This window comes from Neopsephotus bourkii, unplaced genomic scaffold (assembly GCF_033783945.1).
Source record: "Neopsephotus bourkii isolate Nb327-2 ecotype Australia unplaced genomic scaffold, CSIRO-AGI_Nbou_v1 NB_1525, whole genome shotgun sequence".
Classification (NCBI taxonomy): domain Eukaryota; kingdom Metazoa; phylum Chordata; class Aves; order Psittaciformes; family Psittacidae; genus Neopsephotus; species Neopsephotus bourkii.
In genome coordinates, this window is record NW_026902001.1 from 553,075 (window position 1) to 623,323 (window position 70,249).

General features: G+C 51.4%; 2 protein-coding genes and 1 long non-coding RNA gene across 10 annotated transcripts in view; all 3 read right to left on the bottom strand.

The window, feature by feature from the left end:
• Window positions 1-16,466: 16,466 nt before the first annotated feature.
• KIAA0513 (KIAA0513 ortholog) lies at window positions 16,467-42,272 on the bottom strand. 5 transcript variants are annotated; one of them, XM_061369948.1, is made up of 13 exons: window positions 41,918-42,268; window positions 25,376-25,861; window positions 24,539-24,638; window positions 24,063-24,136; window positions 23,883-23,953; window positions 22,882-23,089; window positions 22,447-22,487; window positions 21,806-21,884; window positions 21,371-21,448; window positions 19,748-19,777; window positions 17,315-17,395; window positions 16,937-17,031; window positions 16,467-16,827 (listed from the first exon to the last, which is right to left on the bottom strand). In XM_061369948.1, exons 2-13 carry the CDS (start codon window positions 25,702-25,704, stop codon window positions 16,778-16,780), a joined length of 1,236 nt encoding a protein of 411 aa, XP_061225932.1. In that variant the 5' UTR covers window positions 25,705-25,861; window positions 41,918-42,268; the 3' UTR covers window positions 16,467-16,777. The 5 variants fall into 5 exon arrangements, with proteins under 5 accessions (XP_061225932.1, XP_061225934.1, XP_061225933.1 ...); XM_061369950.1 differs by lacking the exon at window positions 41,918-42,268 and adding an exon at window positions 36,407-36,524; XM_061369949.1 differs by lacking the exon at window positions 41,918-42,268 and adding an exon at window positions 32,780-33,041.
• Window positions 42,273-42,541: 269 nt separating this feature from the next.
• On the bottom strand, window positions 42,542-45,717 carry LOC133221239 (uncharacterized). 2 transcript variants are annotated; one of them, XR_009727942.1, is made up of 3 exons: window positions 45,265-45,717; window positions 44,132-44,693; window positions 42,542-43,277 (listed from the first exon to the last, which is right to left on the bottom strand). It is a non-coding gene; the product is annotated as an uncharacterized LOC133221239 (long non-coding RNA). The 2 variants fall into 2 exon arrangements; XR_009727943.1 differs by having other exon boundaries at window positions 44,132-44,301; window positions 45,265-45,685.
• Window positions 45,718-55,013: 9,296 nt separating this feature from the next.
• FBXO31 (F-box protein 31) overlaps window positions 55,014-70,249 on the bottom strand; it is a 21,837-nt gene continuing 6,601 nt past the window's right edge. Inside the window, exons 2-10 of one of the 3 annotated variants that reach the window (XM_061369953.1) lie at window positions 69,349-69,420; window positions 67,347-67,433; window positions 63,109-63,185; window positions 61,587-61,754; window positions 60,195-60,269; window positions 58,367-58,476; window positions 57,498-57,651; window positions 56,535-56,884; window positions 55,014-55,373 (exon numbers count right to left, since the gene is read on the bottom strand). In XM_061369953.1, coding sequence (XP_061225937.1) covers window positions 55,151-55,373; window positions 56,535-56,884; window positions 57,498-57,651; window positions 58,367-58,476; window positions 60,195-60,269; window positions 61,587-61,754; window positions 63,109-63,185; window positions 67,347-67,433; window positions 69,349-69,420 — 1,316 coding nt within the window. In that variant the 3' untranslated portion in view covers window positions 55,014-55,150. The remainder of the gene's footprint in view (window positions 55,374-56,534; window positions 56,885-57,497; window positions 57,652-58,366; window positions 58,477-60,194; window positions 60,270-61,586; window positions 61,755-63,108; window positions 63,186-67,346; window positions 67,434-69,348; window positions 69,421-70,249) is intronic. The other 2 variants (XM_061369954.1, XM_061369955.1) reach the window with 2 other exon arrangements.

A 70,249-nucleotide genomic window follows, 5' to 3' on the forward strand; every position in this document is an offset into this window, starting at 1 on the left:
CTAGGGGACCCTTTTGGGGACAAAGCATGGGTCCAGAAGGTGCTGGAAGATGTTGGTCTGTGGCTCTGTGAAAGCAGGAGTGTTTGGTGCAATGGTGCCTTTGGGATGTGCTCTCCTTGCTGGCTCCTGCCACCTGCAGCAGCCCCTTCCCCAGCCCCAGCCTTTGATCCACCTCCAGCTCCCGGCTCTCCTCGGCATTCCCTGCCCTGGTTTCTCTATCGGGAGTTTCCAGACCACCTGAGTAGAAGTGTTCCTGCATTCCCTCATGCAGCCCGGTGCTGGCGTGGGAACCCGCAGCAGCTCCCGCAGCCAGCCTTGTCTCTGCCCCCGTTGCTGCCTTGCTGTCCCGTGCCAAACCAGGCCCTTAAAATCAGCTGGGTTTCCAGAGCAATCCCTTTTCCCAGCTCTTCCAAGCTGCTGGCTCCAGCGGGGCCCACGGGCAGGGATTGCAAAAGCTTTTTATCCCGATGTGCGAACATCAGCAGGTCTAAAGCTGCTCTTTAGCCGGGGCTGGCAGGGCTTAATCAACCCAGGGGTTCAGGAGGGTTCACCAGCCTGACCTGCCTTGTTTACCAGGAACACATTGACCAGGAACACCAGAGTGTACAACGGCACATCCAGACCTGGAATATCCCCACATATACCCCGCAAAACCAAGGGGCTTGCTGTTGGGTTTCAATCCAGTGGGGATGCAGAATGGCTCCACTGATGCTTGCAGGATTGCAGGCTGCTCCCCATCGGATGGGTCTATGCTGGCCCCTATGATCCACTCCAGCATCCCCTATAGCATGAACCCCCCCCCCCCCCCATCGCCATCATCAAAGCCAAGCCCCGGGGGTGTCCCTGCCATCCCATCACCTGCCAGTGATAGACACTGAGCAGGAAAGACCCAGCCTGCTGGATACGGCCCCGTGTGTCCATGGAGAAACAGCCCCCGGTGGTTTCACCCCCCTCCTCCTTCCCTTGCAGGCTGTTTCTCTCCCCCTCTCCTCCTTCCATCAAGCAGCAAATATGCTTTCAGAGCAATAAGACGGCTGTTCAGCCTTTGGAACAAATGTTCTCTGCCAGGCTTCGAGCACAGGGGCGGAGGGGGGACTCACACTGATTTAATGACAGTGATTTAAGCAATTTGATCCATTTTTATGGCACATTTACAGTTAGGGAAAAGGAAAAAAAAAAAAAAGGGAAAAACTGGAGAGAGAGGGAAAGACAGGAGTGGAACGGAGGCAGGAAAGGTTAGGGAACGCACCCCAGCAGGCATTCGGAGGGGGAGAGATGCTGCTGCAAGCTGTTCCCCTTGCTGCTTTGCCAAGGCCAGCCCTTGCCAGCCTCCTGCGCCGTGCTCCCAAAGCTGGCTCCTGTCAGTGCTGGCTCCCTGCAGAGCCCGTGGGATGGGAATGGCTGCAGGATGGGGAGACCCACAGAAGGGCTGATCCTGCAGAGAAGGTTGGGGTGCGGCGTGTGCTGTGTGAGAGCTTCCAGCTCCTCTTGCTGCTCCCTGTGTCCAATGGATCCTGGGGCTGTGGAATAAGGGCTGCACCCACCTTTCATCGGGGAAATGCAGTGAGGGCTTATCCAAGCCCCAGCTCTCATCCTCCTGCCTTCATGGAAGAGGTCCTTGTTTGCCATCACTCCAAAATCCCATCCGCTTCTCAATGCCATCAGCTACAGAGGCTGCAGATGCTCCTTTGGGGTGCTGCAGGATGAGCTGCCCATGTTAAACGCACCGCATCCGCTTGCAGCAGAAGCAGGAACAGAGCTCCCAGCGCAGCCAGCTCAGCACAACACCAGCCCCAGCGAGCCTTTCCCGTGGTTGCACTGAGACCTGGCCTCCTCATTGCACGTGCTCTACACAGCTTCATCCCGGCCCCATTCCCAGCATGGGGAGCACAGCTGCTTGCTAAGGACGGCAGCATTCCCTGTGTCCCAGCTGGTTCCCAGCACTCATGGGAATGCCGGCCAGATGAGGGTCGTGCTGGTGCATCCCTCTGTGTATGGAACCTCGTGCCCCATGGGGCTCTCTGCAGGGAGCTGTTGCCCCTGCTGCCAGCCCCAGCTGCCCCATCCTGCCCTGTCCTTCACCTCCAATCTGGACTGATCCCTCTTAATTCAAGGATGCACCGGCTCAGACATCCCTGCCATTCAGCACAACTCCAGAGCAGTGGAACTGATGGGCAAATGCCATCACGAAGAGACCATGGAGATGCCCACATTTGGCGTGACAACAGCCAGCTTGGCTCCTCTGGGAAAACAGAGATATCCCACGCAAATCCTATGGGATCCCTCTTTTGGGGGTCCCCTTTGCTGCAATTGGTGGCTTTGTGGGACTGGAGCTGGCTTTGGCCTGTCCCTGCCTGGCTGTGACCACCCTCATGCTCCCCCTCCCCAGTGAGAATCTGTCCCTGGCAGCACCTCAAAGGCTTGGTACAAGGTAAAACACATCTGGATCTTATCCTGCACCCTGGGATGGAGAGCAAACTAAGCAGTGCTGCAGGAAAACTGCCGGGAACCATCAGTTGGGGGGGGGGGGAAACGTCGTTCCAAGAGAGTAAACCTAGCTTTTAAATCAATAAACAGAGGGAAGCAGCCTCTGCCAAATCCCCTCCGTGACAAGCTGTGAACTGCGTCCTCCCACCCCGGCTGTGTGCAGAGCCCTGTGCAGGGATTGGGATGCTGCGAGTCCCCTGCAACACTGGAGCCATCACCTCACCAAGATGCTGCACACACCCGCATCATTTATCACTGACTTCTCTGGCTTGATGCTCCCAGTATCCCATGGGAATGAGATGCAGCGGCTTGGGGGGTTTATGCGGGATGAGGAAAGGGGTACCCAATGACAGCGCACCAAAGCAGGGGCTCCCAAACTGGGTTTTGGCAGTGAACATCTTCCTTGGGAGAATGGGGAAGGAAAGGGCTGCGCATGGAATGCACCTTCCTGCCCCATTGGTCAGTCCAACAGCCAGGAAAACTCTTCCTGGATGCTTGGGGTGGGAGGGAGGGGCTGCTTGGTTTTCATATATTGTTCATATCAAGGCTTATCTGAGGGCACAAATGCCCTGTAGGTCTGTAAGGGATGGGCTTTAAGTCACCCCAAAAGGTCCCTGAGTATGGGAGCTGGTGGCACTGACACTCCCATGGACACAGAGACATATAGGAAAGCAGCAACCCCATCCTGGTCTTGGTGGGGGTTTGTTGGCTCTGAACAACCCCAGGGAAGATTGAAGGGAAAAAGATTTCCAAGTTGCAAACAAAATAAATCTTCCTCTCAGAGCCAAAACAGAAAATAGCCAGGGACATTGGCCGGGAAGCTGTTTATTATAGTCATGGGATTCACTGCCAATTTCAGCAGTTGGACAATTTCCCTTTTTTCAGCCCATAAATAGCCATCCCTTTGCTGAGCGGCCTCATGCGCTGCGGGGTGGGCTGCTTCCCTCACCTTGGAAACTGCTCCCAGAAACATCCCCGCTCCAGCAAACACCCTGACCTGCCTGGAAACAAACCCACCTCCTCATCCAGTGAGAGGGTTTGCTTTGGCAAAGGGATGCGGGAGGAATCACCTGCAAAGCCGGGATCCATAAGTGAGGTCCTGAGTGGCCGCAGCGATGCTCTGCGGGGTGCAGCTGCCCTTGTGCTTTGTTTGGAGGGGATTAAAAGGAGAAAGGGAAAGAAAAGAGAGGAATAAAGCTCAGGAGAGCACAAGTGATAGGCACACCTGCCTATAGCATAACCTCAGCCCCGCAGCTGCTCCCCTTCACCCTTATCTCAAGCCGTTTCCCTAGGAAAGGGGCAGCTGGCGCTCGGAAGGGTCTGGTTCTCCCATGGGAATAGGGGGGACGGTGGCCCCAGGGCCGGGTGGTGCTCGGTGGCCTGAGGATCGCCCCGCTCCCTCCGCTTCTTTCTCTCCTCCCCATCAAGAGGCGCAGACAAAGCCGCGCTGGGAAAGGCAGGCTCCCTCCAGCACGCGGCCCTTTGTCTCCCAATTAAAACCAAACACAAGACAATACCCGGGAGGAACCCGCCTGCTGCGGCCGCGCGGCTCCGCGGGCTTCCCTCAGCCGAAAGGAATCTGTGGGATGAGAAATCAAACCCACATGGGATGCGAGAGCAGGCTCCCACGGGGACGTGCGCCCCCTCAAAGCCCCTGATCCATCACCCCCCCCCCCCCGCCCTCCCCGAGGGGATGCTCCTCCTTCGCACAGCTCTAGATGGCATCTCTCCACCAGCGGTCCCGCAGCCAGGTTTCTCCTCCTTGCTTCTCTCGCTCTGTTCCACCGTGCTGCCTCCCCAAGTGGTACCCAAGGGAGGGCAGGGGATGGGGAGCTCTCGCCCTGCACCCTCAATTGTGGAGCCAGCCCTTTGCAGCACCTGGGAGCCTTTGGGTGCTCAAAAGACCCTGTCTCAGTAATAGATGCTCATGTAAATGTCCTACCTTCTGCTAGAATCAACATTATTAGGTGACAATGGTCATCACCATTTTTGGGTGACATGGTTTAGTGTGAGGTGTCCCTGCCCATGGCAGTGGGGTTGGAACTGGATGATCTTAAGGTCCTTTCCAACCCTATGATTCTATGATTATCTTCTGGTGGTGATGGTGGTGGACAACATGAAGTCCTTGTTGATGGTGGTGAAGAGGTGGGTGCCAAAGAGGATCAAACCCAACTCAGTGACAGAAAATCCCTGGTTGAAGTATATCTGGACATCAGGAAGCACCAAAACCTCAATGAGCATAGGGCACAACTCAACACCACCAATGGCCCCAAGACTGCTGAGCCCCACTGTGATACAGGACAGGGCCTCTCTGGTGATGCTCAAAGCCTGGGTGATGCCCAATCCCCTCTCCTCAACCCACAAACCCACTGGTAAATCGCATTTCCCTTTTACAGCACCTGAATCTCCCTGGCCAAGATGTGCTCCAGAAAGCCCTTTTCCTTCACTGCATCATTCCTATCTCCCATAGCCTCGCAGCCACAGCAAGGCAAGGTCACAATGGGCTTTTGTCCAGGGCCCTGGGAACCTGTTCCCCTGCTTTGAGGAGGAAAAACTGAATTTCCACTCAAATTTTCACTTCGGCCACAGAGGCATCGGCTCAATTTCCCCCCGCTGCTTCGAAGCCTTCGCTTTGCATGGGAGAAGCACACAACTGAGAGTTTTCAATTATGAAGCACACCCAGATCGAGGCAGGTGTATGGATTTTAAACCTCAAATAATAACAACAACTAAAACGAGGAGCGCTGGGAAGGACACGTTGCCCCAGGAGGGAATGTTTGCTGCTTGGCTGTGTGGAATGACGCCAGCCACTTCCCTGCCAGACCGCATCGGACCACGAGGGCTGTGCACGTGCTTGGTGTGACTGCAATGCCAACAGCTTCAGACACGATGCTCAGCCTGTCCCAAAATGGGTCCAAATGAGAGTGCCAAGGCTGAACTCAAGGCTTTAAGATGAAGCATGGGGCAGGTTTGGATGCATGGGGCAGGATGTGTGGAGTGGAGCTATTGATGTACCTGCTTCCAAAGTGATAGAAGAGGATGTGTCCTCCTTGCAGGGCTGGGGATTCCTACTCTGAGGATGCAGTTGGACTAGAAACTGCTCCAAGTTTCATCAGCAGGCTTGGAAAGGCAGGTGGGAGAAGAAGGGGGCTCATCACTGTTGGGCTCAAATGCAGCATCCAGCAAATGCCCCACGAGTGATGCTTGCTCACTCTGGAGCCCCAAAAGCAGCTCACCCTGTGCTGTTTAAGAGTAATTTCAACCTACATCTGTCAGGGATGTCTCTTCGAGATTCAGTTAGGTTGCTGGGTACCTCAAGGAGCAGATGCCCACAAACAACTGAATCCTATCCCACACCAACCCCTTGTAGATGCCAACAGACCCACGACCTGTGGGAAGAGCAGTGTTAGCTCCCCAGGCCATCCCATAGAGCATGGAAACACAGCCTGGCCTCCCTCCTTCTGGCATCTCCTTGCTCAGCATCCTTGCTGGGCCTGCTCTACCCACCATCCTGCTACCGAGATGGGTTGAGTTCCGTTTTCACCCTGCCATCCTCCCTATTGTGGATGTCTTTATGGGAGTGCGGCATTAGTCTGCTTTGGAATGTCCCAAAGCACACAGGAGCTGATGGGATCACATACCCCCATCATTAGGGAATATTTGGCACCCGTGGTCCCAAAGCCAAGGCCATGGCATGGTGGGTGGCTTTTTTGTCCACCCCTTCCATGAATTCCCTGGCAAAGCCACTGCTGACTTCAGCCAGACAAAATTCCACCCCATTGGAAGATGCTGAAGTGAGAGATGCCTAAGGGGGGCAATCCATGCTCCTGGCTTCATCGACCAACGGGACCTTGTAAAACTGGTCTGTCGTTTGGCTTTTCCCAGTCCATTGGGAAGATGGAAGCTGTCAACTGGGTGATCCTGACACAAAGGAGGTATTGAGCCTGAAATCAAAGCTGGCAGAGATTTTGCCCATCACCACACAGGGTGATTTGCCCTCGCAGCACCACTGTGGTACCCAGCAGGAGATAGATAGGCATTTTGGGATGGAACCAGCCACTGCCTTAGTTGTCAGTGGGGAAAGCACGCATGTTCCCCAGTGGGGATGCCACCCCATAACTAGGGACAGACCTCCCAGCACCTCATCACAGAGCGGGACACTGCCCATGCCATCCCCTGGGACGTCACAGTGAAACAACCCCAAATATCCCCCACAGGCTGCCAGACCTTGCAGAGACAGGAGGAGCAAAGTCTTTGAGGATGCATAAGCATGACACTATTGACCTGCAAGACACCCCCGTGAGGTTGGCGTCTCCCAACAGACAAGGCATGAGTCCTGATCTCCAAACTGTACCCATTCGGACAGGGGGAAACCACATGGCAGTACCCCCCTCGCAAATCCCATCTCTTTGGGAGGATCAAACCCCCCTTCTCAAGAGACCTTTGCAAAAGCAGCCTCCTGCCCTTCCTCCAGGCCCCACACTGTATCTTAGGGATGATCATCGGCATCTCTCAAAGCCATCCTGCATGCAATGCTCACCCCTCCCCAGCCTTTCTCTTGCCAAGGAGGGGGGAACCAGCAGTGGGTACCCCCACTAAGACCAGCACACCCAGGGGCCACAGCCCTCAGCAGCTGCCTTGGCATGGATTCAAGCACAGCAGCTTGTTATTTTGGTCCTGCAATGGGGTTATATTTAGAAAGCGCTGAACACCCCTTCTCTGGAATCACTCCTTGAGGTCTGACCTTGCGGTGCTGCAGCTTGGCTCCCCATCCCACTGCCCCTCTCCTTGGGTACCAGAGCTGTTACCCCTTCCATCATCCCCATGGTCCCCAGCCCTGCGCAAAGAGAGCAGCATCACTACACCGCGGCAGCGGGGAAAGGGGATGGATGGAGCCTGAACTCCATCTCAACCCCTGACGCCATCCAGGTTCAGTCCCGGTTTCAATTATCACCTGCTGGAGCAGCAGCTGCCGAGTGCTGGGGAACTCAAAGGCAAGTCAACAAGGTCTTGTTGTTTCAGCTGCTTGAGGGCACGGAGCTATGTGTGCCTCCTGCCCGGCGCCGTGGGGATGCTGCAGCCCCCCTGCATCACGGCTGCCGTGGTCCACACACGTCCCCTGCTCTCCTTTCCTGGGCAGGTAAACACTACAGGAGCTGCCAAAGCTGGGGGGGGGGAACAGAGAGAAACCTCAATAACAACAATAGGAACAGGAAAAAAAAGAGAAAGAAAAACAACAGGAAAAAAATCCCTACCAAGCCAGCCGCTGCACAGAGGTTATCCGGGGGACAGAGCAAATAATTGGCGAGGCGAACAATGCATTTTAATTAAACCTCTGCAGGAAACGAGGGGAGGGAATCAAGATAATTGCACAGAGCGGGAGCAGGAGATTAAAAATGCTCTTTGCTCGGAAGATGGTGGCTCCCATTCGCCTTCAATGAGCAAAACAAGGCCCCCCGCAAAGGGCTGTTGCTGGGTCTCTGGAGGGGCACCCTGTGCTATGGTCCCCTGTGATGGGTGCTGCCACGGAGGGAAGAGGATGAGCCCAGCCATGGGAACAGCTCCTGGGGAGCCCCATAGGGATTGCTTGTGGTTTTGGGAGCAGGACCAGGGGACACATCGCACCGCAGCACAGCCCATTCCCTTGGTCCATGTTGTTTTGTGGCCTCTGCTCAGTTCATTGCTTGGTCCAGGCTGTGCCTGGCGCTCTCCCCATGCCCCAGGCAAAATCATCAGCCTTTACTTTTTCCTGCCATGGATATTTCACATTTCAGACTCTTCCAAGCAGATAGATGTGTTTTGCTCACCTATTCCCTTCCCTGATCCTGTGCTCAAGCCCTTCTCTTTACCCTCCCTCTCCATCTCAGACATGGTTTAGATGGAGAGGCCCTGACTTGCTGCCAACAAGGCTGATGCCAGCACCATTGTCCAGCTCCCATTCCTTCCCAGAAAAGACTCACAGGCTCCAGGATGCTGGAAAGCCATGGAAGGACCGGAGTGTGAGCCCTTCCATACCCGGTACCATCCCCCGGGGCACCCAGCATCCAGGGCAGGAGGCACCAACCTCTGCTCCAAGGCAATTTGTGAGCTATCGCACTCTGCCCTCCATCCAGCTGCCTGCTAATGAGCACCAGCCCGGCCCTGCGCCTGCAATGAGAGCAGCAATCAGCCCTGCTGCTCGCCTGCGAGGAGCAATCGCCCTCCTTCCCTCCTCTGCATACATTTCCCAGGCTGTGGTTTTCAGACTCCGATCCCACATAGCTTTATTCACAAGAGAATTCCCACTGGGGGCAAGGAAATTACTCCGGCGAGCAAAATCCCCCCGTGCACGGGATGCACAACACAAGGGTTGAGAGGGGGGGTTTGCACCATAAATAAATCCACCGAGGGAGCTCCAAGCCAAGCTTTGCTCCTGACCATGGGCAAGAGCTGGACAAATCACAGCAATTAACAGGAAGAAAGAACCATGTGGACTTTCATATCCACAAACCTCAGGATGCGGTCAGTGGGGGAGAACGTTTCACAGTCTAAACCGAAGCACATCACACAATACTCGCTGTCCTCAGAGGCACAAGCAGTGCCACACTGTGAGCAGGAGGCTGGCACACATATGCCATGGATGGATGCGTGGCTCGTCGGTCTGCAGCAGGACATAGGCAGCGTTGTACCCGGAGCGGAGGTTTTTCCTGATGAGATTGAATAGCAGGTTGTGCACAAGCGCTGCCCTGGTGGGAAATGAGGGAAATGAGGGCTCAGCTGTGATATTCCACTTTTTCCCTGCAGCTGCAATTGGATGGGCAGAAAACCCCCAGTGCTGTGCTCAAACACTCGCTCTTGATGCACCAACGAGCTTTCCACAAGAAACCGGCCAGAAAAATGATGCTGCTTTAGCACAAGCTTAAAACAATACTGGGAGGGAGGGAATTGTCCAGTATTTCCAACCTGAACCTGAGTCAGAGCCAGGAGGTGAAGCTCACCATGCAGGCAGTCAGGTGGCTGCAGCACCTCTGCTTGTTTGTTCAATAAGAGCATCCCAAGGGTGAATAAGGTGACTGGATGAGAGCTTAGCATCCCTAAGAAACAAAGGGGAAGTGGGGGCCAAACCCAGCACCCCTCTCCCATACCCCCCTTGCTGTTGCCTCTCCATCATCCATGTGGCTGCCCCAACCCATGGTGGGGTATTAACTACATCCCCAGCGCTGTGTGAGGATGCTCTGGCTGCAAGCAGAGATGTGAGCAGCCTCCCCTCTGTGTGCAGCGCTCCAGGGATGGGACATTTGGCAGCTGCCTGCGGGGAAGGTGTTTGAAGTGTACTGCTTGTGTTGGGAACATGAGTCAGAGCTCCCCGTTGCAGGAACCTGACGTCTCCCTCCTGCTCGTTTATTCAGCACGTCAAATATTTGCCCTGCACAGTTGCACCAGATGCACGTGATCCAGGAGGGGTTTTTTTTGTCCTCTCCTTTCTGCTGGCTTATAGTAAAACACCACAGTGCCATCTTGGGAAACTTGGGCTCTCAGATAAGTGCGTTACAGCACCCTTTCCTTCGCCTGCTTCAGGGACCAGCTCCTCTCCAAGCATCTCTGCTGTATCACCAAGCCCCTGTGGTGGCCAGGAGGGTCTAGATCCCAAAACCCACAGGCAAAAGCAACCACCCCCCCAGTCTGCAATGGGGAAAGGTGATTTCAGACCCATTTCCAGCACATTTGTAAAACTGGGAGCCTGCAGTCAGTGAATGGTCCCCCTGTAAATGCATCCCGCCTGGAAGCGGTGCAGGCAGTGGCAGGAGAGGCCAGCCAAGGAAAACTGCTCAATTTTGCCTCCCTTTAGTGAGGAATTGGCTTTGCTTGCTGCCAGCTCCACAATAGTCCCATGGGGACTTCAGTCTTTCTTCTTTGTGTCACATCCTTGGATTTCTTACTTCTTATGCCTTGAATGTCTGATTCCCAGGGGGGAGGAAGAGGTGTTTATATCATTAACAGCCAAAGGCTGGAGAAGCTGACCTTGTGCAGAGGTGACACAAGAGGCCTCGTGCCCCACACGCCCCCCTGCCCTGGGGTTTCTATCCCGTGATTGCAGCCAAAAATGTCCTGTTTCATCAGGAACTGCAGAAATGGGTCATAAAACACAAGCTTTAGGGATGCAACACTCGCATGGTGCACTGCTCCATCAGCACAGCATGCTCTAGGGAAAACACATGTCCCTCCACCCTGTTTGCGGGAGGAACATCACCCTTCAATCTCCACTTGCATTCCCAACAAGTACACACACAGGGCTTTAGGCCCTCAGTTTTCCAGGATCCTCCACTAAGAAAGCATCCTTGATCATTGTACTTAACCGGCTTCAGAGGGATCTGCCCCATCCACCTTCATGCTGGCAGGGAAGGACCAGCTTATCCAACCTTTACAGAGCTGCACATCCTGCTGTGCTTGCAGAGGGGCGAGTTCGCCCGTGGCAAAAACTGCCCACAGCTGAGCTCAATGTCCTTTTGGTAAGTCAGCAGTGAAAAAACAGTGCTTGGGTAAAAGCAATACAGCCAAGACACCACCATGCGCCTCCGGGTCCAGCCAAGGAGCTGCAGTGACCTTGCCCAGACCCTGTCTTGGGTTGAAAGTGCAGAGCGAGAGGATGTGACTCACATCTGGCTGTGGCTGCAAAGGACAGATGTGTTTGGTTACTGTCCAGGGCCTTATCTGCAGCTCTGTCTATGCACACAATGACTCAGCCTTGCCTTCGAGCCCTTCTGAAAGAGGAGCTGCAGCACATCCCTTCCCAGCAGCATCCCTGTGCTGCCATAAAACAGATTTGGGACGTTCAGACTCCTGCAAGGGAAAATGAAATAAATAAAACAAATCAAAGTCGTGTTTCTCCATGGGAATCTTCCAATTTCAATTGTAAATCATTCAGAGAAGGATAAAATCAAACGTTTTAATGATGGAATCTATCTCTCTAAGCTTAGAGACTTAAAAGCTAAACATCACCCCCATCCCAATGGGAAGGCACTGGTAAGTCCCCTGTGTTTTCTTAGACACTTACCATAGGGCAAAATGAAACGCCTCCTGGAGATGCTCTGTGTCTGGAGGGAGGCAAAAGGGGATTTCAACAGGTCTCCTTCCTATAATCCCTAGGAAATTCAGCAGCATTTAGTGGGGAGAGCCCCAAAGCACTGAGGTAGTGCTGAACCACCCCATATTAGACATCACATGGTCTAAGGATGGGAATGCTGCAGCCAGCCAAGCACAAAACATCCATGGGTAACCTTCAAAACCAGACCCCATCTCCCTCACCTTGGCCAGTGTTTCCCTTCCCATATCACCCCCTTAAGCAGCTTTTATCACACTCACCTTCATTGCTTGTCCATCACTGCCTATAAGGACCAAGCAACAATGGGGTTGACTGCTGGGGGTCCCCTGGCATCAAATCAACTCCTGCTCTGCACCAAAACCCACTTCACACCAATGGTTTTTCCAGTGGGAAAGCAGATGGGGCTACATCTGCTGGGAGCTTTTCCCGAGCACATCCTGGCTTTGAAGGCATCGACAGACTCATACTGTGTGTGATACCGGGCCAAGAGCTGCCTGACCTGGGGGCCAGCAAGCTGCTAGCCAGCAATGCAGTTCACTTGGCAGACACTTGATGGGGCTACGAAACCGATTACCAGCACACCTGGCAGAAACGGGGGGGACAAAAAACAACCTCTGCCAGATGTTTTGGGGTCCCGTTTTGAGGGTATCAGGCTGGTGTTGCAGTAGCCAGCAGCATCCATGCAGGATGCTGGCCTTGGTGCGGTGGTACCCTGCCTTGACAGCTTTGCTTTAGTTTTTGGTTGTGTTCTGGACACTGTGGCAGAGTGAGAATTGACAGCACATGGATAAAGCTGGAGGGTTTATCCCCAGAAGATTGTCCATGCTCTGCTTTGATAAGCACTGTGGTGATGGAAAGGGAAGGTATGGAATGGGCAGGTCTGGCAGTGGAAGCACTGATCAAGTTCTACAGTGCTGCTGCTGCTGCAGGGTTTAGTGGTGGTGGTGGAAGTGCTGGAGTAGCGGTTGGATGTGATGATCTGAAAGGTCCTTTCCAACCCAGTTGATTCTATGATCCTATATAGCAGGAAGTGACCTTGCTACCTCCTGACCCACCACTGCCTAACCCAGGCTGTTCACAAGCTGCTGCAGTGGGATTTCCCCGTATTTCACCCCAAAAGAAGGGGAGGACAGGGAGATGCAATCCCAGAGCAGACCGTGAGCACTGTGAGAGGCTCAGCCCCGCATTGCAGAGCCCACTGCAGGCAAGGCAAGGGCCAGCCCCCGATTCCCTGAACTTCCCAGCATGGATCTAAACCCACCAGGCCCTGCCTGGCTCCAGCTGGCTGGGCAAGCTGGCAGCATCCAGAGAGCAGATAGTGAGAGTCAAAGCTTCTCTTGCTGGAGGAAAATAGACCAGAAAGAACAAGAGAGGGTCTCCATAAATCACGAGCTTGTTACTGATGGAGAGAACTCCCCTCCCTCTTGCTCCACACACTGCGGCACGAATTATGGCCCCAACTTCGCTGTTGTTCAGTGATGAACATCTGAAAAGGCTGTGACAGATGAGAGAAGGGATGATTTAACAGCCATAAATCCAGCCAGCTTAGAGGTGTTTTTACAACCAAACCCATCTTGAATCCCCTCTGTTATGAATACTTATCACTCCCAGACACTACTACAATGGAAAGATTTTTAACAGCTTTAATAGAGACGCAATAAAACCCCCCGGAGCCCAGCAAGCAAATGTCCTTTTTATCCCTCAAGGGAAGGAGAAGGGGGCTGAGAGCCATTTGCTGTGCTCAGGCTTGAAGGATCAGAGCTGGAGCAGCCACCACTAGCCCTTGTGTTTAATGGATGGATGGCATCAGCCGAGATCTGTATCAGCTTTCCTAAAGCTGCTGCAGGGACAGTGTAATTAATACCTTGTAGGGAGGGAGGAATGGGGGGAACAGGCTGTGCCCAGGATGTGCAGCACCTTCCACCTCTCTAGGGCTGTTCTTACCTCTGCCGTGTCTCCTCCTGCAGTTACCCAAGTCACATCTGGTCTAACCCATCCCGGGGGTTCAAAATGATGGTTTCAGCCCAAAGAGCCTCATGGGTTGGTGCCACCCCTCGCTGCTGTTAATGCGCCTCATTTCACATGCATTGAAGGCTAAACAGGCTCAATGACCATCACACAACGAGCAGGATAAGGGCTCTGCTCACTGGCACTTCAAGGAGGCTGGGAGGCATCCCAGCTCAGGGTTAAGAAGCCAAGGATCTCACTCCCTCTCGCTATATGTGCTGCCCCTATGGCCTCTCTATACCCTTCTGTACATACAGGCAGAGTCAGTGGCTGAGAGATGCCAGGGTTGCACCCACTGCAAAGGGCACCCAGTGCTGAGCAAATATCTAAGGAATAAGCTCCCCCTTTCTTATACACACAGACTTATCAGGCATAGCAAGGCAATAAGCAATTCATGGGATGGAGGGAACAAAAGCACTCCCAGGGCAGGTGGCTTCTAGTTTTCCATAGCCGGAAAACCCCAGGTAAAACATCCAAGCACAAGCTTCAGGGATGAGGGGTTTCCCTCCTGCAATGGTGAATCCATGGAGTGCTTCAAGGAGGAAAAACAGAAGGAGCAGGGCAAGCTCTTTCCTAAGAGAAAGGTGTCCGTGAAGCCTTGTTCTTGGGCTATTGAGATGCCAGCATAACAGGGACCAGGCTCAGGTTGACCATAGGGAGACAAGAGCAGACATGGTCTCCGAAGCCTGTGTGGAGGATGATGCTTCCAGCCCATTAATCTAAGGGAACATCTTCTTTTTTGATAAGATAACAGTGAGTAATTGATTTTTAAATACACTGAAATGGAATGTCCTGAGGCGAGAGCAGGATCCCAGCTCCATCGTCACATCAGCAGCGAGTGGCAAGGATTGGGAGCACAGGGGAAAAGGAAACAAACCTTAAAGCTCCTTCATGTGCCTTGCTGGCCCCGGGGCAGACATGAAGGTTTCTTTCAGAGGTGCATCAATCCTCCTCTATTAAACGCTAGGTCATCAAAAGGGAGAAGCTGGTGAGGGCTGAGCTGGGGAAGGCATCAGGGACCATGGAGACCGAGCAGGCAGCATGGGGAAGATCCATCTGATTAAAACACATGAGAGCCGAGTGAGAAAGTCATTTTTAAGACAATTTATTCCATCCTTTCGCTCCGTCTCACCCCATCCTTCACACAGCTGGGAAGGGCTTATGGACGTTTTTTATTCCATTTTAATTCTTTTTTTGGTAGAAAAATACACGTGCAAATAATATACACTTCACTGCTGAACTTCTTTTCATGTTGGGAAAAAAAGGATGATAATAAAGAAACAAAGTAGGATTTGGGAAAGACCTGAGTGGAGATAGACACAGGGATGCCATAGGGATGGGATGCTCCAGGATGCAGGTCCTGGTGCTGAACTGCCTGGTATCTGTGGTCTAGCACATCTTCTCCATCAGATAGGTGCACGTTAGGCCTCTCTGACAGCCCCTTACCCCAATAAAAACCATTCTCTGGTAACACTGCCCACACTGGGGAATGGCCAAGAGAAAGCCAGTGCTGGATCCAATCCTTCATATAAGACCCAGCGTGGAGCAGACCCCCAGCCCCAGCAGCAAGGGAACCTCAGCTTAGGCAAAACCATCATTCACATGGTAGAAAATGACACCAGAAACAGGGAAAAAGCCCTGTTCTGCTATTTATGTGGTGGGATACAGCCAACAGCATGGGGAAAAGTGGACTGAGGATCACTTGGAACCTGGACTTGTGTTTCAGGACAGTATTTTGGGGGTGATATCGTATGATGGACCCTTGGCTGCTTGGAACTGGGGTTTACTGACCAGGTCCCATCTGAACAGCGATGTCCCCATGTCCCCAGCCTCCCTGCAAACCCTGTGCCAAGGAAAAAGCAGATACACTGCACACCAGGTAGCTGCCATCACTGGAGCAGAATAGGAGATGTGCTTAAGACAGAGCTATTTCAGGTTTGATCGATGGAGCCAAGGGGCTGGGGAAGGAGAGGGCAGCGAAATGCTGGCTGGGGGAAGAGGGTGATTAATCTCATAGCATGGCTGCTTTGGGAAGCCAGGAGGCTTTGGGAAACACCATAAGCCCATGGCAGCCCTGATGCTGAGGATGCAGCAGGAACGGGTACAGGGGGAATCTGCCTTGGTGCTGTTTTGTTACCTCCTTCCAAGCAGCTTCCATGTGTGCTCCTCTCCCAGCAACCCTGCTCAAGGCCACGGTTTTTCTCCTGATGATCCAAGCTAATGATGCGGAGCAAACTGCGTTTTCTCTCTTCCCACAGGTACAAAACCATACATGCGGTGCAGGGAAGATGCTCCAAGGGAAGGATTTCTTCCCAGCTCCCAAGGAGCCTTATACAGAGGAAAGCAGCAGCACTTTGCCAGCCCCATCTCTGCTCCCATCAAGCCCCAACACTGCCCATGCCCCCAGGCAGTGGTGACATCCTAGGAACACAACCCAACCTGTTGCCCTGACCCAGATGCCCATTGCGCCCCATTGCCATCCCCAGCAGCCAGATCCTGCATTGCCAGGACAAACCCATGTGGTGAGAACACCCAGTGCCTCACTATGGTGGGAGATGGGTCAAACTGGAAGCTGCTCTCCCAGGGGAATTGGGTTCCCTTGGTGGCTGCATATGGCTGCATGTGGTCCCTGCCATCACCTCCCATAGCCCTGGTCCATCTCCAGCCTCCATGCAGATGCCAGTGGGGAAAGGCAACAGGAGGGTCACAGCCTTGGGTTCCTTTGGGTTTACCACCATCCACAGCAGCCTGGGGAAGGCACCGAGCAGTGAACACGTTTGGCAGCTCTGCTGCTGCCGCCGTGCCATGGAACACCTCAGACCACAGGCAGCATCCCATGGTGGGGTTGGAGACCCTTAATCCAGCTTCCGCAAACACACCTGGAGCCTGCAGCAATCACTCTCTCTTTGCATTTGTTTGGGTTTGGTTTTGATTTTTTACTCACAAAATACACTTTTGGGGCTGTCTACTCTGAAAACAGATGCGAGGGGGTCTGGCGAGGGGCAGGGGGGCTGTTTTAGCTCCTATTTCTACGTGCTGCCTCGGTGCAGCGCTAAGGGTTGGTGGATGATCATGCAGGTTTTATTGCAGCGTGTGTGTGTGATTTCTCAAAGCAGCACAGCTTCAGTTACAGGTATATCCCCAAAGGTGGGTTTCTTTCCCCATCTTGCCTGCTCCAACCGCAGCGCGATGGCCAGGCAGCTATTCAGTAGCCATCTGCTCAATGTGGTCACTGAGCAGCTTGAATTGCTCTGTGGAGGAGAGAGAAAACGGTGCTGGGAGGGTGCTGAAGCATCCCACCCAGGTAGGAGGGCTCCATCCCTCTGGAATCCCATGGAAGGGGTGCACATCCTCCCTTACCTTCATCCAAGTTGCCGATGGTCGCCTGCTTCTTCAGGAAGTCACTGCAGAGCTTCTTGTTCAGGCCGAACGCCAGCATGTTGTGGATGAAGGTGCTGAGGACGGACAGAGATGCTTTTGGTGAGGGGAAGGGCCAGGCTGCCTTTTTTTCCCCACACCCTTCTCTTTGTCCTTGCATCCACCCCTTGTACCAGGCACTGGGATGATGCTCAGCTATGGGAAAGCGTGCTAAGAGACACTGCAGTGTCCAGCTTTCAATTTAAGAGATAGGAGCAGGTCCTAAGGAGAAGCACCAAGCATCCTCTGCACCATAAGGGATGTCCCCAATGACGAAACATCTATGATGTGCCCCCCATCAACAGCCCATGCCCTGCTCACCCCAGCTGCCCGAAGGTGATGTTCTCATTAAAGCGGAGGCTGTCATCACGCTCCTCCTGTGTCATGTGGCACCACTTCTCCCTGCAAGGCACAAACCCATCTGGCACCACCATCACCCCAGAACCCCCTGCCTGCATCCCCCCGCCCCAGGACACAGAGAACACCAAGACCCCTTGGCATGTGGGGTGCAGGATGGGCTCCCACAACTGCATCCATCCGCAGGGCTCTTGCTCTGGGGCAAAGAAAGAGATGTCGCAGGAGAAAGTCATCTTCAAGCTTGGCTTGCTCCTGAAGGTTAAGAGCTAGGAAGAGCATTGGCCTCTCAGCACAGAGCTTGCATCTCTCATCTTCAGTGCCATCGCTTTGGCACAGGGGATGAGTGAGGAAGCAGGGGGTCTGCAGCTCATGCTGAAGCCCCCCACAGCCCAAGAGGGGTACCACGAGGGTACCAGGCACCTCTCCCCCATCTGCAGTGGGGCTCCAACTCCCCAAACCCCGAGCAAGCCATTCCCCAAACATACCTGCCCCTCCGACAGCATGAGGAGCTCCCGTCCTCTTTCCTATGGCCCCACTCAAAGGCCAAAGTGCCAACATCACAGTGCAGCCCTGAAGATGCCCTGGCTCTACTCCGCCTCCCAAGCAAATGCAACTGCAGCATTGCCTTAAAGGAAAGCGGTTTATGTGCTCTAGATGTTGGCAACCAACTCTAGGTGGTGGCACGAGTCCCCATCCAGGTGTCCCACTTGTGGGGGCTTTGGGAATAAAGCCCATGTCATGGAATGTCACTGTGGTGCTGTGCTCAGGTGGTGGCAGCAGGGGCTCAGTGCATGCACACCAGGTGAAGCCAGCCCCATCCCGAGAGGTTACAGGCAAGGATAAGAGGAGGAAAAGCAAGGAAAAACAGGGATAGGTAGAAGAAAAACAGCTCTATGGAGGAGAAGGAAGAGGAGAACACCAGGATCGCATCACTAGCTCGCCAGCACACCAAGCAGGATGGGAGGAGCTGTGCTGGGTGAAAACAGCAGTTGGGATGAAGGGTGTCTCACAGGGCATTCAGGGGGGTGAGCTCAGCCCCAGAGCGTGTTTGTGTTGCTGAAAGTGGAGAAGGATGAGTGCCCATCCAGGCTGACCGCATGGAGGTGAGCCTGTCCTCACCCCAGCCAGCCCAGCCCATGGGGAAGGTGCTGAGCCGAGACTCAAGGAGAGAGCTGCTGCTATTCACAGGGCTCTGGAAACTGGTATGGTATATTTAGAAGTATTTAAAGAAGAAAAAAAGAGGTGTAATTTCTTCCAGATAAAGCTCACAATAGCAAATGAAAACCACATCCAAATCTGGAGGCTGGAAAAAAAGGAGAAGAATCAAATTAAGGGGGCTTTGAAATCTGGAAGCGAAACTTCACAGACCTCACTGGCCCACTTACAGAAGCAGCGTGTTTGTAACCATTTTTTTTCCTGCCTTTTCATGTTTTTGAGGGAGGAAGGAGGGAGAAAAAAACCATTATCAAAGAAAAATCTGGGTTGTTATTTGGGAGTAACATGCCTGGCAAGGGGGGAAGCCCACACGTGGCTCTACTCAAGCCCTTTGATCTTCATACTAGCACAATGGGGCAGGCGCAGGGGTGTGTGCTAACACCCTGCCTGTATGTTGGTGTACCCAAGGATGTCTTGCCATGGGCAGACAATGGGGAGAACTGTGCCTGTAAGATGGGGCTTCATCCACTTGGCATCACTCGTCTTTCAGCAACAGCGTTTCACCCCACACAGACGACCTGAGCAATGCTCTATCTGAGCACTGTTCCAGTTATCCATTTGCTGGTGCATGCCTTAGCCACGTGGGAGATTTACTGCCAAGCTTCAAAGAACCCTCATCCTCTTGCTAATGGCATCACTGGCAGTGATTTGGTCCGAGATTGACTACCCCATGCTCCAGCAACAGAGCCATGGCTCTCCCCCTGCCCCAATCCCAACTCAGAACACCCATGGATGTGGCTGCATTTGAGCGTTTTAAGCTGGCAAAGGACCCTCAGCACCTCTATGTGGCAGCAGAAGCCAGGAGCAAGCGGGAAAGACAGGAGAGGGGGATGCTTTCTCCACGAAGAGGCTCAGTTCATGTCCAAAACCTGCCTGGGAGCTGTTCCCAACGTAAGCCCTTGGCTACCCCATCGGTGGGCATCTGATCCCGACAGCAAAATATTACAGCTTGACACTGTTCAAGTTTCCTTATAAAAGGCCACATTAAAGAGGCCCTCCTGGCCCTTTTGAGTGGGTGATGCACATGGAATCAAACCTCTGGTGGCCGTTCCTCCTCAATGGAGAAAGGGCATTTCAGAGCCCCCCTGAAACACGTTACCCCAATCCCCAGGGCAGGGTTTGGACCTGAAGTGAGCATCGGCCTCTGGACACTAATGCACTGAAGTAGAGGGACAGACACACCTCTTCTCCTCTTCCTCCCCAGTGTTCCCTCTGGAGCGGCAGCAGAAACAGGGCCGACAAGAGTGGTGCGTGAAAGATCATGCAAGATAGAGGGATGGAGGGGAAAGGAGGGAAGAAGAGATGGAAAGAAGGTTGTTAGAGGCAGAGAGAGGAAAGAGAGAGAAAAGAGGTTTAGTTCTGGTTCCTTCCCCCATCCCCTGCCCTCCCCACCGACAGGAGCAAAAACCTCCCCTGCTTTACTGCATCCCCAGAGGATACAGCCCGAACACCGCAGAGATGCCCTGACCACCCCATAGAAATGGTCACAGCCCCATCACCACAGACCATCCAGACACCTTCCACGGCCAAGCAGCATCCCTGATGTTCCAAACCCATTCCATGCGACACCAGCCCTCACCAACCAGCTCTTCCTGACAGGGTTTTTAATCCTCAGTCCAGTAAGCAGCATCCATTCGCCCAATGGCATCCATTATCCTCTCCAGAGGACTGAGGGGGGATCACCACCACCTTCCAACCCCCACTGAGATACTCAGAGCACTCCAAAGGTGCAGCTCTTGAAGCTCATTAGTTAGGTGGGCTTGTTTCTGCAGCAGAAGCAGACTCAGCCATCAGTTTAATTGAGAAAGGCACTCGGAGCAGAGAGCAGCTGCCGGTGGCGTATGTCCTTGTGAGACACTTGCTGCTGCTAATTCGGGGCTTAATCAAAGCAAATGCAGTTATGGTTACATTAACTGTTCAATAGGTTCTCTCGGTGGCTTGCTTGGGATAAAAGGAAAGGCAATAAAGGAGAAAACAGAGATTGATCGGCACGCTCAGCCTAGCAGAGCATCCCATGGTGTGAGGCAGGGCTGCTGTGGCTTAGTTCAGGTTGTGGGGGGGATGCAGGAGGGCTGGCTGCTCAGAAAAGGGGCTGTTCAAGTGCTCTCACCCTGAGAGCTCAAAGCCTCAAAGCACTGCACAGACACATAGCAAGGGGGAAACTGCAGTAGAGAGGAGTGAATTGCTCAAGTCCTCATGGCAGCTCCATAATGGAGCAAGAGATAGACATGAACCTGGCAAGCACCTCACCCACCCTTGCACCCTGTAGAGTCCCCATGCCCGGGCACCCAGATGCTCCAAGCACACAGCCACCTTCCCAAACAAGCAGCCCCTTCCCTTTGCAGGGTTTGTTCCCATCCTACAGCTCTCAGGGGTGATGCTGACATCTCCAGCTCCCATCCTTGCTGGTTGCCTGGTGTTGGTCCCCATGCTGTGCTGGCACAACTTGTCCACAGCTCCCCTGGGGATAGCCGGTACCCAGAGCATCCCCTCCCTATTGCTGCACTAAGTATCTTTCCCCGTATCTGCTTGCAAATCAAGCACCAACAGCCTGAACTCAGCTGGGTTTTCTGGGAACACCTCTAGGGCTTTGTCCTTGCAAAAGTGATGCAAAACGAGCAGGAAAACCTTCATGCACCTAAATCCCTAAGAGGATGCACCCCACAGCCCAGTAGTCCCACGGGTTTGCCATCAGGGGCAGAAAGCAAAGTGTTTCCCCATGGTTGGTGATGCTTAGGACCATTGGGAACGCTGTGAGGCTGGAGGGGACACAGCATCTCCTTTTCTGATGGGAACACATCCTACCTGGTGGTGGGGGACCGCTTCCTGCGCTCGCAGTGCACAGCGTCGAAGAAGGCAGCATTCCAAAACCGCAGGTTGTGCCTGCAGGGAGGGAGGGAGACGTTGGGAATGGCCACCCCCTATCTCCCATCTTTCCTATGTCTCCAGGTCCCCCCAGGGCCAAGCTCTCCCACTTCCCAAGAGCCAGGAGATGATTCAAGGGGGTCTAAAGCAAGTCTGGTGGATTTGGTCCATTTCTGGACCAGCTCCTTGAGTGGCCGCAAACACACTCTCACTGGCACAAGAGATGTGCAAAAGCCATCAATGTCCTCTTTTAGGGGCAGTATCACCTTAAAAGTACTCATAAACATATGGAGAAGGTGTGGACAAGGAAGAGTAATCCCCTCCCCAGGGAGACCAACACTGGCCAGGAACCAGCTCGCCCCAGGCAGGCTTTACCAGATGGGCTGCTGCTTGAGGTGCATGTACAGGTAGATCTTCTCTCCTTTCTTCTCCTCCTCTGGGCTCTGCATGGAAACTGTGGGGACACAGTTATATGTCGAGGTCTGGATGGTTCCCACCTTCCCACCCATGGACAGACTACGTGACCCCCTTCCAGTTTGGTGTCCAAGCAGCTGTGATGGCAAGGTCTGCAAACCAAACACTCATCCCCAACACATCCACACCAACAAGGACAGGAGTTTTGGCTGCCCTTTGTGGGCAGGTATAAGCTCTGACCAAAGCATGGAGGTCCCAGAAGGATACTTGAGGGACTGGATCACTGATGGGTAGCACACACAGCTATGGAGGGGAAACTGGTGCAACATGGAAGCTCAGGAGCCCAAACCTATGCAAGTTGTGCCCCTGAGGACAAGATGCCATAGGATGTCCTGTGGGGTAAGAGCTGTGATTGCTCCAAAGCAAGGAGCTGTGAAGGCTCCTTTAGAGCACTTCTGTAAGGGCTCAGAGAAGATAGCATCTTCCTGCCCTTCTCCCAGCCCCACAGCTCCAGCAATGCATGGTCATGGTTATCTCATACTACCTCCAACCCTTATTCCTTCACTGGGGATGCCATGACCACCAGCACTGGTTCCACTCACCCGTCTTCTTCAGCTTCTCCTTTGGTTTGTCCTCCCCTTCGCTGTGGCACAGAAATCAGTGTCAGGTCCCAAAAAGCCCGTCCCCATGACAGGATATATGGCAAAGCCCTGCCCACCCCAGAGAGGGGATCATCCTCACTGAAAGCCCCCCTATTTCCAAAGGGGCTAAGGGACTGTGATGTCCATCCCAGTCAAACCCAATACAGAGATGATGCAGAAGATCACAAAGCAACAGCACCATCTCCTAGAACCATACATTTCCACCCCCAGGGGACATAGGACTCCCGCACTATGAGATGTCCAATGATCTAAGTACAAAGCGTGGGACCAACCCTCTTCCCATGGCCATGATAACTCCTGGCTCAGCGTGACCCTGCGCCCAGGAGGTTTCTGCCTTGGTGCTGCCTCATCCCCACCCAACAGAGGGGTACCCACTCGCTCTTTCTGCTGGTAGGACCCTTCAGTTTGGTCTCCAGGCCCCCGAAGAAGCCCTTGACGTTCTCTGTCTTGGCTGATGTGGTTTTCAGCAGCCGCTCCGCGACATCCTTCTTCTCTGCCAGCCAGCTATTTGCTGACTTCAGGTACGAGTCGATGCTGCCCATGGGCTTCTCCTTAGCCTCCAAGGGCAGTGTGTGGGTCTTGCCTGTGGGCAACACATCAGGAGCTCAGCTGCACGCATGGTCCTGGGTGCTGTTAGCTCCTGGGGGACCTGCTCCCAGCACAGGCCGGACCCATTCCAATTTCCACAGGTCTTTATCCCCCCCCTAGTTTTGGATAGGAAATCAGGAGTGGCCACCACACACTAAGCAATAAACCAAGGTGGTTCTGGGCTGGGACATTCACAACACAGCCCCAGGGTCAGGGAACATTTGGGGATTGCCCACATAGAATCATAGAATGGTTTGGGTTAGAAAGGACCTTAAGCTCATCCAGTTCCAACCCCCCTGCCATGGGCAAGGACACCTCACACTAAACCATATCACCCAACCTGGCCTTGAACACTGCCAGGGATGGAGCATTCACAACCTCCTTGGGCAACCCATTCCAGTGCCTCACCACCCTTACAGTAAAGAACTTCCTCCTTATATCCAATCTAAACTTCCCCTGTTTAAGTTTGACCCTATTACCCCTTGTCCTATCACTACAGTTCCTAGTGAAGAGCCCCTTGCCAGCATATTCAGTACGTACCTATAGAATCCCTTCCTGTTACCCTTAACATCCCTAGCCATGAACATCCCTGAATAGAAGCAATAACAAACGAGCATCAGCATGAGCATCAGCGAGGGTCTCTGGAAGGTTTGCACTGCTTCTTGGCCATGGAGGCTCTTTTCAGCTCAGTACCAGCCAAGCTTGGGTACCCTCCATCACCCTTCCCATGCACAGGGCACACTTCACCACCAACACAAGCAGAGCCCAAGGGTGCAGGTGCCTCTTACCCACGTAGTAGTAGGTGAAACACATGGTCATGAGGTTCTTGGCAGGGCTGAAGTCATCCATCTGGTGACACCTATCACAGAGGGAAGGTTTGGTAAAGAAGGACACCCATTAGGCAACCCATGGGTGCTGCCTGTTGGCTTTTGGTGGTCCAACAAAGCCCCATCCCACCCCTGACTTACTCAAACAGCACAAGGGCAAAGGACTGCATCAGGCGGTAGAAGGTCTGCTCCGAGACACATTTGGAGTTGCAGCGCTGCAGGCACAAAGCCCAGGGTTTAGCACAGGTAAAGCAGTAACCTAAGTCCACCCCATGGCCCCCATGCAGGGAGATGGGCAGAGCCTCCCTCCTGGAGACAGGCGTTAGCCTCTTGGAATTGATTTTGTAGGGAACAGGACATTTCTGAGTGTAGATGAGATGTCATTTTACATTAAAAGAGGTGACTTCTGTTCCCACATTGCAATAAAGATGTATTTAACTGCCTTGAGATGCATTCATTCACTTCTCTATCTCCCTGTACTGAAGTTCCTCCTTTTACCCCAATTCCTGCCCTCCATAAGTATCGCTTTGGGGTGTTGCTGTATTCCCCTGGCTGGAGCCTCCTGCTCCAAATCCCCAGTGCAGGGTCATTGCTCCTTTGCCCATCTCTCCCCTTACCTGGGCACTCACGTATCTTGCAAACCACTCCCTGCCCTTCCCATTCTCGCTGCTGCAGAGCTCACCAAACCTGGCCTTCTCTTCTTGGTCCAGATCCTCTCTGAAATGGGGTAGAAAGACAGAAAAACACTATTAAAGGTGAGGATGTGGCTGGTATCCCCTATCCAGCCAGCATGGCTCAGCTCCTCCACCTGCATCCTGGTCCTGTGATACCGGGAGGAAGCAGAGGAAGAAGAGCATCCATTTTGCCATCCCTCATCTTATGCTGCTCTTTTGTTCCTCCCTGACAGGGGGAAAGCCAAGGGCAGAGGGAGAAGGGAAGAGCTAAGCACAGCCTGAGCAGAAACTGAGCTCCAGAGACAGGCACTGTGCCCCAGAGCAAAAACAACCCCTGTTGCTGCTCATCACGCTCCGTTTGCTCAATCCTGCTTGACACACCGAGCCGCAGAGTTATGGAGACCACAGTGATGGGAGCTGGGGGGATGCAGGGATGGGGTGGGAGCCAGGGGCTGCTGCAGAGCCAAGGGGCACATGGTGAGCCACTGGTGGTGGCAGGAGCATCATTAGTGGGGAAGAAGGGTTGGAGAGCACAGCATGGGAAGAACCCCAGCATGGGAAAAGGGAGAAAGGAGAGGGGTGGGAAGCTGGGGGTGAAAGATGAGTTGGGATGTGCCTAAGAAAGGGGTGCAGGTCAGAGCCTGCATCCTCGCCTTAGCTCTGACAACACCGGGAGCAACAATCCAGGCACAGGGAAGGACACAACCCAGAGTGGGAGAGCACCCAGACCCCATCCCATGGGATGTCCCCTAGCAGCCCCCTCAGGCCCTATTCACTCACCCTCCGGTGAAGATCTTCTCCACGTAGTGCCGCATGAACTCCCGGCGCTCGGCTGTCTCCTCATCCCGAGCTGACTCCGTGCTCTGGCTGGAGGAGAAGGACTCGTTGGATGAGGAGCGGTGGTACCGGCCCCAGTGCTGGGGGGAGTCACCCATGTCATTCTCGCTGTCTGCAGACTCGGTGGCATCGCTCTCCTCCCCAGCCACATCCCCCGTGTCCCCCTGGTGCCCGTTGCCGTTGGGGGCTGAGGGCTCCGAAGGGATGCAGGTGGGTGTTTCGGTGTCGAAGTCGATGAGATTCCCTACAGGCACGTCCGGGGGGGCCTCCATGGCTCTCCCAAGGGATGTGGTGGTGTTGGGGGGGACTCGGTCCTGGTCCTGTGGTCCTCACTGGGGTGTTGAGGCCATTGCTAGCGGGATGCTTGGCAGGACGGGCTGGCTAAGGCGGGCAGGTCCTTCTGTGCAGGGACAGGTTATTGCAAGGCATCTGAAAGACAAGAGGAGGACAAGAGTGAGGACAGGGCCCAGGGGAACCTCCACCATGGATCTTAGGCAAGGGGATCACAGGCCGCCACCTATAATGTCCCCAGGATGCCCATCAGCAACATGGAGAGACAGGACAGGGATGCACTGATCAGACAGAGCTGGCTGCTCTCCATCAGCCATATGAATAAGCAAACCCACGCAGTGCTTGCGTGCTTTCTGCACTGTTCAAGGGGGTTTTTTATCCGTTAGCCCAGAAAAGAGACAATTTGAGCCCAAGCTCCATATGCCACATTTGGGATGTGACATCTCGCAGCCTGACAGGCAGAACTGGGCCAGCATGAGCCAGCAGCTGGCAAGCACACTGGTGATTTTCCACGGCAGCCCCAAAGCATCATCCCCTCCTCTTCCATCCCCTCTGCTCTTGGGTCTGCCTGACCCCATTTGTAAATGGGTCCTGGATGGAGCATCCCAGTGTTAAACATGCACGGACTCAAACTGGGAGTGGAAAGGGGATGCTGAACGCAACAGAGACTGTCATGGGATGCAGATGTAGGGCTTTGGGCTGCGATTAGATTAATTTTGGCATCCAAACCACATTGCAAAGGTCCTGCAAAGCATTCGGGGCAGTACTGCATCAACTGCTATGCAGCAAAAAGGGCTGCCCTGAAGCTGCCTCTTCACCAGAGTCACTCATGTCCTCAGCGAGCATGTTCGTGCCCCAGGAGGTGGAAGTGATGCTTTCTGAGGAGTGAGCCTGGTACAAGCATCCCCGCTGCAGCAGCTGGGCATGGGGCCAGCGCAGGGCAAGGGAACACAGCACAGGAGCAGGGACAGCAGCACGGCAAAGCAGTGACATCCCCATGGCAGCACCACAGCATCACTGCCACTGCCCTGCTGCCTTTGAGGACACAGGCAACCACCCCCAGAGCAAAAGCAACCCCAGATTTCCTTCAGCTCAAAGAGCAGCATAGCCCAAAGGGCCAATGTGCTGCCCATCAGACAGGAGTTCAAAATAGAACACATCTGAAGCGTTTCACCAAGCTCAGAGACCAGGAAAGTAACCCATTCGTGGCAGGAGGAGCAGCATTCCCAGCAGTGCCCTGCTCCTCCTGCTTCCCACTCCCACTTGGGGTGAATGGGGTGCTGGGACCCACAGGACAGAGAGGGAAGCACTCACATGCACCCACACCAAGCAGTCAACCCCCTGCTCTACACCCTCCCTCGCACTGAACCCTGCTCATCCCCCTGCACGCACCTAAACCGGGATCCTGGGAGAGCTGCGAGGATGCTGCTGCAGTCAGTGAGCCAATGGGAGCAGAAGCTACTGGGAGGAGAGGAGCAGCCAAGAGGCTGCGGCACAGGAGGGACTGGCCTGGTGCCCACAGGGAGCTAGACAGCTGCAGCACAGCTCAGCCCCTTGGGCAGTGTGACCCCATCCACCATCCACCCATCCCTCATCCACCTCCTCATCCATCTACACATTAACCCATCCATGCATCCATCCATCCATGCATCCATCCATCCATCCATCCATCCATCCATCTCTCATCTATCCAACCCTCCATCCATTCACTCATCCATCCACCCACCAACCCATCCACCTACCATCCACCCATTCACCCATCCATCCACACATGTATCCACCCATCCCCATCCGTCCATCCATCCATCCATCTATCCACCATCCATCCATCTATCCACCCACACATCCATCCATCCATCCATCCATCCCTCATCTATCCAACCCTCCATCCATTCACTCATCCATCCACCCACCAACCCATCCACATACCATCCACTCATTCACCCATCCATCCACCAATGTATCCACCCATCCCCATCCATCCATCCATCCATCTATCCACCCACATATCCATCTATCCACCATCCATCCATCCATCCATCCATCCCTCATCTATCCAACCCTGCATCCATTCACTCATCCATCCACCCACCAACCCATCCACCTACCATCCACCCATTCACCCATCCATCCACCAATGTATCCACCCATCCCCATCCATCCATCCATCCATCTATCCACCCACATATCCATCTATCCACCATCCATCCATCCATCCATCGATCCACCATCCAACCATCTATCCACCATCCAACCATCTATCTACCCACACATCCATCTATCCAACATCCATCCATCCATCCATCCATCCATCCATCCATCCTCCATCCATCCATCCATCCACCCATCCACCCATCCACCCACCCATCCATCCATCCATCCATCCATCCCCAGCCCTTCCCACTCCCATGGCAGCTGCAAGGCCCCTTTTTGCACTGATGGAGCAGCAGCACAAGCTCATTTCTGACCACCCCAGGCTCTATTTTAAGAGAAAGAGGCCAGGATGCATGTGATGGGCTTTCACACAGCTGTGCCTCTCTCCCTGAGTTGCTCATCCCCTGTGCACTGTGATCAGGAGCAGGCCTGGAAGCAGGAGGCAGCACATCTGCAAACCGAGCTGTCAGAGCTCTTTGAGCAGATTTTCTCCATTCAACACCGAATGGAAGGGAATTGATGAGGACAACGAATCCACCTGACCATCCATGCATGGATGTGGCACTGAACAAAGTCTGGTGCAAAAGACTTTGCGCAGGCACAGTCCCAGATTCCCCTTATCACGTGCATCCTGTAAATAAACAGCAGAAATTCCTCTACCAGGTGAGCACCCCTATATCTTTATGAGTATCCATCCCAATCAGATTTGCTCCCACTAAGTCACCTGGGGGGACAACAGTGTTTCTGCACAGGTACTTTGCAAAGAGTGCAAAGCCCTGTGCGTGCCTGAACAAAGGGCTTTGCAGAATCTGCTCCAAACAACACGTTGCTTAGGAGCAAAACACAGCCAAGATTAGGGAATTCCAGCTCTAGAAAACAAGTGTAAATGAAGACGGATCTCTTGGCATCGTCTCTGGCTCTGGGCAGGAAGACGGCCACCTCCAGGACAGTATTTATCCAGACATCACCAGAAAGGAGCCAGATGTGCTGGGGCAACGCTGGCTCCTTCTCTGCTTGAGCTCATGCCTGTACCCAGGATGGCAGAGAAGCATCCCCAAGCTCTGCCAGATGTGCACAGCAGGCAGATGGCACCGCTGCCCATCCCCATCCCCTCCAGACAGCAGCTCAGGGTCTAAGGGCACACAGCAACGTGCAAGAGCTCACACACAACACTGCCCAAACACATTGACCTTCTCCATATGCACACATACACACACATATACACACATCCCATGACCCTGCGGGAGAGAGGACTTGGGGTGCAGGCTGAGCCAGACCCCAGTGGGTATAAGGAGCATTGCAAACCAAGCTGAAACCTGGCCAGGGCTGCAGGCAGCATTGGAAAGTGCATTTCTGACCAGAAAGGGTTTACCCACTCGCTGGCCAGCTCACAATGAAGTCCTGCCCTCAAAGGAAGGCCACAAAAGGAGATTCAAGTGCTCCAAGGCTGCTGGGTTCTCAGCACAGAGCCCAGAAGAGCTTTAAGACCAAACCAAGCCTCAATCTCAGCCCTGTACCCACCCCACAACCCAGTTGTTGCTCCAATGGAACAAATACAGGAAAGGGATGGCCAAAAATACAAACCAAGAGCCCCAGGTCCTGCATTGTGAGCACTCAGCTCCATCAGCACATCCCAGCACCAGCCAGAGACAGCCCAGAGCATCCTGCTCCTGGCTTGCCATTACTGGGTCAAGCTTGAGAGTGAATGAGGGCTATGCAATAAAAATGGACTTTTTGGCTGCTTGGAAGCCTTGCCACAATATCACAAGCTTCAGCATCATTGCAAGCTTCAGCATCATTTAGGTCCTGCGGTTCATGGGCTGACTTTAACCATGAAGCTAAACCAGACAGACAAGGTACCACGTAGCTGACTACAGGCTTTCTCACAAGCAAGCATCTTCTAGTACATCTGTATTCCCTATGGACATTTGGAGTACAACAAATCCACGTCTTCCCACTGGAGACGCCAGCCCAGGAATACTGTCAATGAAGAAAGAGTTGGCTGGAGTCATGCATGGAAATGCCACAGGAAACCTGTGGTACCCTGAAACTTTGGAAAAGGCCTGATTTTAACTAAAAAACATGGGGTGTTTAAACCTGGTGCCAGGAGAGGAAGGAGTGAGGAGCTGGGATGCAAAGCAATGGAGCTGGGGATGAGGTAGGACCTTTTCCTGCTCTGTTTCAGAGGAATATCAGGAGGATCTCTGCCATCATCCTCCCATTTGGTCCCACCGCATCCTTTCCAGGGAGCAGGACCACTCAGTGTGCAGCTGAATTCCTTTTTCCCCTTGCAAAACTTGAGGATATGATACAGAGGGGCAAAAAAATCACCCCCAAAGGCTCACTGAGTGATGCTGAAGTGGTACCCACGGGATCAAGACCAGAGAACAGCAGTGATAAAGGACATGACACAGCCCATCTTCAAGCACAGCCTTTGGGGAGTCCTCTGTGCCCATGTGCAGCAGCCAGCACCGGTGCAACCAATGCACTGAGGTGTGATGATCTCCCCAGGGCAATAGCTTTGACTGTGAGATGAGTGGCCTGGCCAAGGTGACATGGCAAACCCAAAACTGTCCCTCCCACCAGCATCACAGACCCCATCATCCCACCCAAACCCCAGCAGCAGACCCTGTCCCTGTAATACCAGCTCTGTCACCATGCCAGTATTGTGTCCCTGTGCCATGGGGTACATCCCATCAGGCAAGGGGATTCCAGGATGAGGTGCTTTCCCAGCATCCCTAAACCCTGTGGGGTTCCCCCTTGGGGTTTATTACAGGTATGGTAGGTGCTGAGGCTGGGTTTCCTGCAGGACCTCAGCAATTCACAGCTGGGAAGTGGGATGCAATCCCAGTTTGATGTGATGGAAATCCCAGCGTGGAGCAGGATTCAGCCAGTCTCTGGCTTATTGCTCCCCATCCCACTCAGTCACCAGAGATGGATGACAAACTCCACTAATCCGTGCTACCAGCTCAGGCTGTGGGTGCATCATGTATAATGACACTGCTTGAACCCACACTCGCATCTGCCTCCTACACAGAGATGGTTCTGCAGCCCGCAGCCTTCAGGGGTGATTAAATACTGTAATTAAAATGAAGGAACCTCTGCCTATCTTCTCATAGCCGCAGCATTGCACCCTCCAGCCCCTCTGCTCAGTGGGGTGCGCACAGACACTTAGTGCAATGGCTCTGAAAGCCCCTGTGGACATCCAGCCCGTTTGCATCCCCACCAGAGATGCTGCTCCAGGGAAGGGGAAAAGACACAACAAAGTCTTGCAGGACATACCCCATGTCTCCATTTCCCAGCCATGTCAGGGGACATGTGCTTCCTAACCTGCAGGAAGGGGGATGATGCACTGCTACCTACTCCCACTGACTGTCCTGCTGCCCTGGAGAGGATGCAGGGGATGACACGGGGAGCCACTGCTGATGGTGTGACAGCAAAGAGCTCAGTACTGGCACCTTTCCACACTGCAGCTCACCACAGAGCTCCACTTGTCCCATCCTCCCAGTGCACCTGGAGCCCTGCAAGGAGACCACGCAGTCACCCTCCTCCATTGCATCCATGGGTCTGTGCTGGCACAGCACCTCAGCACCAGTGGGAAGTGCCCTGGTGGGCGCTGGGCCAGCCTGGCCGGGCTCTGCAAAGGCACCCCGGACAAAGCTTTGTTTCTGCCAAGGAAAACTCCCTGTGCTCTAAGGGAACGGCCTGTTTCCTCATGGGGAACTGGTCAGTCTTGTTCCCTGCTGTCCCTCCTGCAGTGTGAACACCTGGGCAGCTGGGTCACGGCTGAGGGATGCTGACCCCTTGAGTGCCAGGTCCCTCAAACCACCCTGAATACAGAAGCCCAGCACCTAACCCTCTTCCCAAAGCGCTCCATAAACACCTGAATGCCCAAACCTCCTTGTTTAAACAAGCCCTGGGACTCAGGGCACCTGAAATTACCCCTCTGTGAGTCTGCTTGTCCCCATGCTCCCTGTGTGGCAGCCAGGACATGCTCCTTGTTCTATCGGGGTTCAAGCTGCATCCTCCTCAAGGCACAGCCATGTTATCCTGATGCTGCTCAGCCGCTCACAGGCAGAGAAGTTACAGCCCCTGCAACTTAATAGAAGTAATACCCTGGATGCTAGGCCTCAGCATCAGACCATGATGCTGGCCACAAGCAGGACCCCTTGCCTCCCCAACCCAGCATTAACCCACACGGGTCACTGTACAGACCCAGCTCATTCAGCCTTAATAACAGAGCTGTTTCAAGGCAATCTGAAGCCCTGCAAGCTCCCACCTTGCCCTGCTTTGCAAAGAGCCCTTTTTCCCCCCTGCCATCAGACACCATATGGCAGCTCCCCATTTGCCTGGACTTCAGAAGGGAATTAAATATCCCTTGAATAGACCTGTGCTGTGTAAGACCAGCTTTTGTGCCGAGCAGCAGCTTCTCCTTTAACACTTGCCAAGCAGCATAGCTTTCACTGCCCTCCCTCCCTTGCCATGCACACGCATCTCCAGGGAGCCCTGAAACTGGAGCTGTTTATACTGCAATTCCAGCATTCACCCAGCTTCACATCGGAATGCTGAGGGGCCAGGCTGTGTGCTGGACATGAGCTTCCCTTCCCCAACCACGCTCAGCCCCGTATTCCCATGGGAAACACTGCCTCCATGGTTAAAGATGCAGCCTTTTGATGAAGGAGCGCAGGGCCCCGCAGGGCACCCATCCCACCCCAGGAGGATGAATGCATCCAACCCACAGGCTGATCTCACAGCAAAGTCCAAGTCCTCCCTGAGGGAGATAGGGAAAGAGAACGGGTTAAGCCTCAGCAGGGGGACCCGTGCACACCGGGCCTGTCCTCACGCAGGGTCACGGCGGAGTCCGTTCGGATGCTGCCCTCCCTTCCTACCCCTCTCCTTTACCTGCACGCAGGGCCCTCCTCGCACCGTTGTCAGCGGCATCCATCGGGGCCGTACCCCCGGGAGCCCGGCGGCTCGGGGCCGGTGCGGTCGCTCCCTGCGGAGCTCAGGCGCATCGCGGGTACCCACGCAGCACGCACGGCTGCGCGCAGAGCGCTGCCGCTCCGCCTCGGAGCAGCGGGAAGGGAAGCGGCTCATTGTGTAATTCCGACACAGTTTTCACGGACGGGCGAGCTCCTTTCCCCTTGCCACAGCGCTTGTGCGGCGGGATGCCCGCACCGAGAGCATCACCCGCCACCCCCAAATCAGCCTATAAGAGCCTTTGCGCGCACAGCATCTAAATCATGAAGGCACGTTCGGTGTGCTCCCCATCGGGAGTTTTTCATCCCTTTCCATCACTTTTAGCCGGTATTTAAGCCCCCCCCATCACTCAGAGCCCTGCAGACTGAGTTACCTGCTCCGCTCCTCCCCACAATAAGGCACTCCAGGAACAAAAAGTGCCAGTTTTGACCAGGAGGGAGGAAAAAGCCCCAGTGGGGAGGAGAAACCGGGTGAGGGCAGCTGGTGCAGTTGACAGGATAAGGGCAGTGCTTCAGTGAATTATGGCTCACCTGGAGGGTAGCGCTGCCAGAGCCCGGCTTCTCCCCTGGCACCGTTAGGGAAAAGGTTCCAGGAGTTTCATGGGAAGAGATGGGAGAGAGAAGAAGGGCAAGCCCCCTGTGAGGGATGTCCCAGAGGGGGTGTTGCATGCCTGGGTGGCAGCTTTGGGGTGCTCACAGTGAGGGGGAGTTTCTGATGCAAAGAGAAGCAGTAGAGGAGGCCGCTCACCCCTCCACCTTCTGCCAGGCCCTGTTAGGGCATTCAGCCCTCCCAAAAGGACCCTGTCACTTGGCCATCCACTGTTCCATTAACCCCTTGGGCTCTCTCCAAAGTGGGGTGCTTTGGGGGAGGTACAGCCTCCCCATCTCTGCTGCCCTACCCATGACAGTGAGGGGAGGCTGGAGACCCTCTGTGTCAGCACTGCATCCCTGGTCCTGCTTATCCTCCCTGCTCCAGCGTCACCCCAACTCAGAGCAGAGCCTCTTTTCGTACTCCCATATCCAAGCATCACTATGGGCAAAGAGGCAGTGATTCCTGACTCAGCACACCCCATAGGACCAGTAGCAACAGCCAGCCCTGTTCTGCTACCCATGGGGAGCAAAAAACAGGCTTGGTTGCAACAACAGCATCTTCTCCCCTAGGAGATGCCATGGGGAGATGGTCCAAGAGCAGCAAATGGCATGAACCCAAGGAAATATTGCTGGGACTGCAGCATCCCTGGCAACGCCTGTCCAAACCCAGCTGCTGCTGCACAAGGGCACCCTAGGGAGAGAGTCGAAAGCCTCTGCATGCCTTTTGAGTCCTCTCAAGCTACACAGGAGATGGGTGAGTCACTCCTGCCTTGGAGCATCCTCATCTGGAGAGCTCAGATGCTGCCAGTTAGCATGGAACTGCTCAATACCCCTTTCAACCCTATGCAGAGGGGAAGCTGCCCGCCCCACACACACATCATCATCAGCCCACGGAGGAAGCAACGCATTTGTGACACAAAGTTTGAGCTCAGCAGAAATACAAGAGCGTTACTAATTGCCTGTCTGCTGAGGGTGATTATTATAATTAAGCCAGACTTCAGAAATGGCAAATGACATGTAAAAACACACCCCAGATCCACAGTTTTTATATAACACCACAATGAGGGGTTTGCTGCCTTCCCCTTGGTTGGGCTTTCATGTGGATGCCCAATTATTAAAGCACAACTTGAAGGTCGTAGGTTGGGTTTTTATCCGTTGCTGCTGTTGTTGACCTGGGTTTTGCACTGGAGCACTGGAGGTGGGAACCCCTGGAACACACATATTCCTGGCACTGAATAGAACCCAGCCTCCAGCACTGGGATGGGAGATGGGCAGCTTTGTGCCTGCTCCACCTGGTTTGGTAACCCAGGAATGATTTGCCTCATTGAAGAAAGGAGAGACCCCAGGGTGCCAGGAGACCATCCACCATGGGACTTGGCCATGGCACACTGCCTGCCCTGGAAGCAGCCAAGAACCAGGGCAGCCCATCTCCATCTCCATCTCCATCTCCATCTCCATCTCCATCTCCATCTCCATCTCCATCTCCTGGAGTTATGGACCCGCCTGCACCCATACGAAACATAGACTGGTTTGGGTTGGAAGGGACCTTAAGATCACCCAGTTACGGTCCCCCTGCCCTCACGCTAGACCGTGTCACCCAAGGCTCTGTACAGCCTGGCCTTGAACACTGCCAGGGATGGAGCATTCACCACTTCTTTGGTCACCCTGTGCCAGCACCTCAGTGCCCTCAAAGTAAAGAACTTATTCCTTATATCCAACCTAAATCTCCCCTGTTTCAGTCTGAACCCATTACCCCTTGTCCTGTCACTACAGTCCCTAATGAAGAGTCCCTCTCCAGCATCCCTATAGGCCCCCTTCAGACACTGGAAGCTGCTATGAGGCGTCCACACAGCTTCTCTTCTCCAGGATGAACAGCCCAATGTTCTCAGCCCGTATCCATACAGGAGGTGCTCCAGCCCCTGAGCATCCTCGTGGCCTCCTGTGGATCCTCATGACCCTCCTCTGGATGTATAAGAACATATGAGATATTCAAGACTTCCCAAACAGCTCGTGGAAACATCTCCATGGAAGTTTCCCCTACAAAACACCCTCATAGAGGAACAACCCCTCCCTCCATCTCCATCCTCAGCCAGGAGCCATCTCCCATTGCTCCCCACACTTGCAGCCTCATCCACCCTCCAGCATCCACCTCCCTCCATGGTGTGTTTACAGGCAGCCTGCGAGCATACACAGACGATGATGCCCAGCTGCATCACCGGCACATTGAGAGCTGCCTCTGCCCCCGGCCTGACGTGGGTATTCATCACTGCATCCCTCTCCTCACAGACAAAAGGCTCCGGGGGTGGCTGTGTCTGTTACACACGATAAGTGGCCTATTTTCCTTCCCTGATCCCAACACGGCACGACTCCAGCAGTAGGCGGGCGCCGTGAGACAGCCAAGCTCACATCTGCCTAGTGGTTCTCCAGCACCGGGAGGGAGGAATCGGTGCTGAGCAGAGGGTGAAATCCCTCCTAGCAGGCAGCTGAAGGGGAAGCACCTCTCCTGTGGAAGTTACTAAAGAATTGGGCAATGTTTTGCTTCACACCCTTGAGCAAAAGGCAGCCCAGGAGAGCAGGGCTGGGCACGAGGCATAGGGGAAGGCAGCGACAGCTCCGGAAGGGAGATGGGGTTTCAAAGACAGAAGGATGTGATGCAAAATCCCACTGTAAAGAATGGAGCAGGGCAAGAGCAAGGAGAAATGAGGTAAAAACACTGATAAAAGGCCCAAAGCGCAGGTCCCGCATGGAAACACCATGGGGTCAGCCTGTAGGTTGAACCCCACAGAAGAGGGCAGCCCCTTTGCTGCAGCGTGGGGAAGGCCATGCCCATGAGCACGGCAAAAGCACATGGAGCAGGACAGGGACACCACACCACAGAGCCACGTGCATAATGATGGATTAACTCACATTAAAAGACCCACAACAGTACAAAACCACCCAAACCCTAACGGGTACTCACCCTCCGTGATCTCATGGGTAAGGGACTTGGTTCAGATTCACAAGACAAGGAAGATGTCGGGTTCCTGATGCTTATTTAGCCGTGTCCTTCCAACCCCTCCCTCCCTTGGCCACCCAACAGCATCTTGCCTGTGCCCAGCCCTGCTGCCCACTGAGCCCTCAAAGCCAGCACCCCAACCCGAGCACACAACGCAACAGCGTGTTGCAACACCAAGTATAGTTGTGACACGGCTGCTAAAAACCTAAATAAGCCGCTCTCCCAGTCCGTCCCTCTGCAAATCCGTCCTAATCCAATCTGGTTTATGGCATTAAGTTGGACCCTCCCATACCGGGCACCCCTGTTTGCACAGGGGTTGGGAAAATCTTCTGGTTTCCTTATTCCTGGTTGAATCTCTAATGCAGAGGTCACCGGAGCTTCCTTCTCCTTGCTTAGGAAAGGGGCTAACGACAAGGATCTGACTGCACTCCCAGCTTTACACATTGCTGGCACAGCACATCCATGGCACAACACTGGCTCAGGCACGGGAAACCTCCCTTTGTGCCGCCTGTAAACGCGCTGGATGCAGCCAAGCACCTTCCCCTTTGGTGGGTGTTTATGTGGTTTAAAACACAGGGCTTTCTCCACCTTACCCAGACACAGAGGAATAACCAGAGGGGGTGATCACTGTGCTGACTTCCAGCATTCCCAGTAAATCACAGCTGGGATCCAGGTGATGAAATGAACCCCAAACTACAGGAATTTGGTGCGTTATCCACACAGAGCAGAAGATGCCAGAGCACACTCTCTTCACCTCGGTCCTGGTGATGCTCTGCCCCCCATGAGACCACCCCATGGCTGGACCTACGTCAGGGTGACATGGCTGCATCGCTAACCACCCCTTACCTCCTTGCAGAGCAAAGCAGAGCAGCCAAAGACACGCACCTCCCTGATGCTAACTTCTTCAGGGAGGAAAAAGCCTCTCCATGTCTCCCTGGGGTCCTCCCAGCAAACATCTGCCACAACACGAGCTCGGCAAGGGAGGCGGGCATCAGCGAGATAGGACCAAGGTGTTGTAATTACCCTCAGTCGCCTGGGAAGTTATTCCCATGGGAAAGGAAAGCAGCAGAACCTATTTATAACTCTTTCCCATCGAGACGCAGATGGCCGGGGCTGACACGAGCTCCAGCAACAGGAGCGGGGCTGCTCCCCCTCTGCTTTCCCTGCAAACACACCTGGATCACGTTTGGCTCCATCCAACACTTAATGCAGGAACAGCCAGGGCCCATGTGGGTGTTGCTGGCACCATTGCTGGCTGCACAGCAAGGCAAGAGCTCCGGCTGCCCCTGCAGGTTAAACAGTCCCCCCGAGCGCTGCTCCTTGTCCTTCCCCTTCGCTATAAACCAGCCCATGGGAGCAGGGCAAACCACCCAGGGAGCGCTGGCAGCGGCAGAGCTGGGAGGAACAAAGGTGGTTTTGATCCCTCCTGCATGTGCGAGGCACCCGGGATGGGCAAGGAGCAAACGGGAGTGATGGGAGACCAAACGGGCAGCTCAGCTCAGTGCCAGCAGTGCCACAGGGCTGGGGTGGCAATGGGGACGTCAATGGGGAGGCAATGGGGACATGCTGTGAGGTGGCTCCCTGAGGAGCAGAAGGGGCCTCGGTGTGGTGGATAGAAATATGGAATGGTTTGGGTTGGAAGGGACCTTAAGATCATCCAGTTCCAACCCCTGGGCAGGGACACCTCCTACTAAACCATGGCACCCAAGCCCTGTCCAACCTGGCCTTGAACACCGCCAGGGATGGAGCATCCACAACTTCCCTGAGCAACCCATTCCAGTGCCTCACCACCCTCACAGTAAAGAACTCCTTCCTTATATCCAATCTGATCTTCTCCTGTTTCAGTCTGAGCCCCTCACCTCAGCTTGTGTCAGTTCCAGGTCTCAGGAAAGGTGATGTGGGCAGCTTGATGCTGGGAAAAAACCCATGGTGCCTCCACCAGCCTCCCCAGGACATGCTGCTTGCTGATCCCTGCATTGCTGCAAACACAGCTCCCGTATTTTATGTCCCCTCTGCCTTCCCTTGCTCAGTGGCTAGGAAGGATGACAAGCCACGGTTAAATACCACCTTAAACCCAGGTACAGCGGGGTCCTCCACTGCCACCCCACACAAGGGACGAAGGAGCTTGTGGCAGCCCTATGGCCCTCAGGGTGTTCAGATGTGAACAGCTGAGTGGATGCTCAGGAAATGCTGGTAGCTGCAGCACCAAAGGGAAGGTCACCAGCAAGGTGATGCAGAAGACTTGAGCTCCATAACATGAATGCTCAGGGCACAACATCCTGGCAAAGGACCGAATGTTGTTTTCCTGCTTGCATCCCAACATCCCAACAAAGATGCAGATTCCCAAGCAGCCCAGCTCACCCATCCTCTACTTAGGTGTAACCTCCCCACAGACCACCCTGCTTTCCCAGTTGTCATTCCCAAGGGATGGCTGATTTAACTGTAACGTCACCAGCATCCTCTGCAGCCCTCACTGTGCTGCCTGCAGCATCAGCCATCACCATCAGCCTTCCCAACCAGCAGCACTTGGTACCCAGCATCAAGCAGGCATAGACAAGGAAGGATGAAACACCCGTTGCATTTCCAGACAGGAAATCACTCCATCCCCAGGGAATCCCATCCCTAATTGTTTTGCATTAAGAGCTTCCAAATTCATGAGCATGATAACCAGAAAGAGGAGAAAAGCAATTAAATTAGCTCCAGGAGCCATGAAAAGCAGCCTTGCAACGCAGCAACGGGATGGGATGCGATGCCAGTTAGATGGTGCCACTCACACCAATGCCTATGCAAACCAAACTCATTTCACATGCGCCCACCGAAGCTGCTTCCCCAGCAGAGCCCATCACACTCCTTTGGAGTGCTTTGTGCCATATAATTTCCTTTCCAGTTACAACAGCCAGCAGTGACTCCCGGCTCTCTGTTTGTGTAAAGCTCTATCACATGCCGGATAACAGCCCAACAAGGAATTTATAAATACAGGCAGTAATTGTCACTCCAGCCATCTGTTAACATGGAGAGCCAGGCAGCGGCGCGGCGGAGGTGGAAACACAGGGAAAAGCATCGCAATGGTGCCATGGATGAGCATCCAACTGGGAGCCAGGGAGATGCCGTGATGCATGGGATCATCTGCGCTGTGATCACCAGCCATTGATCCCATGGCTCATCCTGTTCATCGTCCAGAAAACCTCCATGGTCCCGAAACAACACCAGACTTGCCAAGTTTCCCCATCCCACACCTTCTCTTGCCATGTGGGATGCAGTCATGGCTTTGGGATACAGCCATGCCACAGGGGGATGCCCACCCTCTGGGAGCCCCAGCCTGCTCCCCACATTGCTCCAAGCACCAGATGGACTTTTACCTTCACCCCACGGGTGCTGGGTGACGGGGATGCTCCTTCCAACAGGCAGGAAGCAGCCGGTAGAAGGTGATGCTCTGTGCGCCCCAGTGATCTTGATATGGCCCGGACACAGCCTAATGTTACAGGGATAGCCCTGCAAGCATTTACTGGTGCTTAATGCTTATTTAAAGCTACAACTACCAACATAAAGGGAGCCAGTGACGCATCGGGTTCATTTCCCCCTCCCTGGGTGCCGCCCCGCTGCCGACGTGCCCAAGAACCGCAATGGGAGCTCCGGAAGGGATTGCGTGCCAAAACGCAGCCCAGGGCAGGACTGGAAAGACCTGTTGCTGCTGCCGGAGCCACGAGGGCACGGGGCTGGGAGGGGAGGTGTGGCAGAAGCCAACGGAGCCTGTGCTACCGCCACCAGCACTTGGGAAAGGGTTGTTGGAGCAATGGAAGCAGGCAGGGGTGAATGGATGCATCCCATAGCCCAGAGTGTGAGCCCGAACACATTGCGGATCCTTGGGAGGCTGTGCCTGCGGATGGAATGCACTGATTTAATTCTGCCCTGGGTCTGCAGGGCCCTGACCCATGGCCAGTGCTCAAGGATTAACCCAGATCTGATATCCAGAGTCAATGGGATGACCTGATGCAGCCACTCTGGTGCCCTTGTCCCCGTCTCCCATTGCTTCAAATGAAGCACAAAGTGCTGACAAACCAACCAGGGAAAAAAGGGAAAAAAAAAAACCCAAAACACCCAGGAAATAGAGGAAAAAAACCCCAGAAACCAGCAAAAAAATCCGCAGAAAATAGGAAAAAAGCAGCAGGTTTATTTCTCCCTGACATCTAATAGTGTTTATCGCCCTCTGAGCAGCAGTTTCCCACTCCAAGAGCCAGCAGCAGGGCTGATCCTCCTCCAGGCTGGAAGCAGTTTAAAGCCTGGCATCTCCCCATCTCCCGCCCCCCATCACCAGTGAGAAGACCAAAAAGGTTCAAAAGGCACAAAACAGAAGGAAACGCCATGGGAAGCAACAGCCCTGGATGCTGGGGCCGGGCTGGCTCCTATAGAGTTCACTGCAAACCCTGCATCCCTGCTGCTCCCAGCTTCATCCCACAGGGTTCCTTGGGCTCTGTGGTTGTTTTCCAGCTCTGAGCTCATACAAAAGGTGCTGGGGCCACAGCAGAGCATCCAACCCACTGGATGAGGTAGTTACTAGGCAAGGGGGAGAGCTGCTGACAACTTGCAGGAGGCAAAAGGAGAAGTTAATGGTGCTGCAATTCCCACTGCCTCTGTCATTAGGAAACGAAAATGCATTCGAGCATCCTCACTCGAATGCGCAATGTAATTTGTTTCAAGTTTAATACCATTTTCTTTCCTGGAGATGGGCTGAAGCTGGGGAAAGTCTTTGGTTTTATCAGCCGTGCTTCAGGGCAGATGCAAGGAAAAGGAAAGGATTTGCAGAGTTTTATAAAGGGGAAAAACTCATTTAAACCTGTGCAGGGTGGCTGCTGCAAGAGGCAACCGGCCACTGAACTACTACAGACACTATCACCCCGAGCAGTGTGCTCATAAACCAGCTCAAATTAGCTCAGTGTTCAACATAGGTCTTTAATGGAGGGTGCGGGTTTTCTCCTTCCCACCAAACTAAAGCAGCCTGTTGCCACCATGCTCCTGCACGAGGCATTGGCATCGCATCACCTGAAAGCACCAGCTTTGGGGCAGAACAGGAGGAAAGGGGGATCCCGGTTTATCTGCGGTTTAATCCTCTCCTGTAGCCCTGGGCTTTGCACAGGGACGTTGGGATTTTCCCCAGCCTGGCTCATGCCGTTTCCTCCTTGGGGCCTCTTGTTTGTACAGGCGGCTGCAAACGTTTCCTCCTCCTGGCGCCACGGAACAACACTGCTTTAGGGGGGGGAGCATCCTGGAGCATCCGCATCCATGACCCACCCTGAGCTCACGAACCATTAAAGCATCGGATCTGCCCCCCTCCCAAAAACAAAGCAGCAGAGCTCCCCTACACCTTCTCCTTCTGGCTTTTAACCCAAGAGCACAGCGGGGCCACCAGCCTTGTGCTACGTAATATAAATCAGGTTTCCTGGCACTGCTGGGATAGAGAAATGATAAAATACAGACCTGGTGGTCCCACGGCAGCGGAATCGACAGGCTTTTTCTCTCCGGGTCTGGAACAAGGAAGAGATAAACCACGCTTGCTCCAGAGCACAGGCAAACAACCGCTTATCACCACGTTAGCAGCCTCAAGGCTATTGCACGGCTGCAGGAAAAGTATTATTCCTCCCTGCTCGCGGTAAAGTTTCTATTTTGGGCCCCTCCGTCACACAGAGCTGCTGCCTCAATCCATGCTGGGCTGGGAAAGCAGCCAGCCATGCAGCCCCCAGGGACCCCTGCAAAGCCCGTTTCCTCCAACGCTGCCAAACTCACCAGCAAAGGGATAAACTTTGGGTGAACCGGAGGTAGTTTTTTTGTTAGAGCGGCTGATTCCCGTCAGTTCGCCTTGGTTTGGGTGTTTTTGTGTTGTTTTTTTTTCACTTTAAGTGGTTTATTTCCTAGGAGATGTCCTCAATGCACCACCCTGCAGACGGCCCTGCGTGGCGTTGCCGTTGCCAGCACACATTTGCAGGGGGAGTTAAATCGGGGCGGTTGAAACGCATCCACCTGCAGATGCCGAAGGGCATCGGGTGCTGCGAGCCTGGGCTGGCTGTGGCAGGGAGGCAGCTCTGCCCTTGCTGCTGATGTCCTGGAGAGCAGGCATCGGTCTGGGGTCAGTTTGATGCTGTGGAGGGTCCAGCCTGGGATACCAGAGGGTTTGGGGTCGGTGCTGGTGCACTGAGGGATGCTCACCTGGCTCAGGGGGGAGATAGAATCACAGAATGGTTTGGGTTGGAAAGGACCTTAAGATCATCCAGTTCCAACCCCTGCCATGGGCAGGGATCCCTTCCATTGGAGGAGGTTGCTCCAAGCCCCAGTGTCCAACCTGGCCTTGAGCACTGCCAGGGATAGGGCAGCCACAGCTTCTCTGGGCACCCTATGCCAGCACCTCAGCATCCTCACAGGGAAGAGCTCCCTTACATTCAACCTGAACTTCCCCTGTTTCAGTTTGAACCCATCACCCCTTGTCCTACCACTACAGCCCCTGGTGAGGAGTCCCTCTCCAGCACGTTTAAGATACCCAAAGGGCAGCTGCAAAAAGCCAGACTTCGTGCTGGGCTTCCCAATGACACTTTGAGGGGTTCGGGGTGGAAAATGGGGAATTCTCCATCCTCGGAGGGGCAGAAGAAGCCGCAGCTGATCTGGCCCTGCAGGGTCTGCCAGGTCCTTCTGCCAACACATCTGTGACACTCCCCTCCCTGCACCACGTTTTCCTTGGCCGAAGAGAACAGATCCATTCATTTCATGTCTCTGCTGGTTCCACTTCCCAGATCTCATCAGCGAGCCTTGGTTGCGGAGCTGCTGCTGCGGTGCCCAAATCCAAACACTAAATACAGCAGGAAAAAAAAGACCGTTTTTTGATAATTACGTTCTGTAGGACGGTGGGATCTGTAATTGAGGGTGAAATTACATCCACGGTACATTTCAGAACTGAAAATAGCATAATAAATTAGCTCAGCTTTTTCCTGGTTGACTCAGCTAATCCTTCAGACGCCAACAGACAGATCTGATTGTATCGCCTCTCCTTAGGCTCAGTTAATACGAAGGCCAAGTCGTGGCAGCTGCAGAAGATATATACAGAGCTGCTGCCTGCAATATATAACCTGCCCTTGTTTCTGGATGCACCACGGCTCGGCAGCAGAGCTGAACAGAGGTCGCTCCTGCTCCTGTTTTGATTTATGAATATGGATCGTGTTGGTTAAGCCATTAGGAGCGGTGATGAAGCAATTCAGCGTACATCCTGAACTGCAGCTTGCCTTATTGGAAGCCCTGCTCTGCAGAACGTTCTCTGTGTCTTCCCCCTGCAACGCTATTCATGCAGGGAAGATTATATTAAGGCTTTGTCTGTAATGCTGTAATTCCACCTTGAGCCCTCTCAGATGTGAAACAACCCAGCCGCAGGCAGGGAAAGGGTTGCAAAAGGAGATTTGCACCCATGCAGGGTGGGAGAAGCCAAGATCCCACCCAAAGGGCTTAAGGAAAAGCATTAAATCAGCTCAGACCCCTGCCCCTGCTGTTTGTGGTGCTGCCACAATGCCTCCCATCCATCCCAAGGGGCTCAGGGATGCCCTGGGGTAGCTGGGGTAGGCAGACCCATCCCACTCTGTTCCATGGGCAGCGTTCCCATGGGAGCAGCCCTTCCATACCCCGTGGGAGCAAAGCACTCGAGAGCATAGTTACCATCATGGCCATGTCCTGCTGAGAGGCCGAGCATTGTTCCCCAGGGAAGCCGAAACCGGTTCTATCCCTCTTCTACGGCCTTTATTCCCAGGTCAGCACGTTCCAGCCCCACTCCACAGAGCTTTGTACCAATGTGGAGTAAAGAAACAGGCTGTGCCCGGCAGGCCCCACTGTGCAATTAGAGAAAACAAAGAGGGAGAGGGGAATTGTGCACACGGGGAGGGCCGGGGTGCAGCCCCTGCTGCCTGGTTCCCAGCTGCCTCCCGGCTCTCGGCCCTATTTTTCCTCATTGCTGCCCTTATCTGCTTGTTTTGGACAGGAGGAAGCTCCCCCCCCCGGCTGGTGATTGCCTCCAGCTGCCCTTGTGTCAGGCACCGTGCAGTAGAAGGCCAATTTGGCACCTTCTCCCTAACAAACCAGCACGAGCCAAGATGTGGTCGTGGATGAATCAAACGCGTTATCCATGTGGGAGCCTTTGGGAAGGGTCCCAGCGGGGGCAGGTTTCTCCTCTCTGCAGCAAGCAAGATGCTCAGAAAGGGGCACACATCATCTCCTCTTCTTCCTAGAGTGGCAGAAAATCACATTTTCACATTATTTATCCGAGCATCTCGCAGATCTCCTAAATGGAGCGGATCCATCCAGCATCATTTGCCAGCCATCCCCCTCCTCGTTTGTTTTTAATTAGCAGCAACATGCAGGGGGCTGAGCCAGGCAGCCCTAGCACTGCTGATGCAGTGACAGATAACAGGAGCTTGCCTTCTTCCAGCTGGGATTAAGGGATATCAGGCATTTGGCTGCAAATCACCCTCCTAATATGCTGGGAGCAAGGGTGAGATAAATGCAGTGGAGCAGGTAACAAGGTCAGTGCCAGAAGGACACTTGCTCTGGGCCTCAGGTATTACAGTAATGAGGGTTGAGGGACACAGGATCAAATGGAGCTCCATGAGAAGAGCAGCGACTGCAGGCACCAGGGTGAGCTGTGAGCCCTGCCCTCGTCCGTGACTAATTTGGGTTCCTGGAGGTGAGGAAAGGGATGAGAAGGTGAGAAAAGCCCCAGGGAGAAGCCAGCCGCAGAGAAGAGCATTTTCAAGAGAGGTGAGACGTGAGGGCTGACAGGGAGAGAACTCACACACAGATTTAAAGCAGCTGCATCCTCAATGGCTCCTTTTGAACACAAAACCTTCGCAGTGGCTGAGGTGGGTTTGGCAAGCGACAGACTGAAGGTGCTGATGGGAACCGGCTCACCTGGAACGCACGGGGAAGGGTGCATTGGTGGGTGAGCAGGAGGGATGCTCCAGCTTGCACTTCTCCCAGCCTGACCCCACGGCAGCCCATGGGCCCCAATGGGAGACCCAGCCACAATGGGAACATCGTTGTTGTCATTCTGGCTCCATCCAGTCTGGACCCTGCTTGCACTGGGGGTTGTTCCAGCAGCCTGGACTGATGGACAGTGAGGCAGAGCAGCCAGCAGGGAAGGAAGCACACTAAACAAGCTACTTGTTGAATAAACCAGAGAGAGACGATGCCTGGTGGCCACAGACTCCCATCACCCTCCCTTGCCCTTCACACCAGCGTTCTGGTTCATCCCATGCTGTGCTCCCAGAGAGGTCAGTGCTTCCTTAACCGGCTCAGCACTTCCCACTGGGTGTCAGTGGGAGAAAGCATTATCCCCACATCCCCCTGGACCACCATCCTCCAGGCGTGGAGGTTGGTAAAGCCAAGGTCCACGAGTCCCCCTGGGGCAGAAATGGAGACCGGTGGCAGAGCACCCTGAGGGTGCTGGGTCCCTGTGGGTGCCGGGTCCCTGTGGGTGCCCCCAGTGTCCCCATAGTAGGGTACGGATGCTCCGGGGGGTCCCCGGTCCCCTCGGTGCCCGGTCCCGGTTGCGCTGTCCCACGCGTGCCGGTGCCCAGTCTCTGGGCGCCCCCTGGCGGACGCGGAGCAGCATAGCCCAGCAGCGGCTGCAGCGCTTCCTGGAGCCAGGAGATTGGGATGGGGACCCTGGATTCAGGGGGGGTGATTCCCAAAGTGGGGTTCAATGGGGGCGATGTGACATTAAATCCTGGTCCCAAAAGCGCAGGACAGCACCTCGGTGATCCAGGAGCTGGCAGTGAGAGAGCCAGAGGGTGACAGCTCCAAGGAACAACAGAAATAGCTCAGGAGTCTTTAATAAGACACATAGAGCTTGGTACTAATTAACCTTTTGCACTGGGAAGAGGAGGAAAAAACAAAGCACTGCTGGGAAGTGGGGTGAGCAAAACACACGGCAAATTGCTCATCATCCTCCCTGCCTGTGCAGCAGGGAGAGAGGCAAAGAGGAGAGGGCACACCCTGGTTTGGTCAGCCAAACAGTCCCCCACATGGCTTGGAAACTGGGAATCAGCAGTGCTTGGAGCACAGAGTGAAGTGGGTAAAGTTCCTCCCTCTTCCCCTGGTCCCTGGACTCAGCATGGACACACAGCCCCCAAGGGTGATGGTGCGGGTCTGTCCCCTCCATCCCCTCCTGCAGAAGGGAAGGCAGATGCTGCTCCCTTCTCACAGGAAGCAAAGGGCTCAGGGTAAACCAAACGGCTGACAAGCACAGAACAGTAAGAAATTCAACCCTCCCAAGCTGCACTGAACGAAAGCCTTTGTTCCAGCCCATTCCCAAGGGAGCAGGGAGATCAGGCAGTGTGCAAGACAGTGTTTCACACAGCTCAAGGGTGCTGATGCCCTGGATAAGCTTACACAACATCTGGACCAAACACAGCTTGGCTTGCCAGGCTGGTTGGCATGAGAGTACAGCCCAGCCCAGCAGTGCTCATCTGAAAAGAGCCAAAAATAAAACCAGCATTGGGCAGAGAGGCAGAAGGACTGCATTGAGCGAGAATGGCAAAACTGATGCCACTTCCACACCCCATCCTTACCCCAGCGTAAGGTCTCCAGCTGCTGCCAGCAGTTGGACTCACAGGGAACTGGTTTTCAGCCACACACTTGCAGCACTGAGAACGGACACCTATCTTCCTTCCCTCCTGGCTGGAACCAACAGGCTCTATGTTAAGGCACCGAAGCCTTGCTGGTTTTAGAAACAAGCCAAGTAGCAAGAAGCAGCATCACCACAAATGGCAGCAGTGGCCTCTTTGGCAGAGTAGAGACACAGACCTAAGATGGGATGAGGATCCAGCTGCAAACACAGCCCCCAAGCCACCGTGGGGTGTGCCTATCTACCCAAAGAGGGAAAAACCTACCCTTGCATGGCCATAGTTCCTAAGCTAACAACTATGAGACAACCTCCTGCCTGTTTCACAGCTAAAAGCCCATAACTGGCCCTAACACTGAGGACTTCACCCCTAGCAGATGCAAAAAGCAGTTCATCCATCATCGAGCTGGGAGGAACAACCCACCTGCTGAGGAACATCTCATCCAGATCATGGGTATCTCCTTACCCCTTGGCCAGGGGCTGCAGCAAAGGTCGAATGAGGCTTAGCCCCGCTCCTCCCCAGAAGGTGTTAGGCTGCCCAGCACTGAACCTTCACATCTCCAAGTTTCCTTGGAAGGAGAGGGAAGGCTCCAAGCCAGCATTTGGGAGGTGCATGTGGTTGGTGTTCAGAAACGCTGCCACTTGAGAAACTACATTTGGGCTCCTCAAAGGCCAAACATATGGTCGGAGTTACTGCGTGTTACACCATTCTCCCTTGCTAAGGCTTGAACGACTGTGTGATTATATATAGAACACTTCACATAAAGGAGTGGGGTCAGATGTGCCTTTAGCACCACAAAATTAACTCGTGGCATTAGGGGAAAGCGGTGGTGGTAACAAAAACAAACAGGGGGGGAAAGGAGGTCGCACGTTCATTGCAAACTGCGCTTGAGGAGCTCTAAGTGTGCGCTCTGGCCTTGACTAACTGCCAGCACCAAGGCACAGCCGTTTCCAGATTAAAAATTCATGTGTAAACTTTGGTAGTTTAATGCCCCACGGCCAAGGTTTGCTCTTAAAAATAGTAATAACCCGCCAAGAAACTTACTGGCAGAGTTGGGTTGCAACGCTCGAAGCACAACATCTGCTCCAGTAAAGGCAGGCCCAGGCCATTCGCACAGAGCTGGGGACTCCAGCGTGCAACCCTGGCTTGGGATGAACAGTTCCTTCGTGGCAGCTGAACTTACACCCATTTCAAGATAGCCACTCTTCTGGAAAAGCAATGAAAGCAGCTCAGATCTGATGTGGGTGTGAATTTGAAGGAGTGTGTGGGAAACATGAACAAAGGAGTAAGGAATACAGACAGCTTAGCCAGATTCCATAAAGAAGGGGGCTTACACCATCACACTGTCTCCCCCTCACATTAGTTTTGTGTCAACTGATCCATTTCAGACCAAACCAAAGGAAGAATGAAGAAAGACCCCTTAAATTCAGGACTACCATGTGCTTCCATGCTTCAAAAAGAAGGAAAGAGAAATCTATGGTTTGGAGGGCAGAAAGACTTGGTCAAGGCTCAGTTCTGCCAGCCCCAGCATCTGCTGTTGGAAGGAGCCAGGTACTATGGGCACCCCTGGGTAGATGCAGGGGGAACAAGCATAAACAGGGACAAGAGAAGTTGGATTTTGCAGCATGAGGTGTGGGGGTGAGTGCCTCTCATCTTCAGGAAATCAGTTCAACTGCTCATCAATTATCCAAACGAGGGAAAATTAATTCTTAGGACATGGTGGAAGACAGACTGCTGCACATCAGGAGGCTGGAACTCACCGCCCACTTTCCTTTGGAATAACAGAGGAAGAAGAAGCAAACAGAAGTAAGTTCACAAAACTTTGCTTTTTATTATTTGAAACTGGAAAAGGCTCCTTGGGTAACAATGATCAGGTGTAAAAGTAACACACGCGTTTTGCTCAGCTTTCTGATAGCTGGGATGAAGTAGGCAAAGTGTTGCAAAGTCACATCTAGCTTTTATCCAGCTTGTTCATCTCAAAACCCACAAAGAGAAGGACAAGCAAAACAACTCGGACAGGTGAGTTGTTTAAACTACAGTTACCATGTTCCACAGGGATATCTGTGACACGAAACCATGGTGTTTCATATCAAATAGCCTTTCCGAAAGAAAAGCTCACCTTTTTCCTCTGCACTGTGCTCTACATGGAACATGGATCTGATGTTTCACCTTCATTTTTAAGAAGTATAGAGAGTTACATATACACAAAGCCTACAGGAGATGCCCAGATTAATCCACTGGTGTAATCTTGAAGTAGTTAAGTGCAAAACACACATGAAAACAGAAGATGTAGGATTATTAATCGATCAAAAAAAGTGCAGATTGCTTTAATTTAAGCTAATGAACACAGTTGATCTGAGTGCTTTTTCCCCCAAAATTAAAAATACTGCAATCCAAATAAAGAACAGAATCATAATTCAGCACACACACACACACACAAAAGGTCAGTGGCACTCACAGTTTGATAACTTATCCTCCTCTCCACCTCCCGATCACACCTCTCAATCTTTCACTGTCCAACTGGTAAGTTACGCTGTGTGCTTGGCCTGCAGTGAAGGCCAGCACATAATCCTTTGGCAGCTGAATGCAACAGAAAATGATTGGCCACGTGAGCAACCAGCTACAAGACAGAGTTAATATATTATCGTTTCCTAAACTAGCAAGTTGAGATTATACAACCCAGCTCCACACAACACCCAACACCCCCAGTAAGTTCCACTAGTTTAAGATCAATAGAAAGCAATAAAAAGTCACCCTTGTTTAAAAGTAAACATTGAGCCAGCTGCATTTTGTTTTTTTTCCTGGTAGCTTACAACTCCAAGCACACTTCCAACCTGAATTGGCTATATCCCCATTACAAGTTTCCTACCTCTCTGCCATCCAACCTCTGCTGTCCCATTCCAGAGTAGCCATGGCAGTACTGCACTGGTCACTGTTAGCAGGAAGCTGACAGCCAAAGTTACAAGTAATTCCGTCCTTTTTCCTTCTCCTCAGTAAAACAAAAAAGCCTGATGAGTCCACGTGGACTGCAGCGAGTCTCCTACAACGCCAACACCCAATCACAGCACTTTTATAGCTATGAAGTCAAGCCCAAGGCAAACAAACAGGCATGATGAGGATCTCTGATACTTTTGTTTTCCAGCTGGCCAAACCCATGGGTTTTGACAACTCCAAAAGCACACTCCAGGAGCACAACACAGCCCAAGTACGTAAGCCAGTCACTTGCATATTGTTCCTCAGCTAGAATTAAACCTAAGGTCTTGCTGTGGCAACTAGGGCAATGCTGCTCTGCAACCTAATTGCTAGCGTTTTAGTCCAAAAGGCTTCTGCCAAGAGTATTCCTACCCCTGATAAGCTGGTTTCCATCTTCCCCAGCACTTTCCACCCATCTGGGATCAAGAAATAAAGCAAACTATCCCCAAGGTTTTTCTACAGAGAGAACATGACAAGGACACATCAGCACCAGAAATTTATCACCATCTGCAAGGCACCACCACACATTATCCCTGTCAACAGCTCACAGAATTATCGCAGCAAGCTGGACAAGTAGGGAACAAACAGGGGATGCAAGGAGGTGGTAGAGCCCGTACCAAACATGAACAAGTACAGAAGTACAGGTCAGGCTGGACGGAGTCTTGGGTGACATGGTCTAGTGTGCAGTGTCCCTGTCCATGGCAGGGGGTTGGAACTGGATGGTCTTAAGGTCCTTTCCAATCCCAATTCTATGATTCTATGAAAACACTGTGCTGTTAGCACTGCTTCCACAGGTACCACAAGGGAAGGCAGGACCAGGGCTGCAGCCACATCCCCCTTTGGCTGATGCACAGATCCAAACCGCCTGCTGCCACATCTGGCTGCACTCCTCTTCATTCCCCTCTCCCAAGACTTTCAGAGCTGTCAGTTATCTGAAGGGGACCTACAAGGATGCTGGAGGGACACTCTTCATCAGGGACTGTAGAAACAGGGCAAGGGGGAATGAATGGGTTTAAGTTGAAACAGGGGAAGTTCAGGTTAGATATACCAGAGTTCTTCACTGTGAGGGTGGTGAGGCACTGGCACAGGTTGCCCAAAGAAGTGGTAAATGTTCCATCCCTGGCAGTGTTCAAGGCCAGGTTGGATGAGGCTTGGAGCAACTTGGTCTACTGGGAGGCACCCATGCCTATGGCAGGGGTTCAAACTGGATGATCTTAAGGTCCTTTTCAACCCAAACCATTCTATGATTCTATTCTGCTTTTCTCTGAAAACACTGATGTAGCCATGCACAAAGGAACCAGCAAAGGCACAAGAGCACCCAGAGCATTGATGCCAATCTCTCCAGATTCACCCTCTCAATAGCTTGCTTTGCCCTAAGTCACATTAGAGGGAATTTTCTTCTGATATGCCACAAAAGCCTGCCAGGCTTTGAGGAGCAGAAGGTGATAAGAGAAGGCAGAGGAGGTGTATTAATACAAAACTTGCTACTTTCACTGCCTTTGCTCTAGACAGAATAAAGCCACAGGGTATCAGCAGTTTTGCCTTTAATCAGGACTAGCACACTGACATTTTGAGGCCAATCAGGTATGCTATAAATAAAAAGATGCTACCACAGGGGCAAAGCTGAGCTGTGAGAAGTTCCTGCAAGAGGGAATCAGTCCTCTGCAAAGCCCTTCCCTCCAGTCATCCCAAGCAGGTCCCACCTTCAGAAAGGAGACCCTTACCACTGCCACTACGAAGGTTTGGAAGGAACAGGCTACAAGCAGAACAACTGTCTTAGTCTGGAGAACAGCAGATGGGCAACGCGTGCGAACAGCCAACCAACAGGTCCTCATCCAAGTGACAAAGCAGACCTGTATCCAGCACTGAGCAAAACACCAACTGCTACCATAGGTTTACAATCCCCAATGGACTCCTGGTATTAAGGGGACTTTAAGCTGCAGGTAACAACTACTAAAAACATCCTGTGATACATCAGTGGAGCATACCTACACCACCTTTATGCTCCGCTAACCCAACACAGCGGGTTACAGTGAGGAGAGTGGGTACAAAAGCAGTGTCTGTTCTTAGGAGACATTGAGGCAGGTCTCAGGCCATGTGCTCACAGTGCATTCAATGCAGTCTGGATTTTCACTCTTACTTTAAAAAACAAAAGTAAAAACTATTAAGTCAGTTACATACAACTTCAGGATTTTTATCTCTTTTGGGTGAGAGGGGACACTGAGGGAAGGAGGAATCCACAATGCAAATCTGAAGCTGAAGCAGAGCTGGTTCTAGGAACAAGCAATTGAAACAGCTGCCCAAGGGGACCTCTCTCATCCCTTGAGGCTGTTAAGGAGAACACAGTCAACATACTGGCTGCACCAGCCTAACAGCAAGCTCCAAGACAAAGTGGCCACCAGATGCCAAACAGACTCCTAATGTCTTTCGGTATCCCAGAAATCTGCTTTCATCAAGCTGGAAACCTGTGTCTGCAAGATTAAGCATTAAGATTATGCTTAAGAAGAGTTGTTCTTCTGCACACAGCTCAGAACCTGGCTCAGCAAAATGCTGAGCTGCCCAATTTTGCTTCAGCTCACCTTCCTGCCCATGCACCAAGGCTCAGAGAACTGCCACCCTTCCTCTATCCCAGCCTTACGTGGTGGGGTCAGATCCAAGTCAGCTCTGCTGATGACAACAGGAACACCTCTAACAGGCTGCTCAGAAACAACCTGCTTTTTATAGCTTGTTCACTAGAATGGTAATCGTACTTCACATCCTCACCTCTAACACTGAGGCAGGTTTTCCACTACCAACAAAGCAGTAGGAAACAAAGGAACAAGTGCCCCAAATCAACCTTCAAATTCCCATAGGTTTGTAAAACTATATTCAAGGAGACAGGAATTAATCCTGTGAGTGACGTGACCTTCTGCTCCAAATCTCTGCTGGAGACTCGGTTCTCACGCAGCTGGAGTGAACATTCAAGAGCCAGAAATGGCTAAAAGCCCTTGTGAAAGCAAGAATAAAAGCTGCTTGCAGTGAAATCAGGCTGTGACTGAAACTTCTCCACAGAAGGGGTCTGAATTTTCCCTTCCTGGACCAGGGGTTGAAGAAGCACAGCATCGATGGGTGGGACAAGGAAGAGCAGACACCACTGCACCTTGCTTGTGCAAATGGATGTTGTTACATACCTAACAGAAAACAAGTGTAAGCTAAACTTTTTTGACAATGATTACAGATCACCACTGATGAAGTACAGCACCAGCAAGAAAAGTGCGGCTGTTCTGCTACAGCATGATGCTGACCTGAATATGACAGATGCAGATAGCAATACTGCCCTTCATCTTGCTGTTATATCTCCTAATACATCCGTAGCAGGGCTGTTACTTGACCATAATGCCAGTATTGATGCCCAGAATAAGAAGGGATATACCCCGCTTATTCTTGCTGTCTCCAAACATCAGGAAGAGATAGAAGAATTTATTCTACTACAGACATGTACAGACCGTACACATGTAGAGACACATTTACAAACCAAGACCTGAAGAAGATACAAAGGCAGAGTTTTGTTAGACACAGATCTGTCTGGTAGCGGGAAGAGAAGAAACATGGAGCTTATCATCACAGCCAGAGAGCAACTGCAGCAAAGGATGTATTTTGCTTGTAACCAAGACGTTCCTTACTAACAGCTCTTTTCTCTCCCTATCATCTCTTTCTACACAGGATTAGTAACAGGTGCTGATGCAAGTGCTGATGATTTATAGCACAACTCACAGTCTGTACATTAGCACTGGCCAGAATTTTCCTGGATAAGACAGTCAATATGGAATCTGCTTCTCGGCCTGCAGAGACCTGGAAGGTAGGGTCTCATTTCCAGTGGAGCTCAGGTCTGCCATAGAGAATGCAGGTATCACAAACTAAGCCCAAGAGCTTTCTGTTGAAGCAGCAGCATCCACCTGACAGCACCAACTGTAAAACGTGCCAGAACAAGCCACTGCAATATTAGGAGGATCCCCCAACACTCCTTCAGACTTCACAGGGCAACCTGATATGAGAGTGACACCTGAAAGGAGTTACAACAGTAGCAGCGACACATCCTACCTTCTGCTGCCCATCACAGACAGCAGTCATCAGGCTGCAGCTGGGATTATTTCACAGTTGGTTTTCTTTTTTCTTCTTCCTTTACATTTTCAGACCCACTTTAAAGATCTGAGGTTAACCGTTCAGGTACAAAGCCAATCTGAATGCACCAGCATCTGCAATTTACACTCACTTCCAGTTCCATACCCAGCTGCTGTAAGAAGAATAATCTCCTTCATGCTCAGGGAGACACCCAGACTTGCAGCCCCAGGGACAGCACACCCATCAAGCTCCAGAATCCAGGGCAACACTACACACACTGTCATTTACAGTGGGAATCCTCCCCTTGCTGCCAAGCTGAGGGAAATTCTCAAAGGCAATCACCCACTGCAATGACTAAACCAAGGACTGCAGGTATTACACCAGCCTCTCTTAACAATGCTGCACCCAGAGAAAGGTTTCTGGAGAGGAGGATATGCTTTTTCAATGGTGACATTAAGCAGCCACCCAGTTTGCAGCTGGGGACTACACAGCTTTTCAGGACAGTAAAGCAAGTCTCCCAGGAGGACAGATCATCCTACAGTGTAGTGAAGGCTTTAAAGGAGTCCCCTCCTTGCAGAAGAGCTCTTTCCACAGGAGACTGCTAATGGTCAGAGCAGAGGGCTTGTGTCCATCCTGTCAATTAGATGTTCTTATGATCCAACTCTGACCTCAAGTTACTTTTGTTCCAATACATCCTTTTTCTGCAATAAGAAAGGTCTGTTTCCTCCTCTGCAGGATCCCTTCGGCTATACAAAGCTATGTTACAGACTGGGTAACAAGAACTGCTAGGGAGCAGTGTGGAGTGGCAGGGAGGAAAGGACAGTCATGGATATTTTAACCGGGATGTGTACATTTGGGGTAAAAAGGCTTCATTAAAAGTGCATGCTTTTCTTCAGAGGTACCAAGAGCAAGGAATCCCCATCTAAGCTCTGGCTGGGGGAGTGCAGCAGCCTTTGCAACCCCTAGCCCTGTCCACCACTACCCGTCAAGTAGCCAGTGACTGAATGTTCTTCAGCATTTCATCGAAAGCCTCACGGGAAGGTGCTTCAGCGTTCTGGAAGGCCACCTTGATCCGGCTGTAGAGACTGAAGGACTTGAGGTCCAGCCAGATGAATCCGAAGCGGTCGTCATCGAAGAGAACAAACACACCTGGTGTTCGCTCGGGGCTGGTGAAGCCGTGGCCAGCAATAAGCCCCGTCCCATAATAACTGCAAGAAGAACAGCAAAAAAATGGTGTGAGAACAGCCATAATTACCTAATATTTCATCAGAAAACAAAAAAACAAAAGTATGATCAAGCCTTTGTCAAACACACTGCCAGGTACTACAGAACAGCCAGTTTTATACTCGGCTCTTACCACACAGCTCGTAACACCGTTGATACCATTTTAAGTAAAGAAACTCTCCACTGCTTTTGGCTATCCTAACTAGCCCCTGCACACCAAGGCTGATTTTTTTGCTGTAATTCAGCCCAGTAATACATCTGAGATTTACTCCTGCAACTCAAGGATCAACCAAAGCCCAGACAATCCTCACAGAAAAGGCATGTTGAGAGAGTGACCATAAAGGCAAACCTCGTGATAAAACCTAGGGGAAGGGAGAGAAAGGATGATCTAAACAACAGGAAAGTCTAACCTGAGCTGGGGAGGAGTAAAGGTCAGCCTAACCAACAAGCAAGCAGCAGGTGGAGCAGGGTTTTACTCAAACACAACTCGGTTGTGACAGCAGGGATCTTCATGGATTAACCAGCTATAGGTAGGTTTTTCCATGAGCACAGATGTTTGGCTGAAGGTCACCTGCCTAAGCCTCAGCTTTTAGGCTTTTTTTCCATGCTTCATTTAGTATGCTGCTTCACTGACTCCAGGTCTCTTTCAACAAGGCTCTCTGCATACTTGTACTGATGTTTAGGGTGCTCAGCACCTTCCAGAGCTTGCCTCAAGGTATCAGAGGTCAGGGAAGGGTGGGAGAGAGCACTGTGTTCTGAAAGCCAAGGAACAGAAATGACACACAGAGGAATGGGGAGCTGCTTGAAAGGTCTTCAAATACAGAAACTGGGCAGCTCTGGAAAACAAAACACATACAAAAGAAGGGGAGTGGGTGAATTATGGGAGAGGTGCTTGCTTCAGAAGAAACACGATAAACATCTAACAAGGAAGGAGAATGGCAGATGACCGTGGTAAGAAAGAGAGGGAGCAAACAGCATGGAAGGTAGGGCAGCAGCAGCACAAAATCTGAGGACAAGGGGCTGGGAGATCCACATCCAAGTAACAGGCAAGCAAATAACAGAACACATCTCAAAGATACACCCTCCCCTTGTGTTTTGAAAAGTGCCTGGCATGACCAGGCTCTAAACCCACCACCCCCCATTACCAAATTCGGCAGGTCCGGGGGTAGTCTTCATTCCTCGATATGACTCCTATGGGCAGCACGAAGGGCTGGGAAGCTGGTGCCTTGTCCTGGGTTGACCCCTCCGCTCCTGCTGCAGTGTCTTCCCCCTCGGCACCTTCTCCTCCCAAGGGCTTTGCAGCAGGCTGGGAAGGGTCCTCTTCCTCCTGCCGGTGTTCCTGTTCCTGCTCTTCCCGACGCACCTGCTCCTGGACCTCCAGGACAATGCGAGAGAGCTCACTGAAATCACGAAGGTTCTCAATGTCAGGCAGGTGCAGAGGATGTGCCAGGTCAATCTCCACAGTCTGCTGTCCAGCCGGGATGTTGGGATCTCCCTACAGACAGAAAACAGCAGCTTGGCTGCATAGCTCAGACCAGTATCCTCCCCATGTCCACTATCCGACTTCTGCATAGTTCACCCTATTCTACAATCACCAATATGGCAACAAAAAAAAACAAACCTCTCTTGGACCTTGTTTGCTGCTCCCTGAGAGGTCTACATCATGCCTGCCTTTTGCCTCCCAGAAAGAGAATTTTAAAGTCAGGCTGTACTTGCAAGGGTGAAAGAAAGTCAAAGCTGCAACTGCATTTTGACAGAATCCCTCCCTGCAGAGAGGAAGGAGCTCACTAGCCTGGCCTTAGTGAAAAGCTGCCAACATTTAGTACCTAATCCTGAGATACACGTAAGCAATCTCCAGTGACCTGCTACCAGCTGCTCACAGAAAGCAGCTGGAAGGGAGAGGACAGGAAAAGGGAGCCAGGTGGCATCAGGAGAAACTTAGAACAGTATGTTTTAGCTGCTCTGCATGTGTTAAGATTCACCTGATGCATCAATCCCCACAAGCAACAGGATCCGGGGTGACAACAACCTTCCAAAGGCCTCTCCAATGGATCCATAACATCGAGAATACTTTAACAAACCTCTGAGAGAAAGACAAATGCACTCACAGTGATTTTAGTCCCCTTTGCTTTCTTCCCATGAAAGCTCAACATGACAATCTCCAGCCCATGGCTCCCATAGGTTCCTTTGAAGAGACCTGGCTTTATAAGGTCATCAGGGCTACTAGGAGGGAGGTAGATGCGTCGGTATGTCAGGCAGTTGCTGTGCAAAAACCAAAATGTTAGAGAGGTTAAGAGAGAATCCCTCAACATGAGGGATGTGTCTGCAGTCTGTTCCTCTGGACAGCTTTGGGATGTTGACAAGAGAGGTGGGCTCTGTGTTTTCCACAAAACGAACAAACTCAACAGACTTTGCTTTAGACCTATACAAGCATTCCCTCCCTTCACTTCTCTCTACCAGTACTCAGCCACCAGAAGGCTCCAGAAGGAAGATCACAGTAAACCTCTTCACTCCTTGCGATTTCCAGAGAACCCAAGAGTGAAGCATATTTAAACATTGGCTACAGTGAGACAGCTGCTATTATCATAGAAGCATATAATGGTTTGTTGTTGGAAGGGACCTTAAAGATCATTTAGTTCCAACTATTAGAACCTGGGAGTGACAGTTTAAAACCCACCAAGTTCTCCAGGACTGACTGATTTCTGCCTAGCACACTCCAAAGCACATACTGATTACTAATACGGATACTGAGCAGATATCTTCTTGAGACTGGGTATTTGCTCTGTCTCCAAACTGAACACAGCGAAATGACTAGAAAGCACTGTGCTTCACTGTGCCTTTGCACAGAACCTGCAGACACACAACACCCCTCTGGCTGTTAAAGCCCATTGCAAGCACCCGATCTTCAGAACAAATGATCCAATGTGGTCTCCGAGTTGCAGCAGCCTCAATTCCCAAAAAAAGCTGGTGACCTTACTCATATTGGCTGGTGTAGATGAACTTCATTAAAATGAGCTCTTGCATGTGTTCGTGGAAGATGTCTTCCAGAGTTCGACCCCACTCTTCCCGTAGCCATGTCCGGAACTCCTGCAGCACAAGAAGAGAAAATGGGGAAGATAAAGGCATTTAATTTGTGGCAGTGATGCACCTCAACATGACTTCAACTCATCAGCATGATTTACTGGCAGAGCCACAGAGAGAGCATATGCTCTGTCAGACAAGAGGATCATGGCTGAATTTGGTAACTAGCATGTGTTGCTACAGAGCTGCCTTGGAAATACACTTACCAAGTAATGGTAATGGTAACTGCCCTATACCTGCCAGACACCACACAACAGACATGTGCCACTTCAAATACATTACAGGTAGAACCAATATGCCCCCTCAGAATAAAAGCATACGCATCACCTGTTACTGCAAAGTAGCTGATCTACTACTTCCTTACATCCTGACTTACCTTGCGGTTGCTCATTTGTGTACCCATAAGACAACCCCTGTGCCCTATCACTGCATATTAAACATAGAAGGGGAAGCTTTTGAAAGGCACTGAAGATTTAGAAGGTTAAATCCTGATGCATCTAAATCCAAAGGGTGCTCTGAAAACATCTCCTAAAGTACTTTTACACCAGCTCTGACAAGTTAATACCCTACCATGAGTTACAAGTGATAACAGCTTACACTAAGATAGCAGCCTACCAAGTGATATTCCAAGCCTGCTTGCTTTATCTTCTAAAGCCAGATCCTCCAATTACCATAATGCCACACACATTTAACACAGTGCTTTGAAAGTATTAAAGCATTTCTCATCTGCTTCAGAACCAGAAAACACTTTAACTAAACCTTTCACCCAGCGGTTTCCCATTAGTAGACAGACATTCTAAAGCATTTGTTAGAAGCAACTCAAGTTTATCAGATTTGTCAAGTTTAACTAGCTGGCAGCAAACAGCACTACCTGGAACAGGTATTAGCTGAAGGTTTTCATCCTGACATTTATACCTGCACCTTAAAACACGTAGTTTGAGTCAGGAATCTACCTTGCTGGGTATAGCTGACAAACACACACACAGGATAAACAATTAAATGAAGCTTTCAATCCCTCAACCAAGATGATAAGCAGTAGAAGGGTGCCCCACTGACAAGCACGTATTCAAATGCAGCTGGTACTCTGTATTAGGCCTGTGTCTGATAGATCTTAATTACACAGACAGCAATACCATGAGATTAGTGTCTGGCAAGTGCTGCAGGACGTACAATGCATATTGCTGTCTTTGGATACTCCTGCTATCAAGCAGGAATGGTATCACAGCACAGGAAGGAAAAGTTGCTGGGGCTCCTCTGAGCACCTTGCTCAGAGAACTGCCTGAAGCGGCTTTTTGCTCAACAGGATGGACATTAACAGCCTGCTCCAACACCCTGATACACTGAGATTAAGGCATGGGGTCTCCACCCAGACATTCTGCAGGTGCAACACTCCTATATACTGGATCCTTAAATCATACCTTGGCAAGTACCGAAGAGGTTCCCCAAGATCCTGCTATTATTCAAACATGGCCACTTTAAGTTTTGGTTCAAGTCACAGACTGATTCTACTCACTTAAAAAAGATCTAGTAAATCAGCCAGAAGCTACCAGCCTGGGTTTTCATGTATGTTCCATGAATGTTCAGATGCACAGAAGTGAGAAGGCAGAAGACCACCCCTCTGACCCCAACACTAGCTAAGAGCTTCGGTAAGACAGAAATGCTTTATCTTTAGAAAGGGAACATACAAAGAGCTCTAATGCAGACTCTTGGCAAAGGACTCGTACCTCTTGTCTTCCCCCTGACATCCGATGGTGGTCTGTCTGGTTGCATTTCGTGGAGAACTCATCCTTCTTTACAATCTGGAGTTACCATGGAAGAGAATTTAACAGGTTACAAATCTGTTTAGAGATGCTTAGGATGATGTAACTAAGACTGCTGAGAGTAAACGCTTGCCACAACAAACATTACTGAATTTACTACAACAGAGAAATCATTAAGTGATACCAAGTACATCAGCTACAGAAATGAGAAATAAAAGCAATAAAACCCTAACGCATTCTAATGAAAGATAATAGGTTTAAGTTGCCTCTCTATTTGAGCTTCCCTCTTCAAAAGAAAAGGAAACGAGCTCTCAGGAACCTTTGCAAAGCATCCAATGTACTGAATGGATGCTACATCACCTTCTCAAGGTCTCATCTTAAGAGAGAGCTGTAAAACAGTACAGGTGTGTACGTCTGCTTGGACACATTCACCAACCAACTGCACAAGGACTTGTTACATGTCCTTTCCCCCAGCCTGTACAAATACTGGTGCTCCTGCACTCCCACCATGCTCCATCCCAACAGAAGACAGTGTAACAGCCTTGCTGTACTACTGCCAGTGAACAAATTCAGAGTGGGGAACAGCCCACACAACTTGCCAGACACATAATGAGCATAAAGCTGGCATCCACACACACAACAAGGTGGTGAATGCCACATCCCTTAAATCAAATTCTGATGCAGTTTTTTGATGAATCCGTTTCTAGAGCCAATGTGCATCATCGAAAGAGGTGAAGGAGGAGCAAGCTGAAGGAGGTGATCCTGCCCCTCTACTCTGCTCTCGTGAGTCCTCACTTGGAGTACTGTGTGCAGTTCCAGTGTCCTCAACATAAAAAGGACATGGAACTGTTGGAACAAGTCCAGAGGAGGGCCATGAGGATGATCAGGGGCTGGAGCACCTCCTGTATAGGGACAGGCTGAGAAAGTTGGGGCTGTTCAGCCTGGAGAAGAGAAGGCTGCGTGGAGACCTCATAGCAGTTTCCATTATCTGAAGGGGGGCTATAGGGATGCTGGGGATGGACTCTTCATCAGGGACTGTAGTGACAGGACAAGGGGTGATGGGTTAAAACTTAAACAGGGGAAGTTTAGATTGGATATAAGGAGGAAATTCTTTCCTGTTAGGGTGGTGAGGCACTGGAATGGGTTGCCAAGGGAAGCAGTGAATGCTCCATCCCTGGCAGTGTTCAAGGCCAGGTTGGACAGAGCCTTGGGTGACATGGTTTAGTGTGAGGTGTCCCTGCCCATGGCAGGGCGGTTGGAACCGGATGATCTCAAGGTCCTTTCCAACCCTAACTATTCTATGATTCTATGATCACACATAGTATGGATGATGCTGAAAGTGCCAGAGGAACTCACCTGGATATGGCCATTATGAGGTCCCTTATGACCATACATACACTCAACTGTTGCAGCCTTCCTCTCCATGAGATGAATCCTGAAGAGAGGTTTGAACCTCATTGGATCATCAACATGAGGGTCATGAGGTGGCAAGTACATCCACCCTATGATGAACAAACCATCTACCTGCAGAGGGGTGAGAGAAAAAGCACATGAGATCATCTCTGCATGTTTGATTAGTATGCAGCTAACAAATCTGGGGCCTATTCTGCAACAGGGTGGGAGCTGTGGAACAGCTTGCTGCATTTCCAAACTGCCTTCCAGCAATTAAACCAGACCATATGCACTCACAGCACACCCCTGGTGAAGAGGGAGAAGGTTTGTTTACCAGGCTTCCTGAACCACTGGAAAATGATCAGGCCTTTATTACTGCAAACGACTTTGTGAGGGATGCTTGGTGTGCAGGATCCAGAGGGAGAGGCTGCACTGAAGAGACCACACAGCTAGTCAAACTGTAATTGGTTTGAGAGCTCATGCTGGCAGATACTCAAGCAGACGAATTCTGATTCTCATGATTATCCGTGTCTTTTGGACAAGGAATTATTTGGCTCCATTACTCATAGACAGCACAGGAAGCAACAATCTCCTCTGCTGAGAGGTTCAAGTGCCAGCCCTCTTCCTGCACGCCTAACAGAATCCATCCCCTCTAGCCCAACAGTTCCAGAGAAAGGATATTTTCCAAAGAGAGATCTGAGACAAAAGAGGAGCAGCACCACAGAGGCACTCTTGTCTTTATAAGGTCACAATATCATGTAAGTATTGGTGCACTTGGATGCACTCTTCTACTAGTTCATGGAATAGAATCTCGCAAAACCCAAAGGTCTTGTGATTTGTTACACTTCAACCTGTCAGCTATTGAACCCTGGTGCAAAGAACAAGGGCCTCAGGCAGGCTTCTGGCCCAGCTCTTACCAGTAGAGTCAAATGTTGTTCATTAACTACTCTTCCCAGCAGCAAAAGAGCTACCAGGCTCCACAGGTCTTGCACGAGTCATGCCCCTGTATCATAACATCTGATGCCTTAGTCTTAGACATGGCTGGTGAAAGAAGGGAAGGAAACGTGCATGAACACAAGTGCAAAACCCTTTGCAACATGATCAGCTGCAGGCAAAGATAATGCAGTAAGTGATGGGCCAGTGCCAAAACCTCTGCTGTACCCCACACACAAGGAATGGACTTCTGTGCCAGTTACTGGAATAACAGCACTGAACTCTGAATAAAGCCTTTCCCTGAAACACTGCTCATGTTTTCTGTGTGCTCCTGTGGCTGTTTGGAGTATAGCTGAAACACAAAAGGACTCCCTGTGGAAAGGTGGTGACGATGAAGAGGTCAAGAAGCAACCTCTGGGTCCCAATCACTTGCTTCAGGGCTGACTATTCAGAGTCCCCACAGCTCAGAGGTGACAACCAGGTCTAGAAAGCTGTATACAAAAGACTCATGAGTCCTCAACATCACAGCCCCCAGAATGAGGTACTCACTCACCACCACGTTCAGCAGTCCCCCATAGGGCCCAATGTCCGGCTGCCATAACCCCAGGATGTGTCGGTATCGGTGCAGCACTAGGGAACAGTGAGACACTGGAGTGAGCACATCACATTAAGGAATTGGGATTTGGGGGGAAAGAAAATAAAAGACTGCTACCAGACCGCACGCAACACCGCCCAATACCACCCACAACTGCCTTTACTAATGAAAACTGGTTACTTCCAACCACAGCCAGGCAGTTCTGAACTGAGGCCTCCCACAGGCTCACACGGATTTACACTGTTCCCTGCAGCCCTGCTCCTGGTCTGGTGCAGGAGTTTAAACAAACAGAAACCTCACCAGGAATTCACAGAAAACATGGTCCCATCAATGCAAATCATATTATCACAGCTAAAAACAAATAAAGTATCTGCTGTCTCCAAAACATGTTCTTGATGCCACAGGCTGCAAAGCTACAGAAAACAAGAAAGAACAGGGGAATATGAATATTTTGAAAGCATTTCTTTGCTTTATCTAGGCAAACTTGTCTCCAGAGTTCAGCATCCTTAAAAACAGCCAGCAAAGCGTGCAGACCATGCCAGCTTGGGAGATCTGGTGGTGTTACCATGTCAGTAATGGCCTTAAAAAAATCTAAGCAGGTACATTTCAGCACTGCCCAAAAGCTGCTTCAATGTCACCCTCAAAGCCTACTGCAGCAGGTGAGGCTTTCTCTGTCATCTCAGAGATAGGTGCGCTTTCAATCCCACCAAAAAAGGACAAGTAGGAATATTATCAGCAAGCAGGAGACAACAGTCTTAATAAATCTCCAGTCCTTATACAGTCAGCCATTAATTCTGTCCATGGCATCGCCTGACATGATCAGTACAATCTGACATTTTGGTCAGAATCAGGATGCAAATTTCTGTGTAGGTGGCAAGAAGATACTACCCTTGCCTTAAAATGATGCTCCTGGCCAACTCAGAAGGTCACAATAACCCATTTAACTTACAGGACTGGCTTGAAGAACAGATTCTGCTTTGCATCAATTTATAGGAAGAATTGTGTTTCGGTGCAGTTGCTATAACAACTTTGTTTCATTTACCACCAAAGATAACAAGAATTATAAGAATGGATTTATTACACCAAAGCAGAGAACTTCCACAAAGGTTTAGGACAGCAGGGAGGGTTGTCCAGAGCTGCTGCCAACTGGCCTGGAGGAGCCTTTTTCCTGTGCAGTAAACAACTTAAGATTGATAGCCTGGATGACCCAGAGAACCAAGTGCAGCACAAACAGCACTGAGGCAAGCAAGCAAACCACATTCCCAGTTTTCTCATCTCAGTGTGGTAATGTCACATTAATAAAGGCTCTGAGCATAAGCTGCACCACCCAGCACAGTCTGCCTTCTACCCTGTCTGGCATGGAGCTGATAAAACCCAGCTTAGAAAAAACACTACTTTTAAGACAGAAAACTTGATACTAAGCTATCCAAGAGCGATGAGGATGTCTCTCTCCCCAGCTTCTGTCACAAGCACTTTCAGAGCTGTAGGTGCAAGTGATGGGCTTTTCAACAGCCTGATAAGTGTCTGTGTGACAAGGCAAGCCCTTCCACTGCAAGCCACATGCCCACTGAAGATGGTTTGTGTGCTCACTTTGAGTAAACAGCTGGCTCCAGCTGCAGCTCAGTTCACCAAGAACCATGGTTCAGGAAACATGACTGAGTCACAGACACATGGCTGAGTGCGTTTCATCATCTGTCCCGAACACCCAGAAACCCAAAGGAGGCAGAAGGCCAAAAAAGTCCCATTCACCTTCAAAAGAATCCTACCCATTGGATAACAGCTTCTGTGCTTGGTTTACACACCAACAGCAGGGACACTTTAATGGACAAGTCATCTTCCTCACTCGCTCAGGATGCTGTGGACTCCTTCTGTTCTTTCAGGAAATGAAGTGACTGGGGAAAATGCTGGTACTTGGCCAAGGGCCCAAACAAGTCTCAAAGCAAAAGCACAGCTCCATTTTCAAGCCTGGAGTGTCTCTGGGCTCCAGCACGCGAGCAGCTATACTCATAGCAGGGAAAACCTGATGAATTCCAGCTCTGGGTGCTCGTGGAGGGAGACAGGATGGGTCTGACAGTTGTTTCCCTCCCTGCTCCTCAAAAGAAAACAGCATTTGGGTCTTTCTCCAGCATTTTCCTCTGCTATAGATGTTGTCCATTTTTCTCAGTCCTGAAAAACCCTCTTGCCTATCTAAGCCACAAATCCTCCCAGATAGAGTACAAATAACATCCACTGGATGCTTCAGTACAACCCCCATCCAGCCTGGATAATACCCACATTGACACAAGCAGGCCTGAAAGCTCTTCAGATGGGAAGGCAGCTTGAATCCAGCTGGGGATGGATGAGGAAAAGCAGTGAACGACCAAGCTCCCACTAACAGAAGGCTGCCTGGGAAAGGACTAAAGCCTGTGCTCTTCACAAAGAGTTAAGACACAGGACAAGGAGGTGACACTGAGCAAATGCACAGCGATTCAAGCAAGCATTGCAGTGCTGGCACACCACAGACGCTACAGGTATGAACAGACAAGTTACAACCCCAGAATGGGTTATTAAAATAGGAGAGCAGGTGCTTTCAGATCTGTTCTAACTCTTATTCCATTACTGTGTTCAGCTTGGACAGCACAGAGAAATGCAAAAACCTAACACGGGAGATGTCGGTGAAATCTGTAGCCTTTAAAGCAGAAGTAGCTCTCTTTGAGTGGAAAAAACCTGATCCACTGCAACTCCCAGGGCCTCTCAGGATGCAGCAAGGTATCTCTAAGCAAAATGAGCTGGAATAATACAGGCAGTTGCTGCCCCCCAGCTGGTAATAACTGACCTGCTAGTGGGAAACACTAAGTGTTAGAGCCAGGCTAGTTTAAAACGCTGGGGGAAGCAGTCTAAGCTGACCTGGCTAGTGCTGCATGAATACAAATTAGGGAGCACTCATGGTAAACCCTGGCAACAAGGTCATAATAGTCAGGAAGGGAAAAACGGAGGAAATGGGCAATTGCATCTTAAATCACACTTGCTTTTCCCAGAGTAATACAACATGTCTCTAGAGAAAAGGGGCATGAGACATCAAAAGTGTGGGGTTGTGGCTAAACTATTAACTGAGGGAACAGCACAAAATGCCATTTGAGAGCCACCAAAAAGAGCACATTTGGAGCAAACACACAGGTAGCAATCTACAAAGGAATCCCTCATCCTACAGGACAGCTTGGATGTGCCTCTTCTTCCCACCCAGCTCCAGAACAAGGCAGGACTGCTAACCTAAAATTTCCTATCAATTCCTGCTGTACTGCTGCTTGTCTGTCAATGACATTAATGACACCATCTTTGCTTTGTGGCTACCTGTGCTTTCTTTAGCACAGGTAAGTCTGCATCATCCACTCCACTCAGTGTGTGTGAAAACTACATCCCAAGCACCAGTGAGTTAGTAACTTGACTTGGCAAAACTCTGCAGACCTAAAGGAGCATTAGAGACAGCTCAACACCCCCTCTGAAACACAAGCTGTAGTGACTTTCTTAACTGGTGTTAAGAAAGGAAATACTCATCAGTATTTCCCCCCAGTTCCTGCTGAACAGTGAGTGTTAAACTCCAGCATTTTAATACTCTTCCCTCAACACAACATCAGGAGGGAAAGAAGTTCACCCAAAGGAGCTTCTTGACTGAAGAAGGTAAATCACAACCTCTGAAACACCAGGAGAATGTTTCCTAGAGATGGAGATGGTGCTTTAAAGGATTCACTGTGCAGGGAGGGACTTAGTATGGGAATCCTCAGCAGGTTTCACTGAGAAGGTCTGTGGATTAAATGCATCTTAACTGGATCACAAGAAAGCTTTTTGCCAGTCCAGAGCTTATTCAAACTTGCTTCTGGGAGCCCTTAACAGGGTATCTGATGATTTCCTTCTGAGAAAGGAGCAATCTGTGAGGAGCAGAGGGAGTGCTCCCTTTCTGTGAACAGAGACCCACGATTTTCTAACTCAAAGCACTTCAAAAAGAGACTCAGCATAACTCAGTGTCTGCCCTACTCTCATTGCCACTCTGAAGAGCTAGAATACCCCCTTAACGTGCAACAGCATGAACTGACTAACCGGCACCCTCTACACTACCCCAAGGTCCGCCCCAAAATAATCTGCTTAAAGCCACGTCACACTCCATGCAGCATCTTGTGTGTGCTTAGTGCAGGAAGCATCAACCAGCAGGAGGTACGTACGGCAGGTGTAAACATCTCTGTACTCCATGTGCTCGTAGTCGGGAAGGATTTTCATAAAACGCCCCGACTTCACTCGTGGGTTTATACCTGAACAGACACAGCAGGGTAAGTACCAGCAAACTCTGCTCCACTGTAACCAGCACTGTTAACAGCATGATGAACCTGGACCAACCACGCAGAAAAGTCAAACTCTTTTTCGACTTCACTTCCAGTTGTGGGGCACCATTTGTTTGCGTCAGCCCAGTCTCAGGTATACCTGATTAGGAGGATTACTCACACAGAGCTTGGTATGCTCAAGATTCCCCACAGACAACACGTATAAATGGCATCCAGTGAATTCAAAGTGGAATCAGGGTCTTCTTCAAACTCTGTTGTGGGACTATAACGAGCCGTGCTGACTCACGAAGACACTTAGGCCAAGTAAGTACATGGACAGTAGCCCAGGCCTTGAATTAGTTATGCTTTCTGTAACTTAAAACTCAGTTCCCCATTTCCCACACTGCTTCTTAGAGAAACACATTCAGTGGACAGAAAAGTGTATGTGAGCCCTGCCAGTAGCCCCAAATTAACTCTTCTGCAATTAGAGAAAGGTTTATGAGACAGTAGAGAAAATGAGGTCAGACCACCAGGAAACTTCCACTGAGAGCCTGCAAGAGGGCAAACTGTTGCATCTGAACAGGAGAGAAGAGATGGTGCACCCCTGAAAGCCAGAAACTGTGGGCAAGTATTCTCACTTTAGATTTACCATTGCTAGCTAGGACTGTTGAATGGATATGGACACAGTCCTTACTCAGAACTCCAATAAAGTCTGTCACAGAGGTTCTCGCATGTCAAGTGCTGCTCTCTGCCAATGAATGCAGAAACTACTTTAGTATAAAGGAAGACTGAAAACATGTGTAACACAAATCCTGTCTGATTTTCCTGTGGATGCTCAGCAAATCTACTAAAGGTGGGATTAAAACCCTTCTGCCCGTTGTTTTTTCCAGTATTAAGATCAATGCTTGAGGTCATCACTATTCCAAGGTTTAACAAATACAGTACATGTAGAAGCTGAGCCAGATTTTGAGTATGCAAATCTACGGAGACATCTCATGACTGATCTCTCTGCTTTTGTTTCATAAAGCAGAACCTTCTTCAAACAGCCAGAAGCCATAGCTCAAGTGCTTCAGGTCATGCCTTATTTTTTATCCTAAGGACCACCGGTAAGTCAGCTCTTTATAGGATCTGTGATGGGGAATCAAGACAACACAGCTTGGCAGTGCTGGTATGGGAGCTCTCAGGGGCTTTGCAAGGCTCTCTGAGCAACCAGCCCAGCTTCTGACTGCAAAGTGCAAGGTTTGGTTACAGGGGAGACAGCCTCACCATGGACCCAGGCCTTCACTCAGCCCTTAGCCTACCTTGGTTTCTCTCACCTGATGATGCCCCCAGCCCTCCTTACTGTAAGACAGAAGATGTGCACCTGCCTCGCATAAGGCACAGTGGGTGTAAGGATTTGGGGTTCTACTATTTTACTATTCCTAAAACTCACTAACACCTCTCAGAGGCCCAGCCCTGCTAAGCTCTCCTCCTTCAGGAGCAGCTCAGAGGAATGCTCATTCCTTTACCTACTGTGCTTTCCCACTTGACAGCATCTAACAACGTCTTCTCACTGAGATCAAGACTTAGCTACATCAGGGCTACGAAAAAATACCAGTTAATTCCTTAGCAAGATCTGAAAATGGCAAAACAGGAAAGGATGAAAAAACTCCAACACACTTTGTAATAAGGTTAAATTACACTCTCTTTTCCCGTCAAGGGATTGAGGGGCATAGACATCCCACTTCTTGGCATCTGCTTAAAAATAAAACTCCAGACGTATCAACTTCACAGATGAACCCCTGCCATCAGCAAGTAAGTCCAAATAACTTATGCTGTCGGCATTTAATAAATATTCAACACATATATGCTTTTAAAACTGGTACTAAGCAAGGACATATGGATCTAAAGCAGCTTTATCACTTACGCTTGGCATAAACATCTCGACAGGACACTCCTGTGATCTCCAACTTCCGCAGGTTTTCACAGACCCCATATTCTGCAATGACACAGATAACAATGTCAGCTCTGGCACAAAGGCGTTTGCTACCCAGGATCTTGAGATCCACTGTTCGAGAAAAAACAAGATCTTATTAGGTGCCTATTATCTTGCAAGAATAATCTTATTATGCTTGCAAGCTGCTGCATTAGTCCAAGAATCTTATTTCTGCTTTGAAGAGAAAACAGAAAATTAGATGTAATTTCACTAAAGTTTGGAAATCTAATACATTTTACAAGCAATGTCTGCAACAATAAACACAGCATCAGGAACATACAAACACACCAAAGTTACAGGTGCTTATACCTAGACCACAAAGAATGTGAAATGTGGAAGACCTACTCATTCCAGCTGGGGCTGTACACCCATTTAGATCAAATCATCACTCTGTGTAGTAATTATCTACTCCCACTGAGGTACCCAACAGGGAAAACTGCTTATTAGGATCCTACAGAAAAGGTCACACAGGCTTTAAAAAGAATGAAACGGAGACATAAGACAGGCATCAGCATGTACAAAAACGGTTACACTTGAAAGCAGATCAGATTGAGATGGGTCTGTTGTACATTCAAATGCCTTTGATTGCTTACAGAACACCCTGAAAACAAAGCAATACAGAGATCTTATAGGCAGCTTTGAAGCAGAAAATGAGATTCTCCTCTTTCATTTTCAGGAAGTACATGCTGAACTTCTGAGAAACCTTAAAAAAAAAAAAAAAAAAAGCAAGTGCTAACATCTCAATACAAGAAACCTTTAGAAGACCAGAGGGAGGAAATGAAAGCAGGGAGATCCCAAAAAATCATCAGCAACGAAAACCACCATGCTGCAG

Excerpts from the sequence above, each read along its gene's own strand:
- KIAA0513 (XM_061369948.1), bottom strand. The coding sequence starts at position 25,704 with ATGGAGGCCCCCCCGGACGTGCCTGTAGGGAATCTCATCGACTTCGAC. Across the intron at positions 22,488-22,881 it reads CCTACCAGCAGAAAGAGCGA|CGAAGGGGAGGACAAACCAA; the intron begins GTGGGTACCCCT and ends TCTGTGCCACAG. Across the intron at positions 21,885-22,446 it reads GGAGAAGCTGAAGAAGACGG|TTTCCATGCAGAGCCCAGAG; the intron begins GTGAGTGGAACC and ends GTGTCCCCACAG.